General features: G+C 34.9%; 3 protein-coding genes and 1 long non-coding RNA gene across 4 annotated transcripts in view; all 4 read left to right on the top strand.

The window, feature by feature from the left end:
- Positions 1–21,857, top strand: part of LOC146745980 (nephrin-like) — a 22,490-nt gene extending 633 nt beyond the window's left edge. Inside the window, exons 2-13 of the mRNA XM_085498863.1 lie at positions 549–875; positions 7,869–8,150; positions 8,791–9,075; positions 9,593–9,862; positions 11,660–11,926; positions 12,661–12,942; positions 14,412–14,711; positions 15,758–16,045; positions 20,134–20,267; positions 20,564–20,659; positions 20,836–20,883; positions 21,413–21,857. Of these exons, the coding sequence (XP_085354989.1) occupies positions 549–875; positions 7,869–8,150; positions 8,791–9,075; positions 9,593–9,862; positions 11,660–11,926; positions 12,661–12,942; positions 14,412–14,711; positions 15,758–16,045; positions 20,134–20,267; positions 20,564–20,659; positions 20,836–20,883; positions 21,413–21,418 (2,585 nt within the window). The 3' untranslated portion in view covers positions 21,419–21,857. The remainder of the gene's footprint in view (positions 1–548; positions 876–7,868; positions 8,151–8,790; positions 9,076–9,592; positions 9,863–11,659; positions 11,927–12,660; positions 12,943–14,411; positions 14,712–15,757; positions 16,046–20,133; positions 20,268–20,563; positions 20,660–20,835; positions 20,884–21,412) is intronic.
- A 7,465-nt stretch (positions 21,858–29,322) lies between these two features.
- Positions 29,323–53,194, top strand: LOC146745979 (protein sidekick-1-like). The gene is made up of 13 exons (XM_085498862.1): positions 29,323–29,459; positions 29,736–29,980; positions 32,156–32,242; positions 44,203–44,529; positions 46,763–47,053; positions 48,552–48,791; positions 49,027–49,350; positions 50,032–50,331; positions 50,631–50,924; positions 51,689–51,946; positions 52,206–52,339; positions 52,440–52,523; positions 52,657–53,194. Exons 1-13 carry the CDS (start codon positions 29,323–29,325, stop codon positions 52,762–52,764), a joined length of 2,829 nt encoding a protein of 942 aa, XP_085354988.1. The 3' UTR covers positions 52,765–53,194.
- Positions 53,195–59,807: 6,613 nt separating this feature from the next.
- On the top strand, positions 59,808–67,888 carry LOC146745978 (peroxidasin homolog). Its single transcript, XM_085498861.1, has 6 exons — positions 59,808–59,847; positions 60,190–60,519; positions 63,517–63,630; positions 64,943–65,071; positions 66,588–66,830; positions 67,560–67,888. Exons 1-6 carry the CDS (start codon positions 59,808–59,810, stop codon positions 67,886–67,888), a joined length of 1,185 nt encoding a protein of 394 aa, XP_085354987.1.
- A 2,300-nt stretch (positions 67,889–70,188) lies between these two features.
- On the top strand, positions 70,189–71,434 carry LOC146745977 (uncharacterized). The gene is made up of 3 exons (XR_014929437.1): positions 70,189–70,220; positions 70,321–70,404; positions 71,378–71,434. It is a non-coding gene; the product is annotated as an uncharacterized LOC146745977 (long non-coding RNA).
- Positions 71,435–72,089: the final 655 nt, after the last annotated feature.

The following is a 72,089-nucleotide window of genomic DNA, read 5'->3' as shown; positions in this document are numbered from 1 at the left end:
GCAAATGAGGTATGAGAGCAAACAAAGTAGTTCCTTTTAGGAGTACCGTTTTTCAAAACGTAGCAGAAATAAACAATAATTAATTAATTTATTTTGACTAAAACTAGTTTGCACATCACACATGGTATATCCATTGACAACCAAACTTTTCGTCTGCTATTTCTATCCGGTTCAAATTGTTCAGTAACATTTTTGGCAGATTAGGTGTACATCGCATGGAATACTAAGATTGGCAGAACTTAATGTTTGTTGACCATCTGGAAACATTCACCCGTGAAAGTACGGCCGCAGGATACACCATATCACTCATGAAAATAACTTCCATATGCAACGAAAGCCATGGGGAGGGTGTGGGCTTCTGTCATAGTATGTAGTGGTTGCACTTCGTTTCTTCTGATAACTGACAAACTTTCGTAGAAAATGGAGACCAGTGCATTCGTCTCATACATACCTATGAATTAGGTTATTTCATGCATTCATAATATGATTTCTTGTACATTGTATGAACATTACATTTTTTAACTGAATGTATTCTGTGTTTTTTACAGTATTGTCGCAGTCATTTCGTGGTGTTCCCATAGATACTGTGGTTTTGGAAGGAAACGAGGTGTTGTTAAATTGTAGTTTCAATGATTTTGAAGCCTCCGCCAGTGTCTCATGGAGCAGAGGGCAATTATCAATGTACCTGGGTAACAAAGCAGGCCAGCTTTTCGCTGATCCTGAGTTTGATGATTGTTGCGAGATTGTCGGTAGTACGCAAAACGATGACTTTACGTTAAAGATAAGGAATGCTAACTTTGATGATATGGCGGTATGGACATGTTTCTACGCTGGAACAAGCATTCTGAATGTAGAAGCTGACATAACAGTTTTGGGTAAGTGCTATTATAATATTTGTACTTCTTATGAAAGTATAACTGATACTTAGCGATGATCACACGACAATCCGTGTGATATTTCCTATTCCCTGCCTTAACAGGTAAAAGACCATGAATACAACAACATAATATCACTGAGTTGTTCTGCAAAAAACGTTTTAATATGCAAAAAATCTTGATCGATACGTGCCGCCAGACAAATCATAAATGATTTTTGTCGGTGCTACTGTGTAATGCTTTTTGATTTAAACATGTAATTTTAAAAAAATAATTCTGTTATGTATTTTGTTAAAGATGCTAATTGTCTGCTTGTAAAACTGTGAAAACAATTGTGAATACCCCCCACAACTTTACAAATCATACAAAAATTATTGAGACTGATATTTAATAAATATTTGAGAAAAATATTTGAAAAAAAATGTTTTTGCAACTGCAGTCAAATTACACCTAATCTATTTTTCGCTTGTCCTGAAAGCTGTGTTCTGCGAAGGTGTTGAAGGCCATTCAGGGTAAGCGTCTGACAACAACGCTGTACAGTGCAACTGTATGTTGAGTGCGTGTGTGGGAGGTTTTAATACAAAGTGCCTATACAATATCATTGTGTTACCTTTGACCCTGTTTCATTTACCCAGATTAAACTGTTGGCTATTATGTCAGTTTCAGTTTACATAAATAATTAAATGTAATAGTAGGGTGTGGAAATTGAATTGACAGTTGTAAATGTATTGTATGTAATGCCAGTTTTGTCCGTAAAACAGACATTTGCTGTCAGATGCAGCATGATTGTAGTTGTCACTTGTAGCTTGTAATTCATTATCTTTTTTGATTACAAACAATAATTTTGCGTGGCGGTGGGGGGGGGGGGGGGGGGTGACATGTGAGTGGGTTTGGGACGTGCAATGTAGTCAGCTTCCTTGCTCACAATTTGTCCCCCACATTTGTTTAAATCATGCCCTTGTTATATATTGAGTGCAGCAATTGTGATTCAGATGTAGTAACGTTGTCAGTATTGTTAGCATCTCAGTGTATTGATTGCCAGGCATGCCGATAAAATACTGATGTGGGATTTTCATTACGAGCATGTTACGTTAGTGTGTTCGTGTTTCTATTCTACACTGAAATCCCTTTTTAGTGTGTTATATAAAGGAAGACCTCAAAGATCTCAAAATGTTCAGCAGCTGGCAAGTTCACTTTAACGTACTTGGATGTCATGGTATCACTTCGGACATAAATGGACAGACTGAAGGGAAGTTGAAAATGTTTCCTGCCTCATCTCTGAATCCTGATGGTTTCTCGGTAATGTTTGATTTAGTTTGACGACTAATAGAAAAGTAAAAGTTTTAGCCATTTGTGCATAATCACTAACTGATAAGTAACAAGTATTGTTTAATATATAACAAGTCATCAAAATGACATGCCTGTGTTACGATCCAGACTGTGCAAACACAAAAGATTTAAATAAACAATAAGCTTTAACGTTGTACTTCCTTGATTCAGTATAATCCTGTTGTCTGAACTTGAGAACAGTTGCGACCATAGAGGGCGATGTAATCCTAATGATATTAATTATAAAAATATAACATGCAGAGACATATCAAATACATTGACCAAAAGCCCCGAGAAGTCAGGACGTGTCGTTTATTCGTTATTTGACACTGTCATCAATGAGCACATAGCAAATCACACAACGCAAAAATATTCAATGCTATCGTCACTATAGCAAGAATCAAATGAAGTATACATCCACTGAACAATATATGAACAACGTTATACATAAAATGAAATAGTTCAGGACTAGTTCCGTTATTAACAACTCGTAATAACGTGGACACACGGTGAAACTGACTTCACCTAATTTGCTTAGTTACCTTGTCCAAGGTCACCCAGTGTCACTGACCTCTACAGGACTAAATGATCTACTGCATGAAAATACAACACAATACAACAGTATTCATGTAAATCGTATAAAAGCAAAATACTGAATAAATCTGAGTAAAATATATCACTGAAAGGATGACTATTTATCAGTATACTAGGTCGATCGAACACAAACACTCAATTATAACGGTGTGGGGGAAATGCCAGTTTTGCGGAATTCAAAAATTACCAAACAACTAAACTTCAATTCAATTCCTGATGCAATGTTATAAATCCACACTCATGCTAAACTCATCCAATGTGATAATTTAACACAAGGAAATCATACGATTCAAAATAAATAACCCACGCTCGTCGGTTGTGATTGTTTACAGTTATCGTTGAATTCAAACTACATGGAGCGGACAGCACACGATTGTAGTTATAGTTAGTTTGTACAAACCTCCAGCAAATCTTCTACGTTGGTCAGCGATGAGCCACAGTTTCAGGAATACACTCGTCACAATTTCTCTGAAACACTGGTCGGTGCTGTTGTTACGGCAATACGACGGTTAACAGTTCGTTCGTTATAGTCAGATATTAAGTTTGATTGACACCTAGCAATGATCATATTATAAGCGTTTTGCACTGTGAGTGAATTATAAATAAGATATTTTTAATTCACGTCTCATATGATACGACTTCTTGTGATGCTTTGCCCTACATCCCGACCTATCATAGTTTGTTCAACTTCTCTTTAAACTCTATCTTGAAACACCTTGTATATTCCATTAACCCCTGAGGGGAGGTAGGTTAGTTGACTTTATTTCCCATAATGCACATATATTGCACTGACAATTAATTGTTTTATGTTTAACCCATCTTAATTGGTTTGCGTAACATTGTTGCAAGGTGTGAATTTATGCAGTTTCATGATGACGCATCCTCTGATAACAACGACGGCAAATGTAAACTTGCAGGAAATAATCATCACGTTCATTTCTTAGATGTGGCTGTCCACGTTGCCATTATTGGTTGCGAGACAGCTGACCTTGACGCGCGCTCAAGTCATGTTCGTTCTGTAACTTCTTATGTTTTTTTAAATCGAGTTTGATAGTTTGTTGAACTGAATTTTTTGGAATAAACCATTTTGATCAGGGGAGATAGAGCTTATGTTGGGATGAGATATTCATATAAGCACGGCTGTCAAGGTTGAACAGTCTTGCTTTTCATAGAATCTTCATTGAATATTTAAAAAAACTGATTTTAATGTTGATGGCCTTCATATGGCAGAATAAATGTTTTCTTCTCTGAAAATGTATTTTTGAAGAATACTATACTGATCAACACTGAACTTAGTAGCAATTTCCCTTTTTAGGGGCCAATTTTATTCATTTATTTATTCAAGTGTGAGTTGCAGTTATCTATTCTCATATGTCCCAAATATGATTCTCAACCAAAGAAACCTGGTCTTACTTTCTCATATAATATATGAACCCTGTGAATGAGCCTAACATGAATAATGACTAAAATGGATTTGTCGGGCAAATTGAAACCGAGTCCAATACTTAATATATTTATTAACCTTGGCATTATAGGCCAGTTAGTAAATGCATATGTATAAAATCAAATTTGATTCGTCAAAAAAAAAAACCATGAAACAAGCTGTTTTCTGATTGGTGTTTGAATTGAGTATCCAATCAGGTACAATCTTATGAATGGTTTTGCATTGACTAGAGTTTAAGACCAAAATAAAATAGTACCTTGTATTTCAGGTATTCTGGACCGACCCATGTTTTTTATGTAATCAAAGTTGATTTAATGCGTGAATATGTTTTACGATACAAATACTTAGTTCCCGCTCGGACGAAGTCCGAAAACGGGGACTATTAATTTGGGTTCCGTCCGTGCGTCCGTCCGGAGCCGTTTATCGGACATTTCTCAAACTTGGTATATAAACAATGTATGATGACCTTACATATGCACGCCAATTTTCAACGATTTGATTAAATATGGCTGACTGGCAGCCATTTTGCCCCCTCAATTTTGCTAAATTCTGATATTTAAACGTGTCTGGAACTGTTTATTGGAGCTGAACAGAGCGATTTCAATCAAACGGTGTATGGCGATCATGCATATTGGGTTATATATGCATGTCACTTTGTTTTCGAGATTCGGTCTTAGATGGTCGACTGGCGGCCATTTTGTTTTTTTCCTTTTTTGTGTCGATTCCTCTGAAAGATATGGCCTGATTCACTTGAAAGTGTGTACACTTCAAGGTAACATAACAACATGTTTTGTCTTGAGATTTGATAAAATTTGTCAAAATGGTGGCTGTCGAAATGTTTTTTTGTCAAAAAAATGTAAAATATCATTCTGTAACATGTCCGGAACTGTTTCTTAGAGCTGAACAGCGCGATATGGCCTGATTCAGTTCAAAGTTGAATAGGCCATTTTCAATCAAACTTTGTATGATCACCTTGCATATTAGGTTACAGTGCAAGCCATATTCCTTTTGAAGATACTTAAACACAACACCCAACTCGCTGTGTTTTCTTTCATGCTATTTCCTCTGTCAAATTCAGTTCAAAGTTTCCACTTTGTCTATACTGACAGTAACATGATCTATAATCTGTGTTACTGTTAAAAAAACATTGATCTTTCATTTCTACATGTCACTTGTACTGAACATTTACATCAAATACAGCTAATACTTAACGGGGACTTTGCAATATCAATGCTTGTCTGATTTGTTATTCTCTTCTCTTGTATATTTATTTATTTTTAATGCATTTACCAGAAACGCCAAATTTGTTCTGTAATGTATTTTCTCTATCAGGCATACATGCTCCAATGTAAATACATGGGTACGGGGTCAAAACAAATCATATTTGTATGGTCTTGAAAATACATATCTATCTGGGCAGTTTACTAATATAAAAAATTAAGTAGCAGGAAATTTAAATTTTCCTTATTAATTTACATGTCAAAAGTTTGACCTACCCGTGTGGTTCATTCTTCACATTCATGTTTATTTCCTTTCTTTTCATTTTTCTTTTTCGTTTACACCTACAAAGATCCACCGGTTGAACATAATTCAATCGCAATAACTGAGTCGAAATGAGAGAAAATACCAATTACAGGGTTTTTACGATTGACGTAGAATTGCAGACATTTATTGCGAGATGTTTACGAGCTTTAACGTATCTTGAATTCAGGTCATATGCTAATGAAGCGAACAATAAAACGTCAAGTGCTGTCTGATTTCAACAAAGCAATTTTGGATAAAATCATGTTTTTAATGTTTTTACTACATTGTTACATTTAGAATTTAGTCAAATGTGATATTCTTTGTAGCAAAGTTTGTCGTTCTTAACTTCATGTATATATTTATTTTCTAGACTAACAATCGAAGCGAAAACCATAAAATAACAAAATATAGAAACTCAAATTTGTTCTTGTTATTTTAATCTCGATTAAATCTACAAAGGATGTGTAATTTTGTGGACCAATAAAATGCATTGAAAAATGATTCTGACAAGGTGTTCTGGATAACAAGGACTGAAATCGTGCTCGAATATAGAGAAAAACACGTAAATTTATGTGACCTTAAAATAGGTCAAATTTTCTTAATGGTTATGACCATGAATGCCAATGTATTTGATGTTATTGATGACCATCCATTGATATGCCCATATTACATGTATTTCGCTGTTAACGATAGGTCAACATATGGTTCGTTTTATCTCGTTTCAAATAAAGAATTATTTCTAATTACTTATTTGTTACAATTAATGCTCAATAATGTATACCGCTTCACCATGCTAGACATTTGTGACTTTTAGCTCCGCTGTTGACTTTGTCGAGCGGAGCTTATCATATGAGTAATTGTCCACCGGCGTTCGTCGTCCGTGTCGATGTTTTACTTTCTCGACTTCTTCTTAGAATCTACAAGTCTGAATGCTTTGATACTTGGTGTATATGTACCTTGGGTAGACTTCTCTAAGGTTTGTTCTCTTGGTTGGTCTCGTAATTTCTTATCTTGTTCTTCACGTTTATGGGAATAGTGCATCGTGGGTAATACTGTATTGATCGAGGTGAAACAAACATGGCTGCCGTAATGCCTGTTGTTCGACTACATCGCTCGTGTTGCTCTTCTTGTCTTAAAGCTCTCTGTTTTTTTTTATGTTTTTTTCTATTTCAATTGAACAACAGTTTGACTGTGGCCATGCATTTAGTCATTGTCTACTGTTTTTTCTCGAATTGGTTGATTGTCATAGTAACATACGCTAAGTACAACTAAACGTACAGTTGAAATGTAGTCATTTCTAAGGTTGAAAATAAACAAACATGAATATTTAACTTAGTTTAATTCCCTCAGTTAAAAATAGAGTTTTCAAAAATAAATAAATAATAACACGTACCCACATGTATACTTAAGTTTTCATTAAAACAAAGTTTTTGAAATGTTTGGACATGTAGATTTAATTTTTAATGGAGAACATTTCTACCTGTAGTTGCCTCATGCTTAGTACATCTAATATAAATCTATAATTATTTTCTGATAAAAAATTTCATAATTCACTCATTTAATGTTATTTTTTATTTCAGCCATGTATATACAGAAAAGGCTTGAATTTGCCCCGTTAAAAAATGTTGTTTCTGATACTCGCACAGACACAGGAGTTCTTCCTCAGCTTTCTTTGCTTTTCTGCCTGATCGCCAATCCATTGCTCCAAAACATACCTTTAAATAGTCGTATTGTCAGTTAACAAGGTCATTCATAGTAACACTTCTATGAGGTTGACGTACTAGAATGAATAGGTTTAATTATCAGTGTTAACTGATGACATCATTGACTGGCTCTCTAGAGGCAAAAAGACGCCAGGCAAAAAGATGTTTGCCGTCTGATTCACAGTCCGTTTTATACCCGATTTTTAGGGCATTTCGCAGCACATACAAGTTGTATTTATCGACAAAATTCATTCATAGATCTCAAATTTCAACTACAGAATGTCAAAAGCCAGACCTCTGCTCCCCTTTAATGTGCCGGCCCTGTATGACATTAGGTGCAAAACAAGATACTTTCCTTACACTTTACTCAACAAATGTGAAATTGTTTTACTCTTACAGAAGGTCCACCTACCTGTGAAGTGAGCGGTGCTGGTCCAGAAAATGAAGTGGTTGAAGGTCGTAGTGATGCAACTATGGTATGCGTCACTGATGGCACACCACCAGCAACTCTTGTGTGGATGAAAGATGGAGTTGATACACCAAGCAATGGAGACTCTCCTGTTATATATTCCCCAGTGTTCAGCAGAGATGATGCAGAGGTGCCATTCAATTGTAAAATAAGCCATGGTACATTAGCAGACGCTGTCACTTGTGAAGATGATATCACCTTTGATGTTCAGTGTAAGTACATGTATAGAAAAAAAAGTATATATACATACATAACAAATAAATATTGTAAATTCCTTGCTGGGCTTGAACATGAACAGATGTGTTAAAGGTGATCCGCTCAATCCCATTGACTGCACCACGTGCTCATGGGTAACCGCAAATTGCACATTTCCCGGAGCTCTCGCCATGATGCGAGTGGCTTGTTTCGGATTAGCAAACTAATGTCAGTGGCCATTTATAGTATCTGTTCCCCTTAATTAATTTTCTTGTTGCTTAAGTTTGTCTTGGTTTTACCTGAAATGCAGATTTTTAGTATATTGGTTTTATAAAATTATTTGAAAATGGGAACCTCCTTAACACGAGAGTTAAACCCTGTATTTGTTCATATTCAATCCATATAGCTTTGAAAAAAATAACAGATCAAATATGGCTTACTCTATATTAGTGTCTGGTATGGATATTCAGTTTGGCCGATGTACAGTGTACAATGTATTCAAATGACAAGACCCTATGGGCTGTTAGGATGGCTGTTGCGTGTTGTTACAATAGCTGAATGACAGTTAATATCAATGACAGGTTAATCGATTACCATTACGCTTTGTGGTGCTAAACTAAAATCAGAGACCTCTGAGGGGATATATTTTTTTTGTAGACCCTCCTGATCTCAAAATAGATGTGGAACCCAGATACAAAGATGGAAAGATTAAAGAAGGCGAGGACTTCTTTGCTTCTTGTAATGTAATATCGTCAAATCCACGAACTGACAACGTGGCATGGACTTCATTATTGGACAATTTTCAAGTGGATCCTAATAACCCACTGGAAATCTTAAGCATTACACGTGACAAGGCTGGAGAATACATGTGTTCAGCAGAGAATATATACTATGATGGAAGTACAGGAAATACTGAAGAGATCATCATAATAGATGTGCAATGTAAGTAGAGAGCGCTATTATTGTATGTGAGAATGGCACTAGAGAGCGCTATCATTGATATTCCTTTTACAAACTCTGGGTATGCCGAGCATACTGTAATACTTTATTTTTGCTTGTAATTTATTTTCGCTGAAAAATCCAGTGAACATATTTTTTTTCCTATATTTCACATTAATCAAAAATCAGTGAAAATAAATTTCATACAAAAAGCCTTTTCAGCTAAAATTAATTCCATCAAAAATAAAGTATTCTCCAGTATTACCTTTATTCTATTCACTTAATCTTAATAATTTAAGTCTTGTTAGCACAGAACTCATTTCCCTATTCAGCTATAACAACTTTAATGTAGAGTCAGTGTTTTTGTAAATGATGTCCAAACGTTTTACTGCAGTGCTTTAAGATTTCTTTATTGAAATGAATTGCAAATTCATACAATGTCTTGTTTATATCTGTATGTGCAGATATAAACATGTCCCATGCAATTTATTATTAAAATAATCTTTGTTATAATCACTAGACATTCCAGTTGTTGTGTTGGATGAGAGCAAGACTGTGAAAGTGGGAGACGCAGTGAGTATGATCTGCAGTACATTCATCACGGAAGCCAATCCCGCTGCCAGTGAGTTCCAGTGGATCCGTAATAGTGCTGTGGAGCAGACCACCGAAGAATTAACCTTAGATAGCGTAGCACGAAGCGATGCTGGGTTGTACAGTTGCTGGGCCTTCAATTATTTCTATGATGGCAGTCTAGGGAAGGGAGCGAGTACTACTGAGCTTGTTGTCCAATGTAAGTGTAACACTAATTGTGGATTGAGGTCATTGGTCAAAAATGTTAATTGTAGTAAAGCGCAAATGTAACATGCTGATTGCCATGAAACTGAACAGATGTGAATAGTATGTTTTCAATAGTATGTTTTCTTTCATATTGCATTTTACAGATTCCTCGTTTCAAATTTTTATATTATTTGTCATATCTTCATCTTCTATGCAAGAGTACGTCACTAATTTCGTGAATTCCATGCAATGGCTTTGATTGGCCTTGTATATATATTATAAGCACTGTTGCTGAGTTAGATTCCATTCCATTTTTAATTTTCATTGAGGCCAAATAAAACAAATATTGCATTTGTGACAACTCTATCTTTCCCAGATTTTCAGGCTGATCCTGTATCTTTTTACGGCTAAGACAACTTTTAACTCTATTTGAAATTTCTCATTAGTCTCCGTTCAGGCGTAGCCTGAAAGGCGACTACTAATTCCTATTTCTGGTTCCTTCCGTCCACCCCCTTTATGTCTCCAACATTTTCTCAGAAATTCTGCAGCAGATTTTATGAAATTTGGCAGGTTGATGAGCAAGTCTCTGTTGAATATGCACGTAGTTTTTATTTCCAGATCAGAAAATCCTATGTGGGTCAAGATTTTCATCAACAATTACTTCTTCCTACTGCACTGACAGAACAACTGAGCATGCTCAGAATACATTGATTCGGTTAGATTCAGATTTATGAATTATTGATTTCAGATTCACAAGCTTTACCAAATGTATTCGATCGGTAATGTATACTTTTCAGAACTCAGAACCTCAAAACCTCAGAACTATGCAACTTTGCAGAATCTCGGAACCAACTTCTAGAACCCAATTTCAAAATAGCTTACTTATCATTGTAAGTCATATTTTAGGTTATTATTAATATGACCACACCCTACCCAAAAATATGCAAATTAGCTAACTTGATTTAAGCAACCATTGAGCCACTTTCGTTCATATTTGGTAGGATTACACCTTGATACGAGTAGATGTGCTTCTGACAGCAATGACCAAGCTTTTCCAAAAATATGCAAATTAGATCAATGCAGTTATTTGATGCTATCTCTACCAGCACCGTGTCGATTTTATTTGCATTTGGTATGATTACACCTTGGCAAGAGTAGATGTGCTTTTGGCAATAATGACCACACCCTCCCAAGAATATGCAAATTAAAACAATGCAGTTATTTGATCTTTGATTCGACCCAGGTCCTAGTTATATACTAAGACCTTAATTAACAAAGAATTCATGTACATCAAGGTTCATTCAGATTTATGAATGTATGACAAGTAGTTTTGTTTTACTTGTGTACTCTGAGATTCTGAACATGGGTCAGTGGAAGTTTTTGGTGGTCAGTACAGATTAGATTATGGGAAATCACTTTATGGTGACTGTGCCCACATAGATTACATATTCATTCACATGTTTGCAGATATTGTTTGTACTACTTTATAATCAAAGAACGGAGACTGTGATATTCATGTCTTGTTTTTTTAACTAAAATGTTAACCATTATGCAAAATGTGACGTATTATCAAAAATATCCTCGTATAGTATGGGCCAAGCAGCTTCAAAAAATAATAAATTATTCATTTTCATAAAATAGTTGTAATAAATCAATATTTTTTTCTATATTTTTTTTTGAAACCTGATAAGACAACAACATAGACCAACATTGGTTTAGAATGATAAAAAATGATCAGAAGTTTGTACCAATTTAAAATTTCAGCTGAGAAATGCATGGTATCGAATAATTTACAATTTCATTTTTCCAGATGCCCCTGTTGTGACTGTGCCATCAGTGGTAGCTCGTAGAGTAGGAGAGACACTGACAATTGAGTGTGAGGTTGATTCTCTGCCTGCACCAGAGTCAGTTCAGTGGGTTGCACCAGGTGCGGATCAGCCACTCAGTCAGACATCTACTGTGGAATTAGTCGACATTGGTAAAGGTGAAGGCGGAATCTACACATGTAATTCACAGAATACTTTCTATGACGGTGTACAAGGCACTGGTAGCGCCACAACGATAGTACAAATTGAATGTAAGTATTGCTCATTTCACTAGCGTTTGGAAGCCCTTGTTGCCTTTAATATAAGATCGCAGGGCCCATAGCATTGGGAAAATAATTTGAAAGTCTTTGGATTTTTTTGAGGTCTGGAAAGTCTTTGAGTTGTCTTCAAATTGCAGGAACAAATCTTTGAAAAGTCTTTAAATTTCTTCATAGTTATTAATTCATTTCAGAAAGGGCTGTTGGTCACAGGTTGAACCCTGAAAGTAAGTCTTCATGGCTATGAACTTGTAAATAAATTATTTTTGTACACGTATGAACTGCTATTTTGAATTTTGATGAGCTTTGGTGATGATGTTAACTGAATTAAGGGTCAAAATGTCAAGGGATGCAAGAAAGTTTAGGAAAAGGTCTGGAAAAGTTTTGGAAATCAGTTGGCTCTCGGATCACCTGTGTGGTTAAGATTTATGGCATGAACATTTTGTATCACGTGTCTAACTTGAACAGTTATTGCCTTGAATATGCAAGAAATGGATCTCTTTGAATATACTTTGATTCATTGACGAGTTACAATTGCACGATGAATGTGCATTTTGACATTGAACTATGAAAAGAAAAAAAAAAGAATTCAAGTTAAAAATGTAATATTTTGATTTCAGCGAAATGTTTTTTTACATTGCAGAGATTCGCAGTCAGCGAAAATCCATTATTCAAGATTCCTAGTGTATTCTATATTGGTCGAAATTTTGATGCAATTGTTTTCTCAGATGGTCCTGAGGTGAGTCTGGAAAGTCCATTATTGCCAGTAACTGAGGGAACCAAGGTGACTATTAACTGTACTGTTGATAGCCAGCCACCACCTTTTAAATACGAGTGGACACAGATCATGAAAGATGGAACTGTCAATGAACTTGGCGAGAATATGGAATATCTAAGCTTTGCATCGGTCGATAGATCTAAAGGCGGTAACTACACTTGTAAAGCAACAACAAAGTTCTACGATAACATGGATGAAGAAGCTTCAGCCTCGGCAAAACTTGTTATCCACTGTAAGTAAGAATGCATTACATAATCACTGAGTTATCAAATAAGAACAGTCGTGGTTCCGAATCTTCGATAATTTGATTGCTTTTGTAACAATTTTTTCACTGCTACAAAATTGTAATTTTCAGACTCGTGAAAATGTGTACACTCTAAAATAGAACACTGTCTACTTTTGACTCGCTCATTTTCACTTTTTGCATAATATGTGTGCTCATCTTAATCTTGAACTTGTTCAGGGAGTGTGCAAACCAATATACAGATTTCATTAGTTTAAATTGCTGCAAACCAAAATAGTCGCATCTGTCATCAAATCTCACATTTCACTGTTACAATGGCATAAATGTATATCTAATAACATAAGCAGTCAACAATCAATTTACTGAATTTTCTTCTAACCTTGATCACTTCCCATCCTCCTACGTTCCGCACTTTGTTGTAAATAAGCTTTACATAGACGAAGTCCGAAAACTGGGAATATTAATTTGGGTTCCGTCCGTTCCTGTGTTCAATCCGTACGTCCGTGTGAACGTCTGGAGCAATTTATCAGGCACCCCTTGACCGATCTCGTTCAAACTTGGTATACAGACAAGGTATGATGATCTCCATATGCGCGCTGATTTTCGTTACGATTTGATTAAATATGGCTGACTGGCAGCCATTTTCCCCTCACTTTTGCTAAATTCTGATATTTAAACGTCTCTGGAACGGTTTCTTTGAGCTGAACAGGGCGATTTCAATCACACTTTGTACATAACCTTTTTTTCCGAGATTCGGTCCAGATGGCCAATTGGCGGCCATTTTTTCCGTTTTCATGCTGATTCCTCCATAAGATATGGCCTTATTCAGTTCAAAGTTTGTACATAGGTACTATACTTCAAGATAACACAACACTGTGTTTTGTTTTGAGATTTGATCATTTTTTTCGAAATGGCGGCCATTTTGTTTAATATCTTAAAATCAGTCTGTAACGTGTCTGGAACTGTTTCTTAGGGATGAATAGGGTGATTCCAATCAAACTATGTATGATGATCATGTATATTGGGTTACACGTGCACGTCATATTTTTTTCAAAATTTGGGACAAAATGGCTGACTGGCGGCCATGTTTTTTTTTCTTTTCCGTTTTTGTGTCGATTCCTCTAAAAGATATGGTCTGATTCACTTGAAAGTTTGTACGTATGTCGTATATCGCAAGGTAACAAAACAACATGTTTTGCCTTGAGATTTTATCAAATTTGTCAAAAAAAACACATAAAATATCATTCTGTAACATGTCCGAACTCTATTATCTGTGTTAGTGTTGATCTTTCATTCCTACATGTCACTTGTACTGAACATTTACATCGACAACAGCTAATACTTAACTATGCATTATCAATGCTTGTTGTATCTATTGTAAAGTTTGTGTTTGACTAATAAAAATAAAGTTAATTATTTTTTGCTACCTCTCACCAACGGTACATTTTTATTTTTAGATTCTCCTGATATAGTTGATGCTGTTGACAAAGTTGCAGTTGATAAAGATGAAATGGCAGTTCTCGTATGCAAATCCGATGCTTTCCCTGATCCCCAGTTCAAATGGTTGAACTCAGCTGGTGGTGAGCTAACCAATGACGTTGAAGGATTACAGATAGCTGAGAAATACGAAGATAACCTTTTTATTAGTACCTTAACAATTGAGAAAGTGAATTCTGCAAAAGACTACGGCAGATATGATTGTATGGCCTATAACGAAATTGGAACAAAGTCGCTGCAGATTGAACTTGTTCCAATAAGTAAGTAGTGAAGAATATTACTTTGGGGGCCTGTTGTTTCATGGTATCCATTTAGTCTGATTTAATAAAGATATTATAGATAAATTTGTAGAATGTTGCACCACAATTTCAGCATCCAGCAGTGCACATGGTCAACAAAATAGAAAATTATCTTTTTGTCCAAAAATAACAAAATAATAGTACATTTATAAGAATGTGTCAAATCGTGCTCTACATTTTTCCAGAAAACAAAACCTAAGTAAAATAATTTATTCTGAAATGGCTCAAAATGTAATACATTGAATGTCACTCCTCTGATTTGTTGGCTTTACTGTTGACTTTGTAAAGCAGAGCTTATCATATGAGTGATTGTCCATCGTCCGTGTCAACTTCTTGTTAAAAACCGCAAGTCGAATTGCTTTTATATATTATACATGTAGGTACTACCGTTAGGCAACTCACAGATTCATTCATTTCACGATGATTTTTTCGATTATTCAATTTCGGAGAATATTTTTGGTAAAAAGTGATATTTCGAATTATTGTTCAAAACAGCAGTCTGATTGCTTTGATACCATACATATATATATAGGCACCCTGGGTAGACTTCGCTCAGATTTGTTGATTTTCTAATGATATATTCAGTTCTTTAATTGAAATGTGCATTGCTAACTGCGGAGGCTGCTTGTTTTTGTATGTGGAAACTTCCAGTACTCGTGTTGACACATAGAGAAGTTTTGCTACTGAAGTATATTCATGTTTAGGACTACATGACAGGGCTGTGTGGACATCTCTATATCAAATGGCAATTTAATGTATTATCCTGGCATCAACCAGGTTTGATCCAACACAAGAACCTGTAGACATTAATCATGGTTTCCCCCAAAGTCGCAAAACTTAGTGAATTTCCGCCAGTGGAACTGTCTGCGGCACACTCGCCCATGGTTGTGGGTTGTTGGTGTTGAGTTTATGACAAGATTTGAACTTGGTTCTAATGATCGTGAGTCTTATGCTATAACCACTATGTTATGCCAAAATGTTTTACAATCTAAATTCCCACTTTGTAGCCATACCTGAGAAACCCACAATAACTGAGACAAGCGTCACTGACACAACCATAACAATCACCTGGACTGCCGGATTTAATGGAGGGCGCCCTCAAACATTCACGGTGAAATACCAGAACTTGGAAACGCTGGATGAAGCTAAATCAACTGAGATGAAAGGTGATGGTTCAGAATCATATACATATACAATAGAGGGTTTGAAAGCAGATACTGAGTATACAGTATGGGTGCTAGCAACTAACACCAAGGGTGAACAAGAAGTGAAGTCAAGTGTTTTGAAAACTGGCAGTAAGTAATATTCAGTACTAATCTTGGATTACTTTCCTTTCACAAATATGGTTCATAATTTGAGACAAGGGATGTATTGGGGATGGTGTAGCAATTCAGTAACTCCTTTTATTGCCTTGCTCGAATCATAAATGAGCAAGGGTATAGAAGGGGAACGTTTCTCTTAGTGGCATCTGTTGTCGGACTTATTAACTATGGTTTGCTAGTACAATAAGTCAAACAATATGTATTCAACTGCTTTCTACTATGTGCTCACAATATAGTGACATTAGAGGCAATATGTACAACTACAAATACTGTGGGATCTAGTACACCATATACCCAAATAGTCTACAAACTATGTAAGTATACAATGTGCTAATAATAGATAATTACAATTCTAGACCAGGGAGACATTGAGAACTGACTGGGGTTTATTGTATCCCTCCCAAATATGCTAATCAATAGATAATATAATTTTTAATATTTTTGAGATTGTGCTGGCACCAAAACCCTGCGAAATACTTTTTGTATTTTTTTTCATTCACTAAAAATATCAAATAGAACTACTTGAACCAGATCAATATTATTGTCACGTCAAATGCAAATGATTCTAATGTGATATGTACAATTTTTTTCCTAATCAGTTTCATTTGTTTCGACAACGTTCCTAAAAATATTCACACCTCTTTATTATTCAGCAGTGATAGGATGTCAGACGCACAGTGAAACTGCTTTTGTTCTTGTGGCAACCTTTGTCAATACTCCATATGAACACGCCTGTGTGCTGCAAGTGTTCGACATTGAGCTGTGGAACTGTTAAATTCTTTTTCAATGCTCAGTTTATCTTTTGAAAACAACTAATTTCTTGTCGGAAATCAAAGATAAAATATCACACTGAGTTATCGGTAAAACCCTTCCGTTTTGCGTTCACCATCAAGTCGCTGAACTCTCATTTGCATATTTAAATGAACTAAGGTAATTTAAACACGTGGGCAGCATGCAGCATTTTGATTGGTTAATTAGCGATTTGACCTATCCAATCAAGAAACGTCTCGTGTGCATTCATACAACATGGCGGATATCGTATCGCATCAATCGTTTACATGTGACCGAAATCATTCACTTACGGTGAAACTAAGTAGAATTTTACTTGCATTTGATAACAATAGAACGAATTTATTTTTCGTGCGTTATTGTGATCACTACTGAGTAATAATCAAGAATTTCAACACTTCAAAATCAAGTTAGTTCACTTGTGAGCCGAAGCATGGCTGGATTGCGTTACCGTACCCACTGTACCATACTTTTCTAGTAACCGTATCAATAAGCAATGCATTCGTGTTTATTTTCATTTGAAACTTCTGTCAGAATATACTTTCCGTTACGAAGAAAAAATAAATAAATGCATATTGCATTAAATATACTGACTTTTGTTTTTAGTTGTCAATGCATGCCACACTTATGAGGTCTATAGTCATTTACATAAAATTTTATAGCGTCTGTCAATTTGAGTGGACATTTTGTAGCCCACATGTCATGTGCAAGTTCTTTCATTTTCAATCCAAATATACCTTTTATTTTTATTAGTTTATCGTGATATAATGTACAAATAAATTTGTTTGATAATAAACCATTTGTCTTTCTGTCTCTTTTTTTCTAGCATTAAAGCACAATGTGAGCTTTTAAGTTTAAGGTGGGTGTGTGGGTCTATTCCACAGAAATCTACAGAACTGTTGATATTTCGATGTAATTTGGTACACACATGCTTTGGGGCATACTACAGACCCGATTACATTTTGAGCTAAATCTGTTGAAGTTAAATACGTAAATTACCTCATGAACAACGCAACAGATTTTGACCAAATGTGATAAGGATGTACATTAATGTAATCTCTATGTCATGTTACTATTGTGGATAATTTGCATATGTAAATTAGCATATTGTTTTTGACTCCCCCGTGCAAAGCACACAATGGGAGTCTTTGCAGTAGTAACCCTGTCTGTATGTGTGTGTGTGTCTGTCCGTTCTACCGATATCTCAAGAACCGTGTGTTGGTTTTTAATGAAATTTAGTGCATATGTGCTTTAGGCTAATGTGCAGATATGATTAGGTTTTAGTTGAAATCCATGCATATTAATTACCTGATTATCATGACAATTAGCTAATTTTTAGCTGTTCCGTGACTCTTCAACTGATATCTAAAGAGCCATTCATAAGATTTTGATGAAACTTGGTGCATAGATGCTCTGGACTAATGCACAGATATGTTTAGTTTTGACATTCCAAGCATATAATTAACCCAAATTGCATATTGATTAGTCAATTTTCAGCTTTTCCACTGATATCTCTGGTACTAATCATAACATTTCAATGAAACTTGCATAGCTACATAATATGATGCACAGATAAGTGAAATATTAATTACCTAATTTGCATAATTCGGCAATTCTAGGTATTGATGTTTCAAGTACTATTACTATTACTATCAGTGAATCTTGGTACATAGATCTTCTAAGATCATCTAATACAAAGACCTGATTAGTTTTGGGTTAAAATCAGTGTATATTAATTACCTAATTTGCATAATTAGCCATTTCAGCTTTTATTACTTGTACTAATTATTCCATTTCAATTGATACATTGATGCTCTAGAACAATGCACAGACCTGCTCAGTTTTGAATTAAAATCAGATCATATTAATTAATTAATTTGTATAATAAATCATATTTTCGGTTCCAATCACATTTCAATGAAACTTCGTACGTAGATGGTCTGGGACAATAATTTTGATACATATTTACTCTAACACAATGTGATGATCAAATTAGTTATAGGTTTTTATTCGTTATTAATAATTACCTAACTTAATAATTTACTTTTCAGCTTTCCACTAATTTAATAACGATTAATTATCACAATTTGTATAATAATTCATTTGGTTCATTGAGGTAATGCACAGACATTATTACTTTAATATTGATTGTCTATTATTAGCCCATTTCTGATATCTAAAAAAATCTGATTTAAATTGAATTCATTGCAGAGGTGCTCTGAAACTAATTAGATTAAAAACCATGGATGAGAAATCAAATATATTTTCTGTATGTATTACACAGTTTGATAATGTGAGTCATTTTTTTTATGTTAGGCATCACAAATAACAGACAAAAATTAGTTCCCAAGCTTCTCGTTCAAAAAGGAAATCCTAAATTTTGAAATGATTTTTATTATGTCTCAAATACTCTCAGCACACGGGAGTTCTTTCTAAGCTTTCTTTGATTACTAATTCGGGATTACCTCATGAACAACTCTACAGCTTGGGATCAAATTTAGTAGTCGTGTGCATTGATGTAATGTGTATGCCATGTTAGTATTGAGAATAATTTGCATATTAGTTAATTTGTATAATGTGGCTATTATAGTGTAATTTCATGAACATGTTACTAAATGATGCCCATATTTGTATTCTGTAACGTATTCTGGATAAATGACAGACCTGTTTATTTCCAACATTTAATTCTTAACCCTTCTAAGCTATCTTTGATTTTATAATTGTGTAGCAGTAAATCCTGAGAATGTTGATAAATCAATATTATTCTAAAAACCAGCAACACATTATACCGTATTTATCCTGGTAAAAACAAGGGGTGCCTGAACGTTCAAATTGTCACTAAAATGTGGGATGGGCCTTTCTTGACCTTGTACACAGAAGAGCATGTGCAAATGCAAAATTGTCAAAATAGACTCGTGGGCCTTTACTAGGATAGTAAATGTAAAATAAAGTCATTGACAGTCCCATATAAGTTGTTTATTTATGTAGCACTATGCATATTCCATTTATATATACAACACAAATGTAGATACATGTAATTCAAGAATTTTTAATATGGCCTTTATTTTTTTATGGATGTACTAAGTGGTTCACAAATCAAAATAACATAACAAAATAACTACTTGAATCTGAGTGATGATACATGCCAAGTTAGAACTAAAATTGTATTTCACATCATTTTAGTGTATTCATGGATGTAAAGTAGTATTTACCTCAATGGTGTCTTTCAATGATATAATGTATTTGATTTATTTTATTGCATATTATTCCAGAAACTGACAAAAATTCGTGTATCATATGTGTCAGCGTGGCGGCATTACTTACAGTTCTTCTGTGTTGCTCAGTGACTGGCAATATCGTCGCATTTGTTTTACATAAGCGTCTTAAACAAAGTTTTTCAAAACAGGTATGCTCTATGTTAAATAATGACGAGGAAATTGCCATGTTTTCTATGTTTTTCTGTGTGGTGCATAGCGTGGATATTGATAATTTATTTGAATACATTAACTCATCCACATTACAATTAGATCACAGTATTAGTAAATAGTAAAAAAAAAAATACTGTCAAATAAACTAGTTTTGAAAGTGTTATTATCAGCAACATCATTTACGTATAAACGGTAGAAACGTGTATCCGTGTATTTATTTAAAGTGTTGTATTGTTTAAGCGTTCTATGTAGGTATTTATATTTTGTTTCAAAGTCTATGTCGGACTCGCGTGGTTATTATACAACACTTTCTACAATGACTAAAGATGCAGAACATGTATATGAAAAACCTAAAATAGAGGCAGCCGAGGTAAGAGACCATATTAACACTTAACAATCGCATACAGTCACAAAGTGAAAACATTATTGATAAATTGAATGCAAATTAATTTATAGAAACCTACAAATTCTTTTGAATTGACAATTAGCCTGAATGAATCATTATGGTAATAAGATATTGTTGATTTACATTATATTTTATTGTAGAACATTGAAGACATTAATTATGCTTATGAGGTGATAAACACAACAAAGGTAAATACAGAGCAATCTGATTACTTTCTTTACAAATTACATCGATTTATATGACATTTGTTTTCTATTTTATTTAATAAAGTATATTCTGTGGAAGTTCATGTTCTAGTATGTATATGCAATGAAACAATATACAGGATTGTGCCGTAAATTCGCCCTGGGCCGTTAAACGGCAGTTTGGGCTTTAAAAAATGGGACCAAGAAAGTCAGTTTTTTGAAATTGTTTTTTTCTAATAATTTGGCGTCATTTATTGGACATTTCAAGCTTTCCTGACGCCTAAGATTTATTCAAGATTATGTTTATTGCGACTAGCGTGAATGGGTAAGCTTCGTTTCGACAACGAGCTGTTATCATTGTAAACAATGTTAAAATATTCTTCAATGCTCAGTTTATCTTTTAAAAACAACTATTTAGTCCCCTTTGAGGCGACTATCTCGCATATTTTCTCAGGGACTGAGCAGCAGATGTTAATGAAACTTGGTAGGTTGAGAACAAGTATATGTTACATATGCACGTAATTTTTTTCAGATCTGATTGACCAGCTTTGTTATTAGTCCAAGAAAATTGTTCAGCTTGGAATGTGTTTGAACCCCTCATTTAATATGCACGAATGTAGGAATATACCAAGAAAATTGTTTTTTTTTCTGGAGTAAATTGTAGTGCATTTTACATATAAATGGTCAAAACAGTGCATGGAGATTTTATGAAAATGTGGTGATGTAAACAGAATGATGTCGTTTGGTCACAGTTGCGCAAAAAAGGACTATTTTGCGCGTAGCTATAAAATGTGTCACCGAAGTACACATGTGCTTGATTCCAAGCGTTTGTGATGTGAAGAAACGCCATCGAATAATAAGTATTGTGTAATTTGTAGTAAGAATGTATTCAAATAGATTTATGTTTATGAATCATGTTTCTTTTCAAAGTGCATTTTATACAATAAACATTGTTTATGAAAATGTTTTTTTTATAATTGAATGATGAGTCATTTTGTTGTACCATCATTTGAATTATGTTTTACGAATTTCTGATAGTTTTGGCTTTGTGTTCAATGAACTGTTCTTTCAAGTGTCCATGTCCACTGTACGCCACTTTTCCCGTTTGCAAGCGTTTTGTGTTAATTTCGCGGAGGGGGAGGGCTGTTTTCAGTTGCAAATGCTGAAATCAAGGTCGCATATTTTCTTAGCGAACGTATTACAAAAGTTGTGAAATCATTGTACTGTTTTGGCATTATACGACTAGCAGTTTCCTTTTGATGATTTTTTTGTGCATGGCCGTGGTGTTTGTAAACTTATCGAACTGTAGTACATGTAAATCTGCTCCGGGAAATCTGCATGCAAAGTTTTAAATTGCCATTTTCACGCTGCGTCATAACATGGAATCGTCATCTATGTATGCACAATTGTTAATCTTATGTTCCCCAACGCATTTAAAACGCATTGACTTTGTGTAACTGACCGTGGTGTTTGTAAACTTTAGTCGAACTGTAGTAGTGTGGAAATCTGCATCGTCTCTTGTGTACCAACTCATTTAAATACGTTTGTGCCTCAACGAGAGCTGAAAAGCGATTTCCATTTACTTCGACGGTTATAAATCAAGTGTATCAGCTTTCTTCGAACTTCCCATTGCCATCTGGAGTATGTCTACTACACTCGGTGGTGTAGTGCGTATCGGTCTTCTTATATATATATATATATATATATATATATATATATATATATATATATATATATATATATATATATATATATATATATATATATATATAATTATATGAAACGCACTCGAACCCGGAAATCGACGACAAATCGGTTTGGTCTCGTCACGTAATTTATTCCTTTGTTCTTGACCGCAGTACGCTTGGCTATGAACTTCCACTTACCCATGCTTATAGGAATAGTGCATTGGCGATTTGGCTGTGGCCATGCATTTAGTCATTGTCTACTGTTCTTCTCGAATTTGTTGATTGTCATAGTAACATACGCTAAGTACAATTAAATGTCCCAAGTTGAACAGTAGTCATTTCTAACATTCAAAATAAACAAACATGAATATTTAATTTAGTTTAATTCCTTCAGTTAAAATTTATTTTTTAATAGAAAACTTCAGTTGAACAAGTACATTTTTCTACCTTCATCTTTCTAAATTCAGATTCTTGAATTCCTGATTTCTGATTCACAAGTTTCACCAATTGTATTCGATCGGTAGTGTATACTTTTCAGAACCTCAAAGCCTCAGAACTCAGAACCAACTTTGCAGAACCTCAGAACCAATTTCTCAGAACCCAATGTCAAAATCGCTTCCTTATTATCAGAAGTAATCTTTTAGGTTATTATTAATATGACCACACCCTACCCAACAAATATGCAATTGTTAAATTCAGTTATTTCCTTTGATCTCAGCAACCATTGAGCCGATTTCGTTCAAATTTGCTAGGATTGCACCTTCACACGAGTAGATGTGCTTCTGGCAGTAATGACCACGCCCTCCCAAAATATGCAAATTAGATCAACGCAGTTATTTGCTGCTATCACTACCACCACCGTGTTTATTTCATTCATATTTGGTATAATTACACCTTGGCATAAGTAGATGTGCTTTTGGCAATAATGATCATGCCCTCCCAAAAATATGCAAATTAGATCAATGCAGTTATTTCCTGCTATCTCTACCACCACCGTGTCGATTTTATTTATATTTGGTATGATTACACCCTTGCACGAGTAGATGTGCTTTTGGCAATAATGACCACGCCCTCCCTAAAATATGCAAATTAAATCAATGCAGTTATTTACTCTTATCCCAGCAACCATTGAGCCAATTTTGTTCAAACTTGGCAGGATTATACCTTGACATGATTCGATGTGCTTCTGACAGTAATGACCATGCCCTTCCCAAAATATACAAATTAGATCAAATGTAGTTATTTGTTGGTATCTCTACCACCACCGTGTTCATTTCATTCATATTTGGCATGATTACATCTTGGCACGAGTAGATGTGCTTTAGGCAACAATGACCACACCCTTCCAAAATTATACAAATGAAAACAATGCAGTTATTTGATCTTTGATTTGACCCATGTCCTGGTAATATACTAAGACCTTAATGAACAAAGAAGTCATGTGCATCAAGGTTCACTCAGATTTATGAATGTAGCTTCTTATACATGTGATGAGCAAGTATCATCCAGCATTTTGATTGGTTAATTAGCGATTCAACCTATTATGCTGTTAGGTCAACACATGCAAGACAAGGAACATGGCGGATACCCGACAGCATCAAGCGTTTATATACGACTGGAATCATTAACTTACGATGAAACTAACTTGAATTTTAGTTGCATTTCATAACAATTCAACAATTTATTGTGTGTACGTTATTATAATCACTACTGAGTAATAATCAACAATTGTGAAACGCGGTATGACAGAATTGCGCAACCGTGATCATTTGCTGCTACGCAATGCAGTTGTGTTCGTTTTGAGTCCCCGTCCAAGTTGCTGCCAGTTATCTCTCACATTTTCTCCGGGACACTGCAGCAGATGTCAATGAAACTTGGCAGGTTGATGAAAAAGTCTGGGTTACATATGCACGCGATTTTTTTACAGATCTGAAAATCCTAAGTGGGTCTTTCTCAAGATTTTCATCCAAAATTACCTCTCTCTACTACACTGACAGATCAACTGAGCAGAATAATTGTTTCTGTTAAATTCAGATTCATGAATTCCTGATTTATGATTCAAAAGTTTTACCTAATGTATTCAAACCAAATGAAACAGAAACTCAGTTTGCACTATACATCAAAAATACAGTGCCGTAACTAAGAAACCAAAAATTCTGAGCGTAAGAATTTGTGTTACAGAAAATATTCACAAAATGTATAAAGATACAGCACGCCTTATAATCATAAAATTTAAAATTATTATTACATAATATGTACTGTTTAATATAATGAAAACTTTTCATTACGAAAAACATGAGTATTGTATATGCCCTTTATATGTGCAGTTTTTAAGTAAAATAATTCTGGATTTGCTGAACATTTTCAACAAGTTATAAGCAGATAAACCTGTGAATGTGTATTATAGAAGTACTTGCAAATTATAATGAAGACAAGTTTTCTAATCATGGATTTTCTACCAACAAAAAATTGTAAGAAAAATATTTGTATTATTAGTTCCCGTTCGGACGGTAGTCCGAAACGAGAAGTAGTGTTCTTAGTTTCGTGCTTGCGTGCGTGCTTGCGTGTGTGTGTGCGTGCATCGCCATATTTCAAACACGCGTTGATGGATTACATTAAAATTTGGTACACATACATGTCATGAAGGTATACATACGCACGTGAAGTGGAGCGTTTGGCAGCTATTTTAGACCCAAAAATGTGCAGATTCTGATTAAATTACATACATCTAGGGTCTGTAAATTACATACATCTAACGCAAAGTTGTTTTTATGTTGTTAAATTAATGTCCATAAAGTAGTGGTAATAGGTTTGTTTGTCAGAATTTTACCTTTATTAGCATTTTGTTTGATATCCTGATTTGATTATGATTGCAATAAATATATCAGTACTTTTACTACGTACCTCGATCATGGCACCCCCCTCCTCCGCATGATTTCGGGTTCAGGCAATGTGTCCTACTATTGCATCATGGGAGTGAATTCACTTCGTGTACGGCACTTTCTTTATGATGCTCTCTGTAACTTCGCGTTAATACTGAATAGTTTGAAGATCAATAAATTATTTGGTAAGTACAATGGTGTAAAATATATCTCCTGTCTACAGGGTTTTATGTATTTAATTAATGCATGCGGCAATAACCGATTTGCCTGTTTTTTATTTACGCTCCTTCAAACCAATTTTTATTTTAATGGCTAAGACAGTAATGTCTTTGTCGATCTACAGAGGTAATTTGTTCAAATCGTCATTTCAACCTTGAGTAATAACACTAAAATGTATTCTATTTTTGCTGTGTGCCATGTGTTCAATGAATTATGCCCGTTTCTAGCCACAAGGCGTGTATTTAACCGTTTTTGTGGACCGGACCCGGGCGGTCCCATGAGTTGTTGTATGTATGTCACAGTCTATGTTCTGGATGTTAGTCGGCAACGGTCGACAGGGTGATTTTAGGCATGTGCAAAGCAGACAGATTTGTGGAAATTGGCACCGGGAAATGTTGTATTTGAAAAAAAAACCACTGTGATGAAACCATGAAATTTCGTAACAAATTGGAAAGATCTTGAAGATTTATCGCTATGTATATATCGACATCGCGTCCCAATGACTGGCTACACTATTCGAAGTCTAATGACTGTCAATATATATGACACGGTCAAAACAAATGAATGGTTTAAATTTCATTATTTAGACGGTGTAACTCGGATTTTATCTAACTGCAATTTTTTAATGACCTGAACTAGTCTACATTAATATCGTGACAACCGTCAGTACTTTTCGTCAAAACGGGCGCCATCTTTTATATTTTAAGTGCGTCTTGTTGCTGTCACAGCGCCATCTACGTCACTGTCACTTGTTTGAACATATTTGTTTAAATGAACTTTGAAAGAACTGAATTATTATTGTGAGGTTTTTGTGGTTTCATGTTATGTTTGTAATTTTTTTTACAGGATCTGGGTTTAAAAGAAGATTTTTTTGTCTTTCATTTTTTTTCTGTATTTACTACAGCACCCCTCTCACCAACTGTTTTCGAGAAGCTTGTCAGTTTTTAACGTACTGTAACATACACTTACCAGAGCACTCCTGATTGAACCAGTATACATTATACCATTATTATACTATATCTTTACCATACTATTAGTACCATATAAATTATCGTACAACAGTACCGCATCCAATATTATATTATATTACAGAGAAGACTTTCTGACTGAGAAATCATATATGTAGAAGTATGCATTTGGTCTTCTGAATTTGTCATTGTATGCAAACTAAAGTTTGTAATAAAAAGATTTTTTCCTGTCTGGATTATGCAACTTTATTTGTATATATATAAGGATGATTCTATTGCTAAGTAGTGATATAGAAGGTAATCCTGGTCCCACTTAAAACTGTGACATAACAGGTCAAGGTAAATTGCAGGTAATGTTAATCAAGGGTCACCTAAATATTTGGGTACTACATCTGGGGCCAGTACATGCATGACAAACAGTCTTGTAGCCCTGGTATATTCAATGATTATGGATGTTGCTAACTGGAACAGTGTGAATGTTGATAACATACTAGATGTGGGGCAATTGTTGTATTTAAAACTTTATCCTAACAGGCATTCCAAAAATTCTAGTACGTATTTACAGGTTGCTGATTTAAATAGTAGCATTACATTTGGACCATATCATTTTAGATGTATTCCATGCACATCAATTTTTGGGTGCCTTGCTGAAGTTGACTTTGACCTTACAGTGCATTTCAGACATTGGACACTGCATTAAAACATGTTTTTTGAAAGTACTGCTCATGCCATTATTATTGTCAAAGACTAAGGATTAGGCATATTTACTAATAAGACTATGTTCTATCTTTTTTATTCACATAGCAGAGAGGGCAAGGTTACATGGATAGTGATAGACTTGCCTGTAGTCTGTTGCGATTCCGATGAAAAAGTCTTCAAGAATAAATAAAAATTGCGAGGGGTGAACGCGAAAGTCATGTGGCCGCGAAATCCAGACAGACTTGCCATCAGTGTAAGCGCCCTCACATCACTGGCCAGATTCGGGCTTGTAATGATTGACATGTCTAATATGTTTCAACCAATCAGAAGACAGGCTAATTAGCATATCAACTGATACCCCGGAATCGGTTTATGATCCGTGACTCGACCGTTCCTCCCACCGTATGACGTATATGCAAATTTACAAGTCACTGCAATTGGAGATTCGTTAGAATTGGAACCAGTATCAAAACATTTATCATCACTTTGTCATCTGTAGAGACAATTGATTAGTACAATTATACCATTCATGAAGATTGTAGCATTACCAACAGGTGCACAACATGGGTTGCATGGACAATTTGTACTTGTGCCCTCCAATGTACAAAACAACTGTTGTTACTTTACCAATATCAACTTCTCAGTCACAGGTAATAGCTCTAAGTTTGAAGAGACGTTTGTCTGACAAACACTCTGTAACAGAGCAGTTCATTCGTCCTAATTGTGTTAATGATGCATTAGAGTTTCTTCAGGAAGACAATCCTCATTATAATGATGTCATAATTAATGCTGATTGGACAGATATTAGTAAACGAGAAAATCCTGAAATCTGGTCATCTGTTACTGAGCTAACTGAGACCATTTCCATTCTGATATTCATGTCTTGAATACACCTCCCCTAGACAAAAATACTGATAAAGATGTGGTAAATTTCATGTGCTATTCCTGATCAGCAAGAAGATTCGATACTTTACAATTTGGTTGTATGACGTCAAACACATCATCACACTCGAACATGCAAGAAGAGGAAGGGCCTGGAATGTCGATTTAATTGAAACTATTATTGCAAGAAAGGAAGCTTCCAAAGATGTTATTTCACATGCAAAATATGTTATGAATAGCGTTATGTAGACTTTGGAAAAAAGTGGGCCTCAAATAAATACATCTGATTTGTTTATAGAGGCTAATGTATCTGTGACAGACTACAATAAAGCTTTGACAGTCTCCTTAAAGCGTACATCAGTATTTTTGTTAAAAAAAGAAACCAGTAGAGGCTAATATCAATCCATATATATTAAATGCTCTTCATTCTAACATGGATATTCAGTTTATAACACATGTGTGCGCATGGATTGCATATATCACATCATATATGTGCAAACCTGAAAGAGAAATGTCAGTACTTATGAAGAATGCAGTACAACAAGCAGATACTGTACCTGACAAACTCAAATGTATTGGCAATGTATTCCTACGGTCTCGTGAGATTTCTCAGCATGAGGCAATTGCTGGGCTGATTAGTTTGCCATTGAAATATACAAATTCGGCAGTATTGTATGTCCCGACTGGATATGAAAAAGACCAAACGAGGATGTTAAAAAGTAAATCAGAACTTGAAAAAATGGCAGATAACTATGAAAGTGTGTACATGATAAGCATTTTAGATACTTCTGCACCAAGACCATTTAGTCAAGCATATTTGCTTGGCAGAGTTTACATCGATGTATTCAACATACACACAATCTTAAAAAATGGATGATGGAGAACTTGTTGACACACTGTCAGATGATGTTAGTAACACAACAGACTATGAATCAGATAACAGTTTTATACTATTAAATGGGCTTGGTTAGTTACACAAACGACGAAAACCTATTATAAGTTATTCGTTACTATTATGTGTCAAAGAACAAATATCCTGGGAAATACTACCATCGATTGTTTATCTTATATTTACCATGGCGATCGGAATCCAACTTAAGCATAATGATAGCCATGAATCGAAGTTTTTTTCAGGTTCATGATTCTTTACGACAGATAATTAAAATATTTGAACCCTGTATTGAAGAAGTGGAAGATGCATATCGGAATGCACATAAAGCCGATGACGTCAATGAAGAAATGTGGGATTCAGTGGCACCTGTACATGCAGAACAAACTGACGATAATGAATGTTCAAATGACATCAACCATGAATAACTAGATCAATCTAATTTAGATACAGATCAGTCTTTACCAGATAACATTATTGTTGCCAATATACCATCCAATACCAAGCAATCAGTTTCAGTACATGCTAAAATATTGTCGGATAATAAGTATTACAAATAAATACGAAGTCTAAATGCACAACAAAGACTTGTACATGATTTTGTGTATGTATGGTGCACTTAATATAGAATAACTAAATTCCTTGGCAATGCAACACCTGATTCTTTTTATGTATTTCTTACTGGCGGTGGTGGAGTAGGCAAAAGTCATGTAGTACTTTCAATATTCCAAAGTGCTATTCACTCATCACGTAGAGAAGGAGAAAGTCTTGACACACCAACAATTACTTTGACAGTTTCTACTGGTAAAGCAACAGAGAACATTGGAGGAACTACATTTCACAGTGCTTTCAGTCTTCCAGTGCAGAGAACAGGTGAATCATATGAATATCGCAAACCAGCTACACAGACCTAAATACCCTGAGATCATAGTACATTGCACTTAAGATAATTATTGTGGATGAAATAACAATGATCGGTGGCCAGACATTATCAAATCTGGATTTAACACTTTAAGACATTTTTGAAGATGACAGACCTTTTGGTGGCATATCAATTTTAGCAGTAGGAGATTTATTACAACTGAATCCAGTAGGAGACAGGCCAGTGTTTCACAACCCTCTAAACATAACTTGAATGTTTTGGCTGGATCACAGTGGTTAAACCTATTTAAACTACATGAATTAAAATAAATAGTGAAACAACAACATGATTCAGAGTTTGCAAATATTCTTTCAAGTGTACGATTAGCACAGCATACTCAAACTGATATTGAATTATTGAAAAGTACTGAAAACAATACAAAATTAACTAACAAAGTAGTTGATGCATACACTACAAAACAACTGAAAGCAATTACCGGTAGTGCCAGTATTATAGAAATGCATGCACAGGATACCAAGAAATATTCGCTTACAGAAAGAGCAAACATTGTTGTAACTAACAAAAATCCACATGAAACAGCAGGACTGAGGGGTGTAATAAAAATTGCAGTCGGAGCAAGATATATGCATACCAAAAACACTGATCTTAGATGGTCTTGTGAATGGTGCTACAGGAGTGATAACTCGTATATAAATTGACACTCGCTATCCATTGAATAGGACACAGAACGAGAAGCTCAGAAAGAATACAAATACCCAGGGTCTGTACCAATAAAAGCTGTAACTGACATTTTTTTCTATTCTGTAAAAACACATTCCGTCAAAGTGGAAAGAACCCAATACCCAGGGACATTGGCATTCGGGATGACTGTTCACAAATCACAAGGAAGTACATATGATAGGCGACATATATGATAGGTGACATGAGTTATAACTATGCCCCCAAACCTGGTCAGATGTACACTATGTTCAGTAGAGTAAAAACAAAATCTGGACTTAAACTTTGATTTGATGAAAAGAAAACTAAAGTCAACAAATCTGCATTAAAAGAAATGGAAAGACTACTGAAAATAATGCAACTCAATTATAAGTATCCTACTATTAACAATGTTCCGAACTAATCTCAGGTTGTTGGTCATCTTAATATCAGATGTTTAAAATCTCATCATGAAGATTTGAACAGTCATCCTTTTACAGACAAATTTGGTGTAATTTGTCTGACGGAAACAAAGGTTAACAAATATAAGCTGCAAAATATTTTAGTATTTTTCAGTCAAGTCTGATCATGGTTGTGCAATATATACTGCCGGACCTGTCACAGAGCAAGTTTTCTGGAATCATCGAAATTGAAAAAAAAACACTGAAAGTGTGCATCTATGTTCCACCGAGCTAACCATGGTTTGTGGTAAAAGAAACTTTTACTCAGTTACTTGGCGAATGCACAGCAATCCAAGAGCAGAAAGACTGTGACACTGTAATCATAACTGGTGACTTTAATATGGATCTTCACCAATCAACCCAGAAAATGACAGCCCTATTTCTTCAACTCACAATCACGGAGGAATTCTTGATCTGTTTTTTACGAATCACAAAACTACATATACATTTCCGAAAATTGACTGTTTGCATATTCGTAAATTTATAAAAATCAAATTCAAATAAAAAATGTCATACGAACATGTGTCGCGTCATTAACATGAACAACTTCTGTATTCAATGTTGGGACAAATCGCTGGGAACACAGAGTAATGAAATACAAAGGCAACTATTTAACTATATATTGAAACATGTGAATACACATTTAATTTATTTGTGTGTTTCTTAATTATACTAAAGTAAAATTACGATAACGTATGTTTATTGTTGTTGAAAATAATAAAATAAAACTACCCTTTGTAAAAAGTAACCAATCATGTGATAAATTATCGAATAATAATATTTGCCTAAATATGATGCAAAACATGTGTTTCCATCTTAAAAAAAATAACAGTAAAATGTCAGTATTTAATAGCTAGGCCAGCAATGTTAATGGTAGTAGATATAAACATACTAACGCTGCACTATACGTTGTGCCAACTGTAATCCTTATTTTGTTGGCCTGTTATGTTTTTCTCAATCCATGTCATATATTGTTTCATTTATAATCTGCATATATTCAAATGATAGCTTACAAAAATACATTGTTACAAAAAGTGTTTTTCCCGGCAGACGACACAGCTTTCGGTGGTAGACGATACGAAAATGTGGCTGTAGGTGAGTTTAATATCAAAACATTTGTCATGAGCATGTAGAATCACAATTTAAGATATTGTAACTTACTTCTTTTATATATGTTTAGAATATTATTCTTGTTTTGTGTTTATAATAATATCTTCACTGTTTGATAATTTTCTTCTTTCGGCAAGATTTGAACCTACACACCTACACGTGTCCATTCATCGCTCACCACGTCAGTGCCGAATATTTACTGTCAGTAATTAGGGTCATCCATCTAAACTTGGTTAAGGCCTAAACTATTATATCTAGACAAGAAAATGCATTTGCGTTAGTAAACGAATAAATTGAATACATCTAAACTTTTTATGAGTTGAAATAGTTATATTGATTAATCAGCTGTTTACTTATATACAAGCGGTATGGATCATATTTATATGTTACGGGACTTCTTGTTTCAATAGCATAACTTTGGACTGTATCTACGTGGGCAACCGATAACCAAATAACAATTATTGACTAATCTATGTATGTAAATATCTTTCAAATGGTGTGCATTTTTATATCAAGTGCCATTGGGTTCTATCATAATATTAGTTGAATTGAGTATATGTATACTTTGATAATATGAGCACATGTAGTGTATGATATGCGTTTCTGTGACACTATGTAACGCTTTTTGGAAACATTTGCCTGTGTCGCATACGACTTGTTTACCACTTCCGTGTGACTGAGAATGTTCTAGAACCGTACTGTGTCTGGGTGGAATTTTTAGAAGTTGGTTGAATAGGTAATAGGACACTGTAGAAGGCAATAGAAGGTAATGGAACATTCTAGAAATTTGTAGTAAGTTCCAGACTCATTATGTATGCTGATGTAATGGTCTATTTATATACAGTGTGGGTATATATAGGGGAGTTGTTCAGCACTAAAATCAGATCGGAGATCTCGTTGAATTGTATTGGAGTTTAAGTATCTATTTATTGGCGTAGTGGAGTTTTACCGCGTTATTGTACTTGATGTTTGCAGAGTATAATAATACCAGTACCAGTTGAAACCTCAACTGTTGACTCCGTGTTCGTGTTTTACCATCGCCGCCAGGGAAGTCTTTTTGTTATTGTTGCCATTTTGGTATTTGAACCATCACACTTGTACTATACCAATTACGATAATATTACATTGTGTGTGACATCTGGGGGCTCGTCCGGGAACAGTGAAGACATATAAAAGACAACATAGCCAGCGAGATGAAAAATATGTCGAAACAAGAGTTGACGGAATGGGCGGATGAACTGGGAATGACTGGAGAAGACAAAAGGAAATTTATTTTGAAGCAATTGAGTTCTCAGCGGGCTGGCAGACAAGCGGGGAGGGAAGAGAGAATGGCAAAAATGGAAATAGAAGTAGAGGTGAGGAAAATGGAGATTGAGGAAAGAAAGGAAAAGTTACGGCTGGAAGCGGAAACAGAACAGCGAAAAAAGGAAAGGAAAGCAGAGGTAAGGAAAATGGAGATTGAGGAAAGAAAGGAAAAGTTACGGCTGAAAGCGGAAGCAGAACAGCGAGAACAGGAAAGAGAATTTGAGTTGAGGAGATTAGAGATTCAAGCAGCAATGCCGGGGTTCCAACAGGCTGTCTTTGGCGGTCAACGAAATGTGGTCAGTGATGCACAGTCACCAAAGTTGCCTGCATTTTTTGATGATAAGGATGAACTTGATAGTTATTTATTACGGTTTGAGAGGTTTGCAACGAATGCGAGTTGGCATAGAGATGGATGGGCCACAAAATTGAGTGCGCTGTTGACTGGTAGAGCACTTGAAGTATATTCCAGGATGTCCGACATTGATGCAGTTGACTATGATCTTGTGAAGGTGGCGCTATTGACAAGGTACGATTTCACAGAGGATGGGTACAGGAAGCGATTCCGTGAAATTAAACCTGAAAGTTCCGAGAGTCCTGACCAGTTAATTGTGCGGCTTAAGAATTATGTTGCTAAATGGGTTGAGTTGTCAGGCACTGCAGCAACATATGATGGTATTACCGACTTGATGGTGAAGGAGCAGTTTATTGGTGCCTGTACAAGAGATCTTGCAGTTTATCTTAAAGAAAGAGCACCCAAAGATTTAGATGAGTTGGCAGTAATAGCAAAGCAGTACCTAGTGACACATGGTTGACAGTTATCCACGAAGGACCAGGTGAAGTGTAACGATAATAAGACTGCCATTAGAAATACTGATGTGGGAAAGGGTAGTAGTATCCGGTGTTATGTATGTCAGGGTGTTGGTCATCGAGCAGCACAATGTCCATCCCGCCTTACTGATGTCAACCATGACAAAGATAAACAGTGCCCTCAGTGTGGTGACATAGGACATGTGGCTAAGTTCTGCCATAGTGGACAACACAAGGGTCAAGAACGAAAGAAAGAGTGTCAAACCCAGCACTACTACTGGTGCAGCTGCAGTGGTTAAAGAGGAGTCTAATATCAGTGCTAGCTGTGCTGTTCAAATTGGCAGTGATGTGCCTTAAACGATTGAGAAGGACCATTTGTTGTTAGCATCGGGGGAGCAGTTAAAGGTTGTGAATGGTGCATGTATGGAACGGAGTGGCGTTGTGGAAGACAGGACTTTGCCTGTGGAAGGTTGGTGACACAGTTGTGACCATGTTGAGAGACACTGGGTGTAATGGCATTATAGTCAAGAAGAGCTTGGTACCAGATGACCAGTATACAAAAAAGATGGGTCATATGTTGATGGTTGATCGTACTGTAAGAAGGGTTCCAGTCGCCATGGTGGAAATTGATATGCCATATTTGAGAGGCACGGTTGAAGCATTATGTGTGCAGGACCCAATCTATGAGTTAATTGTTGGGAATGTGCCCGGAGCAAGACCACCAGATGACCCGGATCCAGTGTGGAATGTGAGTGGAGCAGTAACAACCAGAGCGCAAATGAAGAAATCTGGTAAGGTGAAGCCGCTCAAAGTATGTGATGTAAAGACTGGAGCACATGTAAAAAAAGACAAATTAATCGAGATGCAGCAAGCAGACACATCATTGAAGAAATATTATAATAAGAGAGAACCAGAAGTGAGAGGGCACCATACAACCGAGTTCCAGGTATATGGAGGCTTGCTATATCGTGTGTATCGGGATCATTCAGTTCCAGGAGGCAAGACGGTACGTCGAGTGGTTGTGCCGAAACTGTTGAGGACTATGGAGATTGCCCATGATTCAATATTTGGTGGACACATGGGGATAAAGAAGACAGAAGACCGGATTGTGACTAGCTTTTATTGACCTGGGCTACATCAAGATGTTACCAGTTTTTGTAGGTCGTGTGATGTGTGCCAGAAGACTGTTTGAAAGGGATCAGTTGTGAAGGTCCCACTAGGTAAGATGCCTTTAATTGATATGCCATTCAAGCATGTGGCTATATATTTGATTGGACCAATTACACCAGCCAGTGACGGGGGTCATCGATACATCTTAACTATGGTGGACTATGCTACACGGTATTCAGAGGTCATTCCACTTAAAAATATAGATACGAAGACTGTAGCTGAGGCGTTGATTTATAGCCGATTGGGGGTTCCAGAAGAAGTACTAAGTGACATGGGGACTCAGTTTGTGTCAGAATGCATGCAAGAAGTATCAAGATTGCTCAGCATTAAGAGACTGACGTCTACGCCCTATCACCCCATCTGTAATGGACTGGTGGAAAAGTTTAATGGTACGTTGAAGAAGATGTTAAAGCGGTTGTGCCACGAACAACCAAGGCAATGGCATCGGTATATTAGTGCTTTACTCTTTGCATATAGAGAGGTACCACATGAGTCAACTGGTTTTTCCCCATTTGAGCTGTTATATGGTCGAACAGTTAGAGGCCCAATGAAGATCCTTAAAGAGTTATGGACCGAAGAGAGCGATACTCCTGAGATAGTTAATAGTTACCAGTATGTGTTTGAGTTGAGAGATCGGTTAGAACAGACTTTAGAGATTGCTCGAGAGGAATTACAAAAGGCACAGAACCGATACAAGTGTTACTATGATCGTAAAACGAAGAAACGAGTGCTTAAGGAAGGAGATATGGTGTTAATTTTGCTGCCAACTGACAACAACAAGCTATTGATGCAATGGAAGGGTCCTTATGTGGTGGAGCAGGTAATAGGCTAAAACGATTATCGAGTGAGGGTAGGTGACAAAGTGAAGACGTATCATGTAAATATGTTGAAGTTGTATGTTGAGCGGGAGATGTCACCTCAACCAGATGGAAGTGAGACAAGTTACTCACCAAATACTGCCATAGACTTGATGAATGCTGTGCACGCAGCTACAGCGGGGTGCAACGAGTCAGATGAAGAGAATGCTGTAGACGAATATGATTTTCTAGGAACTTGTAAACTCAAGGAGTCAGGTAAAGATGTTCAAATCCGTACAGACCTGACAGAACACCGGAGAAAAGAACTGGTGGGTTTAGTCAATACTTATGATAAGGTGTTTACTGACTTGCCAGGAAAGACCAAGATAATCAGTCATAAGATTGATCTGACAAATGATACACCAATACGATCTAAGCCATACTCACTACCATATGCAATAAGGGAGAACCTTAGGCAAGATATTGAAGATATGTTAAAAAATGGGAGTAATCAGGAAGTCCACATCACCCTATGCGTCACCAGTGGTGATTGTAAAGAAGAAGGATGGATCGAATCGCATATGTGTAGATTACAGGAAATTAAATAAGGTCACTGTAACCGACCCTGAGCCAATGGTAACAACAGGGGACATATTTCAGAGGCTACATAATAGTAAGTTCATGTCAAAAATTTAGTTAAGTAAAGGTTATTGGCAGATACCAGTAGCTGAAGAAGATATACCAAAGACAGCATTTGTTACTCCTGATGGAACTTATGAATTTTTAAGGATGCCATTTGGAATGAAGAATTCGGGAGCTACTCTGGTGCGGGGAATCAGGAAATTATTGTCAGGTATGGAGGGGGTTGGAAGCTATATAGATGACCTGATAGTTTATTCAAGCTGCTGGGATGAGCATGTTCAAGTATTATCCGAGTTGTTACGAAGACTGAGGGCAGCGGACATAACAGCTAGACCATCCAAGTGTGTTCTGGGTGCAACATCAGTAGAATTCCTGGGTCATGAAATTAGACACAATTGGGTGAGTCCGAGTCACGACAACATGGAAAAAAATCGAGAAGCGCAAAGACCAGCGACCAAGAATGGTGTCCGATCATTCTTTGGGCTGGTCAATTACTACAGAGACCATATCCCCTTATTCGCAACTATTGCAGCACCCCTGAGTGATCTACTAAGGAAATGACAACCCAACAAAGTTGTATGGGGAGAGGCCCAGGAGAAAGCATATAACACTTTGCAGGAATACTTATTGGGCAAACCAATTTTGAAGTTGCCAGACCCACAGAAACCATTTGTGTTGGGGACGGACGCGTCTCAGGTAGGAATTGGAGCAATACATTTGCAGAATCATGGGGGGAAGCTTCATCTAGTTGCGTATGCAAGTAAGAAGTTATCCGATGCAGAAAAGAAATATTCAACTGTAGAAAGGGAATGTTTAGCCATTGTATGGGGCGTGAATAAATTTCGCCTATATATAGCCGGTGTGGAGTTCATTTTGCAGACGGATCATAAACCATTGTCTTACCTGGATAAGTTTGCAAATGACCGAGTGGTGAGATGGGCGATGACTCTGCAAGGATATAATTATCGTGTTGAGGATATTCCTGGACGGGACAATGTGGTAGCGGACTACCTGAGTAGATTGATGGACTGAGGAACTTTTGAACAGTATAGTAGAATGTTATTCGTTTATGACTGTATATCATATTTTATTATATTCTACTGTATGTAATTTTCGAATTGTTGTACTCAGAGCTTTATTCAGTTCGATTTGATATATTGTATTGTTGTTTTATTTGAAATTGTTATCGTATTCGTATTATTGACGTCGTTGTTAGTCATGTAATATTATATCTTATAATATTCTTGAGAGGGGAGGCATGTCGCATACGACTTGTTTACCACTTCCGTGTGACTGAGAATGTTCTAGGACCGTACTGTGTCTGGGTGTAATTTTTAGAAGTTGGTTGAATAAGTAATAGGACACTGTAGAAGGCAAAATAAGGTAATGGAACATTCTAGAAATGTGTAGTAAGTTCCAGACTCATTATGTATGCTGATGTAATGATCTATTTATAGACAGTGTATATAGGGGAGTTGTTCAGCACTAAGATCAGATCCGAGATCTCGTTGAATTGTATTGGAGTTTAAGTATCTAGTTATTGGAGTAGCGGAGTTGTACCGCGTTATTGTACTTGATGTTTGCAGAGTATAATAATACCAGTACCAGTTGAAACCTCATGTGTTGGCTCCGTGTTCGTATTTTATCATCGCCGCCAGGGAAGTATTTTTGTTACTGTTGCCATTTTGGTATTTGAACCATCACACTTGTACTATACCAATTACGGTAATATTACGTTGCGTGTGAAAGCCTGGAATATATATAGAAATATGTTTATGTCTTTGCCATTCATTCGACAACTGACCAAATATCAGTAAAATGATAAATAACTGAGGGTGAAATTTTTTATTTTGGCCTTGGTGTAACTTTTTCGACTTTTATAATTCAATTGCACATGGACATACATACCTTGGCGCTTTAATTCTACCATATGACACACACATACTTAAAACAATAGTATATATTTACTTTGTTTTAAATATAGTGGTCACTTTGGTTCATTTTGAATGTACTAACTGTAAATACACCATGGCATACTACAAAGTTATATTAACGAGTAAAATATATTGTTCATGCATGAGATATGGGTTCATGTTGGATTCATAAAACAACCATAAAGACCAGTAGCCTAATACGGTTGCCACGAATTGAGCTCAAAATGGTGGCAGTATTGACGATTTCGCTCGCACAGTGTATGAATTGTGGAAATCTAATTTGCATATCAAAGGTATTGAGGACATGAACCTAAGTTGCCAGTCTTTACTTCAAACACAATTGACCTTTGTGTTGACCTGTATTGTGGACCGCATTCCATGGTATTTAATGGTTGTTGAGCTGTCTGGGCTGTAAAGTCTAGATATTTCTTAGCGTTTCAATTGAAAAGAATTACATACAGACAGACACAATTCTGTGTTCACAATTAAACACAAATTTACTCACATGTATATGTGTTGTGTGTCGTGTTATAAAAAGACAATGAGTGATCTAATAGTCCAGTCGTTAAATGCTGCTGTGGTTGCTGTCAAAGTGCAAGTCTAACTTTTGTTTTTGTGACTTTTTTGTGTATCGCTTTCTATGGATTACAATAGTTGTTGTGTTGTTCAATCAATTTGTGGACGTATATTCTCAATGGTGCTTTTGTTTGTTTGCACATTCTCTACAAAATCCGTTAATCTTAGCGTAAATCATGGAAACTGTTAAGTAGCTTTATCAAAATATAATTGTTCGGGTAAGACAAAATTAAATTAATTAAAAGAAGTTTCACTGGCAAATTACCTCTAACTTGGATCGATTGTGTGTGCAGCAATTTTATTCGTTTTCTAAATTAGAATTGAGGGTCTATCAAATTGTTAATATACAAATTTTGCTGCTGGTTATTTAAATAATAATACATGTTTGTGAGGATGAAATCACGATTTAGCAACAAATAGTGATATTACCCAAATGACCATGTGTTATTTATTTTATCACATCGAACAGACATAAATCATTACGCACAATTACCCTACCATACATCTCTCAAACCCGCTCTCCCACAAAATAACAATACTTATATTTGAAGTATGCAATATTTTATTTTATTATAAGTTTCGCATTACTCAATAGCATATATACATTGTTTGCTGAAAAAAACATAACACAGTAAATGTTATTTTAGCCACGAATACCCTTGTAAGTAACCATGCTTAAGCAGTGTGAATCACTCAATTTATCATGTATAACCAAGTACCGCTGAACTTCAAATATCCACAGTTACAAGTAGTATGATGAGTCACAAAACCGGTTTATTTCACAACTGTACTTTCAATGGGCAAATTACAATCCAAATTGTACAAAAACTGGAATGAAAACGTGGAAAATCCGTTGTTTTAATGATCCTGTATTTCAAACCGCGTGACGCAGTCAGTAAAAGGTCATCTTTTGTTATGCTAATTTTCGTGTTTACGCTGCTCTATTCACTGTGGATACGTTTCGTTTGCAGGAGGAATAAAAGAAATTTAATTTGTATTAAATTTGGACTGTGTTGCGTGTTTTTGTGTGTGTGTGTTAAAGTACTTACTATTGTTTTTAAATATTCATGGCTATTCAAGGGCCATAATCATGATTTTTTTATTAGTTTTATCGAATTGTCAATATACTGGTATAATATAATAGTAATACCCCCCCACCGATGTCGAGTATACCACTCGATATCCCGTGGTATAAACGTCTTCGACACGAAGTTATTGCTTAAATATTCACTTGGCATGTATTACCATGTAATATCCATTTTTATTCAATGTCATGTGACCGACTCTCAACCAATCACAGCATGCGTAACAACGGTGAGATGTGATAAAATATACCAGCATACACTTAAATAATAAAACATGTTTGTGAGGGTAATATCATGATTTGTTGCCTGCCTAAGGGATGGTGGTCATGACCTTAATATATAGATGATGCCAAGGCCGAAGGTACCTTTCTCCTGAATTTATCCGATTTACGTGTCAAAGGAACACGATACACGGCAATATTCATGAACTGATTAGTTTTCCGGGCTTGCGTTCACTATTTGACTAGCTCATTGAAGAAAATCTAGGATTTTGTAGCGATTTCGTGCGATTTTTAGTCACCATCGCCGTTTGTTTTGCCAGCGCGTTCAGCTTCGCGGTTTGAGACATTCGATCTGCGTGGACTTACTTGTGACGGCACCTTTCATATTGTGTGGGTTTTGATTGTATATCACATTTTATGCACAGTGTATTTGTTGAAAGAGAATGGTGTTGACATAAACCTATGCTCAAGCAGTGTGCAGCCCCGTGTTAAGCTAATTTCAGTGTTCTAATGCAAACTGGAACGCAGTGTAGCGTATAGATGCGCACAGAATGGCGCCGAATGTATTTGTGAAAATCAATTCTTTGTCAGGCTGAAGCTGCTGAAATTAGGTTTATTAATACAACCATACATTTCAAATTAAAATAATCTTTCAACTTGTATATTTGTGTTCATACATGCATCCATCTCTATGAGGATGACCTGGAAGACTTCCAAAATTGAGTGCCACAATTTCCGTTTTAAGATTTATTCGGTGTAATAATACAAATGTTCACATATTATTAAAACCATAAAAATCATCACAACAAGTGAAATGTATTGAAGTAGTTGGCTTAACGCCAACAATTTTAAGATGTACGAAATCAGGATCTTTTCCAATTACCCCCCAAAATATAATCCCTATCACAAATTGCCATTAAATAAAACTAGTGACGTCTAAAACAAAGTAACTTTGTGCAAATAACTGGAACCACATTGTGGTGCTATCGAATGAAACGAAACTCATCAAATGTTTGTGCCATGAAATAAAACAAAACCAAATTAAATAAAAATGTAAAATGATATCTATTTAAATCCATCTGATTGAATCATATTTTGATGTCATACAATTGGAAGTAGTAGAATATGAGTGAAGCTGCCCATCTCCTCCACATCTTCACTGGTAACACGCACACACACACACACACACCCATACACACACACACACGCACACCCACACTTATTTTGGGGCTGATAGAAGTCGAGAATAAGCAGTCTTTTTGAGAAACTTTCGTTCGTGACCTAGATCGCAACCCAAAGCCAGTATTTTGTACATTAAATCATGCTTATGATCAAACTTATTCCAAACAATGTTTTGAGACTGCATGTGCAATACAAAATTGCTTAAAGTCACAGTGGTAATGAATAGCCCACTTTTGAAATGCTGAAGCTGATCTTTTTATCTGATTATTGTTGCAAAAACCATACCATCCACTCTTACTTACATCCCAGTGCCATACAAATGACTGATATGCATTAGACTAGGAGATATGATACACCATGCGACAGAAAACAGAAAAAAAACATGTCTACATATTTCCAGAAGTTTTCATTTAGCAAACAGCCTTTAGGGGCATTCCCTCATTTTAGGTCAGGGGTCATATATCAATATACTTTTGTCAGATTAAATTTTGGTTAAAGTTCATTATTACCCAATGTTATTGACCGAGCACTTATCCCTTGGTCACGGATACTGGACGTGTAGCTTTGCTGCTGCATACCAGCAGGTAATTATTCGAGTGGAAATGTCAAAGTTCATGCACCCGGAAAGGCCACGTTATTAAAGAACAACTATGTTTACTGTCAGTGTTGTTCTGCTGACTGTTATTGCATGTAAGTATACTTTTATATTACAATATACACATTTATTATATGTGACCTATCTGTAGTAAATCCAAAAAAGTGTGTAAATATTTACTATAAGTTCTCTACGGTTTACAATCACACATGAACATGACCTGATAGGGAGTACCTTTCAGTTTTATCGGACCAATTAACATTATGACCGTCAGTACATCATGATTTGTTTAAGTAACATGGTAGTACTGTTTAACCAGATGTTAGCTAAGGGCTCTTTACACCTCTGCTAACTATGTAGTAATAACTAATTTACACTTCTGTATCACGTGAGTGAGTTGTCAATGTGGCGATGTTGACCTATTTAAACGATACATAATATGTGTATCATCTTCATTATTTCAAGTGAATGAATGCTTTTTCATATGTAAACGGTATGGTTTAGTCGCTTCCCCTCTATATATTCTGCTATATCTCCGTTGAAGGCACTCGTAATATATATATGATGCCCTCTTTATTGTAGACAATGTTGTTATTTATCACCTGCTTTCATTTCAATACATACTGTGACAGTGAGAGGGCAGTAGTCTTTAGAGGCTCATAACAAACCCTGTCATTAATAATGACAGCTGCTATGTTTCCTTTTCTCTTTTTAGATGCCCCCTTTAATTGAGGTAAAATATTGTGTGTTGTGTCGATGTTTGTAGTTTTTCTGTGACAGGGTACATTTGAATTTAATTGTAATGAGTCAGACATAGTTGGTAATTTATAATCAATTAATTAATTAATTAATCACAATACAGAAGTGAAATTGAGAAGGGTGAGCGGTAATAAGCAGCCACTGTAAACAATCACAAAAAAAAACAATAAAGCCTGACTGAAAAAAAATACAGATACTTGCCTACATGGTTTAGAAATCTTGTGTAAGCTAGCTGCCCCACTGTAAACTAATTATTTGAAACATCAATACACTTTATTTGTCAACATTTACCCTGTTGTTGTGTATTTTGAACAACCTAAGCTAGAAGACCCATTGTCAGAAGCTACTTATCAGCAGTTGAATAATTAGAAATATTAACCTTTGAAAAGCTCTCTCGTTGATGTAGGGAAGTATTGTATCACCCTAAGTATCAAGGCATTGCAATTTTAAAAGCACTTAATGACTGATGTTGTCCATTCCCATCATTAATTGACAGAACATAAAAGAACTTGAATACGCCCACTTTGAAGACCACAAATATGTTTACTGTATGAATATAAATATTAATAACATGGTTTGTCAACCACTCGAACGTGTGACATAATTTGCAAAATGTGATGTGATGTATGGCCACTCACCTTGGAGTGCCAAAAATGTTTGATTTCCAGCATTAACAATAATAAAACTATTACACAATTATCAATATTTTAAAAATGATGCATCGAGATCATGCTTTAAAAATATCTGACAAAGGGTAAATCAGAATGTGTAGACTTTCAAAGAAAACAAAACAAAATAATTCACGATTCAATAGAAACAAAGACAAGCCTAGAAATATATTGTAAAATGCAATCCATGTTTGTTATTTCCAGCATGTAAATCAGTCGATGTTACTGTACCTGAATCAATCATTGGGTTTCAGACTGACACAACATTATTGGAATGTACATATATAACTACTGGTGGAAATCCATTAGTTTATTGGTATAAAGGGAGTAGTACAGCTACAGGTACTCTAGTTATACAATCAGTTGGTGGAGTAAACTACCCAGAGCCTGGATTCACCAGACATGATATTGAAGACCAAGCTAGTTTAGTTATAACTAATACAAAGACAAGTGATGCAGGAATGTATTGGTGTTCTGTCTCAGCATTTCCAGATGGTAGTAACGAAAAATCAATCACACTCACTGTGGAAGGTAAGCTGACTAATATTTCATGTAGTATAAATATACCTTTACCATCCAGCACACATTTCATGTAATATAAAGACTTCGAAAGGATGTGTTTGTATTTAGGGCAACAAACGCACGCACCCACCCCGACACACTTCTTCAAGTCGTACCATCGTTACGATGACACACATTGAATTAACGTTTAATATAGTTGCGATATGAACTCGATTAAAACGCGTTCCTGTATATGGAATTTATGGAATGCCTTCCTCCTTCGCTAAAGTACGCAAACTGGACTTAAATTTATTCAATATTGTAATAACGAGATCATCGGGTAATTGTCACAAGAAATTGGAAATTGTGAAAACATGTCTGTTATAAATACCGACACGTATATATTTTCAAGAGCGGACATCTGGACATTTTCACTGCCTGGCAACCAACATCGGTCAAAGCGAAAGCCAAAAATTTACTGGAAACAGTAATTTCCCGAAAAGTGTTACAAGACAACATCTACATATACAATATGTATAAATGTGGTTACGCAATATTTACTCACAGTTGAGTTTATTCAGTTTTTATCGACTTCAGCTGTTTTCACTGGGTTCTTGGTCGGCGTTCCATGTCGTGCATTGCCTATATAAATAGTACAGTGGTGCACGTCCAGGCTGCTCTGTCCCCGAGAGTATATTGCTTTTCCACCTGTTTAATTCATCATCCAAGCACGATTAGAGGCGTATAAAACATTTATACAAGAATTATTAGTGTGGCTTAGTACATCATTCAAGAACATAGCAAAGTTCAAGAAGTACTAAGCCAGTACTCAAATCTCTATACACAATAATATAAAATTGCAGTCAAGTTGTATTGTCAAATAGTAGACGAACCAGTTATTATATGTGAATATGATTATCCGTTATGGTCATGATTTGTTTTATGTATATTTATTTTAGTGCGGTTCTGTGGGAACGTGTGCGCTTGAAATTTTGAATTCGGCCGTCCTACTGAGCGTGACTGAGCCACGAGTATCACCTTTTTTGCTATCGATATCGAAATTGCGATCAATGTCACGTTATGTGTTTTTAAATCAACGTTCAGAATGACACGCTACAATATAGTGGAACAAATATATTACAGTTTATTTGATCCGTGGTACATCGTGGCCATTCCAGGATGTTAATTATTAGTATATTAGGTCCATTTCATATGATATTCCAATCGTGTGCATGCGACGCAAAAGTTAATATATTGCCAAATATTTTGATTTCAATTATTTCCATGGTATAGCAAATTTAGTATTTTGTTGCAAATTTTTAATTCATTATCATTATCAGTGTGTCTAAATTTCCGTGAATTATAATTATGGCATTTTACGTCTGACAAATAAATACGACAAATAAGGACCTGGCGTAGAACTGGAAATTACTCCAAATAAATAAATGTCCAATTCGGGAACAGGATAATATTAAACTTGGTTATTGATGAAAAAGTAGGTCACCGCCAGATGATCTGGCTTGGCAAGTGCGTAGTGTTTCTCTCATGAAATTGACACTCATTGTGCACAAAGAAAGCCGCTCATCCCGCCATTGGATGGCAGCACATCGTGTATGTGGTGTTTAAAAAGGACGTGGAGATGATCCGTGGTACATCGTGACCAATGATAGAGTGATTGGTTGTCTAACTGTGGGCGTGTCTTTTATTTCTGTGCTAAATGTGCAACACCAAAGTCCCGCCATTTATTTTTCATGGTTGTTCGACCATAGTCGTCTGTGCCAGTGCTGCTGCAAATCATTCAGAAAATGGCAGCGGTTTGTAGCGGTTTTCACACAGACACCAGTTAATTCCGTTACCAAATGGCTGAAGCAATTTCAAATCGACCAGACACGCCCCAAAACAGATGACGAGATTTGACAGGAGCGGTCAATGCGCATGCGTATAAAACAGCTGGTACTAATATCCTAATATCCTAATAACTTATTTTGCAATCGTACAATGCAAAATACATATTTGATTAGGTTGGGTGGCCATCAAGTACCATCCTATGGAACCCAATTCATATATCACCAATACCATAGTACTGAATTCTGTAAACAACGAGTCAAAAATAAGACTAATATACTAAATTTTTATTTAATAAATTGTAAGGATGAGATTACATTGTGAAATGGCCATGATGTACCACGGATCTAATTTGTAATAAAAACGGTTTAAAGAAGCTTCGCATTACTGTTTACACTCATGTTTGTATTCTTCACAGTTGCAACAGAACCATCTCAACCTAGAATAACGTTCATTGATGGCAGTATTATATCCAATGCAGGCAGTAAAATTACTATGCAATGTACATCATCTGGTAATCCTACACCAATTTACAGTTGGTTGAGAGATGGTTCACCACTACCAACGCTGAACAGATATCAACTCAATACAGATAACAGTGAATTAACAATCGATCCAAGTGACAAAGACGATAACGGTGGAACATTTACATGCCAAGTGATGAATTTTGAAGGAAGTAAAACAGAAGATAAAACATTGACCATTAAATGTAAGTTGACTCTTTATAGTTTGTTTGATGATATGAAAATGACAGTGATGGTAGTGATTTGATGATATGATAAAATTTTGTTCCACTGCTTAATTAATAGCTAAATTCCAAGCATATGGAACGCATATTCCAAGTTAATTAGGATTAACATTGGATGCAGTTGCTCAGTAAAAATTACAATAACTTGAGTAACATTCGAACATTATACACTTTATGCAACTGATGTGCATGTGATTGCGGGCGAAATAAAACAAGCATAATGACTGTTTAATTTGACTAATACATATAATGTGAATAAAATACAAAAACAAAATATGGCAGCATCTTTATCAAATTGAATATTATTCTACATTTGACGAAATACCCTGCGAAGTTAAATTAAGCCATGTTAATTTGTTACTCAAGGTATTTAAAAAAAAAAGATGTTCTTAATAAAATTTTGATCATAATGCAATGCAAAATTAAACTGCCCTTTTTCAGTGTACACATAGCGACAAAAATAAACATGAAATGTCATCGACCATCTGTCATGGCTGTGTTGATTTTTTTAGTTATTGGTATGTACATTAGCGCATACATGGTAGGCTACTGGTGCACGTCAATCCCTAATCATTACTAGGATAAACATGATGTAATATACGTATTAAAAATGTCGTGTTATTTCGTTACAGTGTGGTATTAATACTCGTGCGGAAGGGTCACTAATGCATTTTTCCACGATTTGGATCACATTGGCCAATTGGTTGCCATGTTGGTTTTATTTTAGAGTGTTTTACTGTAGCACAAACTGAAACTTGAATACCATTTATAAGTGACCCTTTGTTGTTTTCGTTCATTCATAAAAAGAAACAAGGATGTGTACTGCAATTTTTTTTTAATATTATGTGCCAATTATAAAATGGGGGTCATACTGGTGATTGTGTTGCAATTTTTCCTAACGTAGGTTATATATTATTCAGATAAATTAGTATAAATATGTATTTATCAGACAAGGGGTTAATAGTGTTGCTATATTTTAAATATAAATAAACATAAATGTATAGCATTTTATGTTTCGCACAATGATGTAAAATTGTTAATTTTTTACTGCAACAACAGTTTATATGATTTTACTACAAATTTCACCTGTAGAAAGACATGATAAATGACGTCATCATTGGGTGATTAGTGTTATAAACTGCACTTAGCACAAACTATACTGGTTTCTCATGTTTTTAACACAGGAAAAGGGGCGTGGTTAATGACGTCATATCCAAAAAAATTACCAAGTGTGCATGCGTGGCATATATCGACTCATCATGTACACATACCTAACTATCATTTTCTACAAATAAATAAATTGTATTCGTACCTTTACTCTTATAGTAACAATTTGGCACCGGCTACCTGAATAATGACAAAATGTTTACAGTTTTTTAGCCTCTTTCACTTCGCCACAAACTTGCTTCCTATTCATAATTATATGTGGATATTTTAAATGTTGTTTCTTTAATTATAGATCCCCCAGATGATCCAGTCTGTACTTACCAGACCACTGGTGCACCATTACCATCTTACCTACTTGATGACGAAATAAAAATAAGATGTCAATCATATGATGGCAATCCGTTAGCAACATTAAATTGGTATCGTGGTAACAGTCAGATACAAGGTTTATCATCATCAACAATTGGTAACACAGTTACAATGGATTACACACGGTCTCTGGGTAGAAATGATAATGGAGCTTTGTATACATGTAAAGCTACTAATGTTGTACAAACTACACCATTAACATGTCAACTTGGACCATTCAATATCTACTGTAAGTATATCTTTATATATGGAATCTAAATAGAAACGATAATCAAGTAATGTAAAATATGTAATGGTGTGCTGATGCTGTAAAAAAATCGACTTCATCAAGTATGATATTGTTTTCAACATCGTAAAATTATTATGCGCAATGATTGAGTGCACAACTACTTTTATAGTTTCAGCGGAGCGTTTGACATTATCTGGCATAACCAATCCTGTGAAGGAAGGTGAAACTAAAATACTGACTTGTACCACATCAACCAGTAATCCAGCATCTCAGATATCATGGTTAAAAGATAACAATGTATGGACTGCTAATACATATGAATCTATTACATCTGATGTTACAAGAGATGGAGATTATAATGGTAAAATAAGTGAACAACAGATGACAGTATCCATACAAGCAGAACATAACACTAAATTATATCAATGTCAATCAAGTCATCCAGATGTTACTGGTCAAGTATTTTCTGCTATTATCCAGCTTACTGTGTATTGTAAGTAATTTTCAAATTCATGGCACTTATTGTGAGAGAAACCTACTCATAGTTGTCTCATCGCGGTACATAGAGAATTTGATGATGGTTACTTTAATTGCATGTACAAACGTATATCTGTTACGACACAATTTCAATGAATACACTTACATCTGATTTGTGCGAAACCATCTGTGATTATCATACACATACACATCTATGACAATGGTGTTATTCAACGGCAGTTTATGCGATAACATGTCATATCACGTGTGATATTAGTGTTGTTACTTTGTATTTATCCTTCACACATACATGTGTTACAATAAGGTTATTACACGACAATTCATGCGATATCACGCCATATCAATTGTGACTTTGGTGTTTTTACCCTGTTTTACCCGACACATACCGATGTATGGCAATATAGTCATGTGATAACACGCACATCACGTGTTTTTTTCTCGTCGTTTTGCGACAACTTATTGAATATATATAATTCTATCAATGTAAACAAAAATGTGTACACATTACCATGGCTACCTGACATACAATTTGCGTCACAATGACTATAATTATACAGCTACAGATATTTGAAAAATATTGCTGATAAACTACTTCATTCGTGAACTTATTTAACTGTATACAAAATTATCAGCGTGCTTAAATAGCAATAAACAGCAATATATGTTTTTTTTTCAGATAAACCAATTGTTGTGAACGTATCAAACAATCAGCGGTCGGTTGCCAGTCAAGGAACTGTAGCAGAACTACGATGTGAGATTGAAAGCAACCCACTTTCCTCGATAATATGGTATGGTCCGAATAATCAACGAATAAATATTGACAGTAGAGTCAGTATCAAAACAGTGTCACGTGGAACCTTACATGAAAGCATATTGACAATACAGGATACAATGCTAAGTGACTATGGTAGTTACTCGTGTTTTGCAGAAAACGATATTGGCAACACAACATTTATTGTCACGTTCAACGATAAAAGTAAGTATTGTCAGTTTTCATTTTGACCAAGAATAACTGCCATCCTATGCAAAATTGAAAAAAAAAACAATCATTAAAACTCAATGATTATTAAATTCACTGTTAATATATTAAAGTTTATATTATATCTTTTATTGTGATACCATGAATCCTTGCGATGCAACACACATTAACTACAGTTCGAGTCTGTTTACATTACTGGAATAAACTTGGATAACAATCGAAATAGCGTGATAGTTTTGTAACTACTGCGTAACATGTTTTCATTATAAACTAATAAATATCCAATTCACATATAGGTGTTCCAGATGCACCGAAGTCCATTATTCCAAATACCCGGTACTATGATATTACATTTGTTGTTATAATATCCGGATACAATGGTGGGGATACGAACACAACTTATTTTATACAATATCGTTCATGGATAAACAAAACGTTCATAGAATTGAACACTGGTAGCTCAGATACAATGAATACCACAATAGTAATTCCTAAATTAGAACCGTCAACACCATATGAATGTAGAGCATATGCTTCCAACACAAATGGTATAGGACCATACAGTAATAGTATTATAATAAGAACATTGGGTAAGTTAAAACCGTAAATGAAAATGTTGGTAGACTGTTGCGCTAAAGGACCTTCCAACTACACTTTGATTATTATTTATCTAATTCGTTGAGTGGCACATGTGGCAGAGTATTGCAGATATAGTTATTCGTGATACATGTTCAACGGTAGTGGATTGGTTTTCTTTTTGTTACATCTAAACGCAGATTATTACCACGATTTTACGCAGACAATTGTTCGCCTTTTATGTGCGAATTGACGTAACCCGAAATAGATCAATTGATGTAATATAGCACCCCTCTCCCACTCATCGATAAATAAGCATAATCAAAAACGATGTGCCAGTAAATCTAAAACCGTTAAATAAAGTGTTTGTGAATCATAAACACAGTAAAACACCACGATAAAGACTTTCCGTGTTCGACATTGTGACATTCTTTCGTTTAAAAAAAATATGTTGACAAGATAATTCAGAAATGTATGTTAAGAATAATTCATAACGAAATGTATTTTTGCCTTTTATTTATTTCGAATTATGACTGAAATATGATTTTACTTCGTAACATTACTGTAGTTTATTGCATATAAACGAAAGAATTTCACAATGTCGAAAAGTCTTTATCGCAGTGTTAGTATCTAAGTATGAGTAACTTGCACAGTGTTATGATTGTGACTGGGTTGAATTATGAAATTACAGACCTTATATTAACATCAAAGTAAAGCAGTTTTGAATAAAGTAATGAATACAGTTGTTATAATCTTAACTTACTTTATTTATTTTTAGATGAACCAATCGTAAAACTGAATTATTTTACTTGTAAATTGAGCTGGACACGTCATGAGTACAAGGAATACACATGCGTGAAAATAGAAACACGTGGCATAGATGACACGTGGCACGTTGTAACAAACTGTGTCAACCTAGATGAACTCGAGTACAAAGTAAATGATACAACTAGTGATTATAGAATTACATATTGCATTAAAGATGGGAGTTGTGAAAGCTATGCCTTCATTGCATTACCAATGAGTACAAGCAATGGTAATAAACTGACTTGAATTGTTGCATTCAGCATACTTTGATGACTGTTAATTACAGAAACATTGGAAGTATTATTACCAATATCATATATAACACACTTGTTATAATCATAAGCTGAAAAAAAAATTCTAATCATCTATTCTCTGCGTTGCGAGGTAATTTATGACGAATGTCAACACTAATATTTAAATAATAAAAAAAACACTAAATGTAATTACAGTTAACACTGGATGTAATTATAATAACCATGCCATTTCAGGTTGCATCTGTGGTTCATGTAGTGTAGGTATTATTGTTGGGATACTCACAACTTTACTGGTAACTATTTCAACTGCTATTGTGATTAGTTATGTATTACATAAACGTCGATGGAGCCAAGAAAAACCCAAATCAGTGAGTAATCAACATGCATATTATGAAACATTGAAAAAATATTCTTTCCCACGGTATTTAATACTAAACGATATTTATGTCAACATATTATTTTAATCAGGCTGCCAAGGATGATCGCGAGTATACAGGACTCTCAGTCATCGGAAAGGAAATGGACCACACCTACAAAATACCAGAGAAAGGGGTAAAGTAAATTATAATACTACCACCACTATCAACTTATTATTTTATATTGCTGAAATATTGTATTGCATTACCTTATTGCATTAAATTAGTGGTATCCTTATATCGTCGTTTATGTACTTGTATATTGCCAGGATATTGACAAAGATGGCGGTTATACATCACTCAGTCTTGCTACCAGAGAAAAAGAATCTGAATATGAGATGCCACTGCCAAGACTAAATAGGGTATTATTAGTATGAGAATACACCTTTGTAAAGAAATTAATTAAGATTAATGTGCCATACCGATGCTGTATTTTCATGTAGAGTTATACTATGAAAATAGATTCCATGATTGACCAATCAAGATGTTAATTTACAGGAAACATCTGGAAACGCCTGAGAGAAAACCATATGAATTATAGATACACCTGAGATAAATTCAACAGTAGTCATGTAAACAAAGTTTATATCTCTACTATATTATTTAATTTGAAGGACCTGGACATGTTATTGATTGATCAGCGAATAGGACTACAGTGATAACACAATGATTATGTTGTATAAACAAATAAACAACAGCAATCATATTTTGTATTGAATCGTACTTGACTATAATAAAGATATATTCTCATATTTCACTGATTTCCAATTATTATGCAAATATATATTTGAATCTCAAGATGTAAAACATGTGAGAAGTTCATAAATTTACACTCCTGTAACTAGATCAGAAAAGATAATTATTATGTATTACCAAATTATAGGATACATGGAGTAAATAAATAAATGAAAAACTTACATATAACATTGTATAGCACAGATTAGTAAAATACAATAATAAGACGATAGTTCTTTCCCGAGACACTACTCAATAGATGTTGACAGTTTTTTCAGATAATTTCCTTCTCAATATGGTATACTTTATTTTCTAAATACAAGCAGTTAAAGACATCTGAAATTAATTGGGGCCAAGCACACTGTGGTGGCAGTATTGATTAATTGCAGTGTCTGAATTGTGGAAATCAATTTGCATATCAAAGGTATTGAGTACATGAACCTAAGTTGCCAGTCTTTACTTCAAACACAATTGACCCCTGTGTTGACCTGTACTATGTAACGCATTCCACGGTATTCAGCGGTTGTTGAGAGGTTAATGTATTCTAGTGTTTTATTCTAGAGAACTAGACACACAGTAATAAACAATCTTCATTACGTATTGTTCACAGATAAAATAAATATTTAAGCTCCATTTTATATGTCGTAATTATGTGAAAAATGTCGTTATTTACTATGCATAACAATAAGGTAGTGCTTAAAGCGGAGGAGTCATCACCTACACATGCGTCAGATGGCCATAGCGAGCAATTGTTTACAAACAAGCGTCTTTCCATGAGCCTTTGCTTTTTAGCGTGGGTTGTTATCGTCGGTTTGGACTCAATTTCCGCGCGTGCGCTGGTGACTACCCTCCCGCTTAATATAACAAGGTATATCCATAAATACATTATATTTCACTTCGTTCTCATGCTACTCGTAAAACACCAGTAAAAAACAGGTCAAATCAGTGTTGCATGTCAAAATTTTGAATTTTAATTTTCGGGAAATTACATTGGTTTAATTGGAGCAGTGTTTCACACTTACGAGTGAAACATACACAAAATTATATATGCAAGGTATACACGACAAGTCAAGTCAACAATTATAATAAAAACCCATAAATACCAGCACCTGAAGTCATAAATTGAGGTCAAAGTGCAATGTAACATTAAGAACACTGTGGTACTGTTATAATATTGACAATTTGACCCATGAGTTGACCTGTATTGCGTAGCGCATTCCGTGGTACTCTACGGTTGTTGAGCTGTCAAAGTTGTAATGTGTTGGCTAGCGTTTCATAAATTCTAGCAGCTGAAGTCATTAATTGAGGTAAAAGTGCAATAAAGCATATACTCAAGACCACTGTGGCGGCAGTATTGACAACTTCGCTTACTAAGTGTGTGAATTGTGGAAATCTAATTTGCATATCATAGGTATTGAGGACATTAACCTAAGTTGTTAGTATTTACTTCAAACATAATTGACCTTTGTGTTGACCTGTATCGTGTACCCCATTCCATGGTACTTAACGGTTGTTGAGCTGTCTGGGCTGTAAAGTCTATATATTTTCCTATCATTTCAATTCAAAAGAATGACATACAGTCTTATTTATGTAATGTTCACAATTAAACACAAATTTACTCACATGTATATGTGTCGTGTTATAAAAAGACAATGAGTGATCTAATAGCCCAGTCGTTAAATGCTGCTGTGGTTAGGGTCAAAGTGCAAGTCTAACTTTTGTGTTGACTTTTTTGTATATCGCTTTCTATGGTTGTCTATAGTTGCTGTGTGGTTCAATCAAGCTGTGGACGTATATCCTGAATGGTCACGTGCTTTGTTTGTTTGCACATTTTTCTATAAAATCCGTTAAGCTTAGCGTAATTCTTGGCAACTGTTGAGTAGTTTTGTCGAGATATACTTGTTCGGGTAAGACAAAACACTAATATAACCCGTTATTTATTATAGTGATAACATCTTTGAAAAAAGTTTCACTGGCAAATTACATGTCACAAAACGTTGATTGTTTTAATGGTCAACATTGTACACAACCCTGTATTTCAAATGACGTTGACGTATCAGTAAAAGGTCACGAAGGTCATTTTTGTTATGTTAATGTTTGTGTTTACGCTGCTCTATTCCCTGTGGATACGTTTCATTTGCACAAGGAATGAAAGAAATTTGTATTTAATTTGAACTGTGTTGCGTGTGTATTTTTGTGTTTGTGCATTCAGCGTGAAACTACATACTATGTTTTTAAATATTCTTGTTCATGGGCCATAGTCATGATCTTATAGTAGATGCAAGAAAACTTTTTGTTTACTATTTTTTTCGAATGCTCAATATACTGGTATAATATAATAGCAATAACCCCCCACCGAAGTCGATTATACCACTCAATATCTCGTTTTTGCTTGGCGGGTAATATACTATGTAATATCCATTTTATTCAGTGTCATGTGACGGAGTCTCAACCAATCACAGCATGCGAAAATGTGAGATGTGATAAAATATACAAATAAATAATAACACATGTTTGTGAGGGTAATATCACGATTTGTTGCTTGTCCAAAGGATGTTGGTCATGACCATAATCATTAATTTTTATGGCCAAGATCAACAGCTTGAGGGAAAATCGTGATATTACCCGAATGACCATGCGTTATTTATTTCATCACATTGAACTGATATCCGACATTAACAAATACACTCCCATATATCTCTCACACCCGCTCTCCCACAACATAAAAATACAAATATTTTGTAGTGACACATTACTCATTATCATACATACATTGTTTGCTGAAAATTATACAGTAACAGTTACTTTCAGCCACGAATACTATTTTTAGTACCCGTGTTTCAAGTAGTGTGAATCACTCAAATTATAGAGTATAATATTATTGAAATGAATTGAGAAATTTTCAAACGCAATTTATTTCACCACTCGCCAGATAAAAATGTGGAAGTGACTACAACAACTAGTGAAGCGTTCTCCGTGAGCACGGGCGTGGGAAGCGTAGAAATGCTCACAGCATATAACGCGTAGGGCCAAGAAACACCACTCGGTTTATATTCAAGTCAATATGTTTCCTACATTGTGTTTATCAACTATTCTCGCTTTTGACTGGTAAAACTAAGTAGCTCATATCAATTTGTGTCAAAACTATTATGAACTTTCACATTACTATGCTACGTGTTTCAATTCAAACAGCTGATCCGCTCCAGCTGTCACCTACTACTGCTATTGTTTTAAGTGCATATGGACGAACATCATTTAACGTGGACAAAGAAGTTGAACTTATATGTACAACAGATACACGATATGAACCTACATGTTCATGGGAGTTGGACAACGGATAAGATCACAAGGTTGAAAACCAGACAGTAATATTTACATTCATTGAATATGTTACGGTAACATCCATTGTTAACAACTACTATGGTAATGCCACTGGTGAATTATCAATCACGCAGTTAGACACATCTAACATGACAACAGTATGCTCTTCTCTGTATCATGAAGTAGTTAACATAATATACAAGATGTAATGCATTACGTACAATGAATTACTTTAATCACATCAGGTGATGAGTAATAACACATTTCTTATTTGCAAGAAACCAACATTTGTAATTAGTATTGATACAAATCACTTAGCTGAGCCAATCGTCTCATTTGCATGAAGGCGAATGTCAATATTTGGCTTTGTATTTAAGGGTTCTAAGCTTATATACGTGTAGTATACTGCAATCACAAACAGGGTTAACAGTCAATGCAAACTTGGATGTTTATACTATGAACAATATTTCACATTTTCACGAGAATGGGAAAGCATGTAATTAGAAATGAAATAAAAAGTTACAATTGTTCACTCTATCCTTCATGTAAACATACAGCATCCACTTTACTTTATCATGCCAGTAAAACTACATACAGTAGAAAAATTATATACTTATATTTCATACTATATCGCAACATACTATTATATATACTCCCTGTCATTGGTATATTTGTCCTATCTGTTATTATACTAATACTCAGTATGTTATATTGTCAAAGGGTAATGAACTGGTGCAGGAAAAATTGTTCCTTCTTCTCGAATTGTAACAACCATTGTAGAGGTAATTGAACATCAATTTTTAAACTAATTTTCAGGTTGTGCTATATAAATATAGCGTATCATTACTTTCTTTTACCCATCCTTCATGCAATTTACACAAAGTGCCCATATTGTTTTCGTTTTCACCATTTGCACATTATTGAATCCGATAGATATTTTCCGGCAACTATTGAGGTAACTCGAGTCTCTTGTATCGTTTCCTTTACAGCAAATCAAAGGTTTTTTTAACGTAAGACGATACATAGTTATTTTGTTTGTTTATTTAATAGACCGTATTACACTTAATATGAATACAGCGTACCTTCTCTTATATTACACAAATTCATTCGTGACTCTAATGACGACAATACATTTCGAATAATGTTTATATTTTCAAACTAATATAATCTATCTCGATTATTTTTATAACGACTATACTGTGTAAAAATCAAGATAAGTAGTCAATCATATTAAAAATAATAACAGATTTTTTTTTTCAATATCAGCAAATCAATTGGCGACAATCCATCACTCAAGATAATGCTAGTGTTTACATTCGTGCTTATTTCATGAGACATAAATAGTATAACATGTAGAAACTATTGAACTATCCAAATTATTCAATAAAGCAAAAAAAACAATGAATTCAGATATTCAACACGCCTAACCGAAATCCAAGAAATACGATTATGATTGTGCATCATTGTGGTCTCATTATGGCGACAATGTGGCATCAGCATCGCCTCATCAAACAAAGTAGTACAGAACTCATTTTGCCCAACCTCTCACCCGCTTCCGCTTTTCAATTTCAGCTTTATTTTCGACCGTGCAAAAATTCGGACTACTGACAATTTTCATAGATCACGGTTACTAGTTTAGTAACCGTGCATAGATGTTGAACAACCGCCAAAATTTCAAATACTTTTTTGTTTTAACAGTCTATAATTATATGCACGCAATCTGACCCTTTGACCTAGATTTGGCTGGGATTGAATATTTTATTTTAGACAATATTCTGACGAAAGAAAAATATTTCTAAGGCTAAAATAAAACCTAATATTACACCTCTTTGTGTATTTGTTAATTTTGCATATATTTGGTATGGCAGTATGTTTGTAAATATCTAGAAAAATCTCCTCTTTCGTTAATATTTTCATTTGTTTGAAATTTCCACCGAACGTGTCCCAGCGTGTTTGGAATATCGATCCCCCTTGGTTTCTCCGAACGGTCCCGACGTCCGTCATTCAACACAATCAGCATTTATTTATCGTATTCATGGGGATCATGTCCTGTAATTTGTTGTTTGTAAAACCAAATAATTAAACAAGTACTATTTATTATATATTTATTTTACTACAACGAAACTACAACAGAGCGTATAGAGTTGTCGATATGAAACAGTCGCCTTGAAATCGATTGAACTCAACTATCCATTTCTCACCTTGAAATAGAAAAAAAATGGGCATCAGAGGATATATTATTAACCAGTCTTACCAATCGCTAGCTTTATTTTATTCGAATCCATAAAATTCACAAGTTTTTTGACATTTGTTGGCAACTTCCGCACTAAAATGGTTGAAAATGTGGGCGTGGTTATCTTGCAAAGTCCTGTTGATAATACGGACAAATATGGTGCTGTTACCCAGGAAGTGCTCCGATCAGGTGACTCTCAGCAAATCAATGATGTTGTAACAAAGCATATTTGACGCAAATTGAATGGTCGTCGTACCATCCAATTTCCGGCGTCGATTCACATATTTTTTGTGCTGTGACAGGCTTCACAATTATTCTATCACGGGCAATTTCTTCTCTGAGTTTTCCACACGTGTAAGGGGGGAATGTCTCGTCTCTCTATCGCGTCCCCTTGAGGTACGGGATCGGGAAAGTCACTTAAGCTTTACAGTCAAATAGACACACACAACGAAATACGTTTCAACTCTCGTCTTAGTCGGTCAGTCGAGTACTCTATAAGACACAGTGCCCTGGGGAAAAGTCCCCAAGACTATCACAAGGCTAACCCAAGACTCTGTCCCTAGACTTCGTCTCTTCTCGTGTACTCGCCAAGACCAACTAAAAACTCTTTATTCACTTTCAAAACCTTAACCAATTACAAAGCAGTTAAAAGACTATAAGGCGTGGCCTTCACACATTTAGCCAATCACACTAAGTACTGGACACGTCATATCTTTTGATTAATCTTTCACTATATCACTAACTGCGAATACCAACTGTCAGAAATTGTAGTTCGGATAGCGACGGTTATATCGTAATTAGTTCCAAATCACTGAGTCAAGTTCCGTCCAGGACCTAGCATGAGCCTAAACGATGACAGATATAACACAGCCTTTTTTTTTAAATCCAGGTAAACAAAGCCTACAGTTTTACTTTAAAACCATATAATACACTCTAAATTACTACTATCCACTAAAATATAAGCTAATAAAAAAAGCATTATTTTTTTTCGAAAATTAGGCTGGAGTAAAACGGAATAAATGGTATTTGCATTAATGAGTAGACTTTTACCTTAAAGACGTAAAAGTTTATGTGCAAGTCAAAGTTCATGAACCCGGATATAAGCAAGTACCCATTTACCGAGGAACCACCATGTCCACCCGCATTTTTGTGTTAATGGCTGGTCTTGCAAGTAAGTAACTGACATTACACTCAATACTATGTGAACATACACATATTCTATATCTAACATCTACTGGTCGAAGTTTCTGACGATCGTCCCTAATACAATGTTCAATCACATTTCTACATTTTGCACGTATTTTGACATCGTTCTTGTTTATGTTGTCTCTAATATCTTTCACTATTATATGTAAATTTCCCCCAGTTACATTACAAAAAATTTACATTATAACCAATCATATATATGTCATGTTCCCAAATGTAAAACCATCCCTGTGACTACTCAATGTATGTGGTGTATAATTACGATGATAGTCACAATGTGCATCGATAATGTGTTTTATATTCTCAGCTTCTGTAGCTGCAGTCACTGTTATTTTACCAGCTGGTTCAAATACTATTGAGACCACAACAACAGTATTGGAATGTATATTTACTACATCTGGATTCAATCCACTGATTACATGGTATGAAGGAAGTAGTACAAGTACACGTATTACAGTTATACAAGCACATAATGGACAATTTGCCAACTTTCCTGGATTCACAAGACATGACATTCAAGACCAAGCTAGTTTAGTTATAACTGATACAAAGATAAGTGATGGTGGAATATATTGGTGTGAAGTATATGCTATTGATGATGGTAGTGACGAAAAATCAATCACACTCACAGTAACAGGTGTGTAAAAATACAGCTTTCACACAGTTCCCTAAAACATTCACACACACCTTATCTATGTGTTGACGTCAAACTACATTTAAACGAAATGTCAAAATCAGCGATCATACACACCCGTTGAGAAACAAATATAAATCTAAAATGCTCCTTCTGCGATGTTATATTGCATGTTGTCTGACATTCTGCATCACCCATTGCAGTGTTTGTATTAACGATCAACCCTATTTGTAATAACGATCAACCCTATTAGTAATAACGATGAACTCTATTTGTAATAACGATCAACCCTATTTGTAATAACGATCAACCCTATTAGTAATAACGATCAACCCTATTAGTAATAACGATCAACTCTATTTGTAATAACGATCAACCCTATTTGTAATAACGATCAACCCTATTAGTAATAACGATCAACCCTATTAGTAATAACGATCAACCCTATTAGTAATAAAGATCAGCCCTATTAGTAATAACGATCAACCCTATTTGTAATAACGATCAACCCTATTAGTAATAACGATCAACCCTATTAGTAATAACGATCAACCCTATTAGTAATAAAGATCAGCCCTATTAGTAATAATGATCAACCCTATTTGTAATAACGATCAACCCTATTAGTATTAACGATCAACCATATTAGTAATAACGATCAACCCTATTAGTAATAACGATCAACCCTATTAGTAATAACGATCAACCCTATTAGTAATAAAGATCAACCCTATTAGTAATAAAGATCAGCCCTATTAGTAATAACGATCAACCCTATTTGTAATAACGATCAACCCTATTAGTATTAACGATCAACCATATTAGTAATAACGATCAACCCTATTAGTAATAACGATCAACCCTATTAGTAATAAAGATCAGCCCTATTAGTATTAATTTTTGACTACTTTAACGTCCCACATAACATTGCACTACGTAACGAACGAAGAACAACACAATTACATTTTAGTCAATTATTTAATTTCTAGACTTGAGATGTTATTTATTTTATAATGCCAGCTAACTATATTGTGGTTTTCGCATAACAGTGAAACAAACTGATGTAAATAAAATACTATTTCACAGTTGACCTTAGAATGCCATATACAATAAGGAAAGCACACAAAATGTAAAGTGTCGACTAGTAGTCAGAAAAGATTGACGAGCGTAGTGATTACAAATAGTTGATAAAAGCACAGATTTTAGAAAATGGACGTGATAACAAAGTTATTGACAGATCATATTTGCTGTTACAAATATTGCAATTTCAAATATGGAGATTAATATGAGGCATTCTCAATGATGAAAAGCATAAGTCGCTGTATATATTCTTATGTGATGCCAGCCTATATGGTTACTGTTATTGGGATTGCAGTTTGAGTAAAGTTTTTGCATGAAGATATGACGTCTAATTACATATGCCACATCTGAATTATTGTATTCAATCAACGCCGACCATGATGTCCCATGTACCAACCGCGATCAATGACCGGCGGTAAGGTGATCATATTTTAGTTGAGGTTGTGGTTGTCACAACTGTCCGATGATCGGTGAGGTCGAGACTCAACATTGGGACGAACATCTTTATATATAACCAGTTTATCAGTGTACACTGATTTTGTCATCAATGTGAGTGTGATACAGATGTGTCAGGCACATTTTTGATTCACTGCATAGAAGCTTTTTGACACCGTATCCTGTACCGTCATATATGGATGGCACTTGCAGAGAAAGTGTTAATATAAGCACTAGGATCCGTAGCTTGACACACACATATATCTATAGCATTGCATTCATTTGTATTAATCACGCACAAGAAAATTCTTGTCATTGTATACAGTATTTTTTAATTAGTATCTAAGGATCTATAAAACAATAACATAACAACCTAAAACTTGTGAATGTGAAAATTGGAATATATTTGTTTTATTTCTTATATATCAATATGATTGGATAACATTTCTGTGTACCAACTGTGGCAATGCCATTGCACAAACTACTCGAAGTAACGAGAATTATTTACTCATTAACATTCTTATTACGAAATGAGTTTACTAATATGGCAATGGACAAGACAATGATATACCAGTTCAGCTATATTTGGGGGTCCGCGCATCAGAGTTTGGGAGCCAAGTGTTATATTGCATAACATATGTATGACCAAAGCTTCTTATTAGAAGATATAATAATATTGATAATTCACGTGGTTGGACGGCCATCTTGGATTTCCGGCATGAACACCCATCTGGGCATTTTTGTCAATGATGATAATGGACAAGACAATAAGTTCAGCTATATTTGGTTGTACAATCAAACAGGGTATAGGTTTTATATTGCATAGCATATGTAAGACCAGAGCTTCATACTAGAAGAATAAAATAATATTGAAAAATCACGTGGTCGGACCGCCATCTTGGATTTCCAGAATGAATACCCATTTTGGCATTTTTGTTCTATTAAATAATTAGGTCAAACAAGGATCTGTTTCTGTTCCAAAGTTTCTTGGACAATAGATGCAGTGAAAAATCATGTGCATAAATAAGCACAATATTGCGTCACAATAGAAGACTCATTCCCTTCGTTTTATTCTATATCTAAACACTCACTTTAGTGGTTTCGGCCTTAATGATTTAATTGATCTAATTGATAATATTCATACAATATACCAACGAATCATATGAGAAGTGTTTGATCAATCACATTTGAATTTTCGGCAGAAAAGTCTTATGCATACACACATCCGCTCCTGCTTGAACCGGTTTTAATATTTATTATTGATGTATCATATGTAAACATTATAATAGTAACTTACCACTTTTAGTGCGATACATTGGAATTATTTGAAAATTAGAAACTTTTCACAAGCTAGTGAACTATTTATGATTTATGTTGTAATGCTCGCTATTTGCACCTCAGTATATGCGCTTTATGTTGATTCACATAATATATAGCAATTACAGTGCTACAATAACTACATAATATTTTGTCTATTCTTTACAGAAGCAACAGAACCATCTGAACCAACAATAAGTTTCACTGGCAGTGATCCATTCAATGAAGGCGATGTAATTACTATGACCTGTACATCAACTGGTAGTCCTGCACCTACGTTCAGTTAGTTGAGAGATAACCAACCATTACCAGCACTGGATAGATATCAACTGAATACAGGTGGGACTGTATTAACTATCAATACAAGTGACAAAGACGATAATAGTAGAACATTTACCTGTCAAGTGTCTAATGTTAAAGGAAGTAAAATAGAAAATCTTACTCTGAATATTAGATGTAAGTAAACTTTACATGACTGTTAATTATTAACCAAACTCGCATACATTCTACTATTGTATTTGCATAATATAGTGCTGTACATTTAATAACGGAATGTGCATTAACCATACCGGGGGAAGGTGGATCGTATACTATATGACAATTGTCAGAATCAATGTTTAGATTGTGGTTGCAAACCTATATGCTCAGAATATCGACAAATAACTTGGGTTTACATTGAACTACAACATGTTAAATCCTTTCAAGACAACAACAACGGCTTGTTAAACTTCAACCATCTGGATTTAGGAAGTATAAAATCTAAAATACTTAATTAAATAAATAATGCAATAAAGCAGTTATCTTTTGAGTCGACATTGTGAAAATACATGTCAAACAGCTTCAACTAGCTTGCGCTTCTTACACAAATGTATCTTTAATATCTCACAATTAGTAAAATCGGGTCTTTATATCCGGAAGTAGTGTAGCATCTCTGGTCAGATTGCACTCTAAATTAGATTTCGTTATTTCGTTCGCTTGTTTCATGTAATTGCAAAACTAATAATATGCCCATAATGCTTCTTGACGGCTTTAAATAACGGTCTCTTTAATCTTAGCAAAATCATGCATTACTTCATATTCTGTAAAATTGGCGGGCCATCTTATATAAACAAATAACATTCAAATGCGCATCAACAGAGAAAAACACATTAATTCTGTAATTTTTATGTTGGAAATTACAGGCTTATTACCAACAAAAACAGGCAATAAGCAAAATTGAAACTCACAACATGACAAATGCCTCTTACATTTGTCCTAGCCTAAGAGCTATCACATGATCAGTTTTTCATGGCTGGTTGGGTGATTTGATAAGTTTCGTTATATGCCATTTTCTTTAGTGATGAAACAATTCTGTCATTTTACATAATTTTGTTTCCAGCTTTGAGATGTGTTATTAGACAACCAAACAAAGTTGTTTATTTGAATATAACGAACTGTTGTCTAATTTCAAATTTTGATCGATATTACAAGGTTTAATCTCATACTGTATACTTGACATGTAAGGTATAACAAAAATGTGTTGATGAAACAGTGAATATGTATATTACTTGTATTATTTGTACTGTGTATCTCTATAATTTCATTACAATTGTAGATTCCCCAGGTAATCCTGTCTGCAGTTACCAGACTATGCCAACACCATCATATTTAATCGATGATGACATGGAAATAAGATGCCAATCAACTGATGGCAATCCATTAGCGACATTACACTGGTATGGTGGTAACAATTAGATTCAAGATTTATTGTCATCGGAAAATGATGTCACAGTTACACTTGATTACACATGGAATCTCGATAAGAATGATAATGGGAAAATGTATACATGTAAAGCTACTAACGTTGTACAAACTACACCATTAACAGGTCAACTTGGACCATTCAATGTCTACTGTGAGTATATCTTATATATGGAAACTAAATAGAAATGATAATCAAGTAATGTATACATGTAAAGCTACTAATGTTGTACAAACTACACCATTAACATGTCAACTTGGACCATTCAATGTCTACTGTAAGTATATCTTATATATGGAATCTAAATAGAAATGATAATCAAGTAATATATACATGTAAAGCTACTAATGTTGTACAGACAACACCATTAACATGTCAACTTATACCATTCAATGTCTACTGTAAGTATATCTTATATATGGAAACTAAATAGAAATGATAATCAAGTAATGTATACATGGAAAGCTACTAATGTTGTACAAACTACACCATTAACATGTCAACTTGGACCATTCAATGTCTACTGTAAGTATATCTTATATATGGAATCTAAATAGAAATGATAATCAAGTAATGTATACATGTAAAGCTACTAATGTTGTACAGACAACACCATTAACATGTCAACTTATACCATTCAATGTCTACTGTAAGTATATCTTATATATGGAAACTAAATAGAAATGATAATCAAGTAATGTATACATGTAAAGCTACTAATGTTGTACAAACTACACCATTAACATGTCAACGTGGACCATTCAATGTCTACTGTAAGTATATCTTATATATGGAATCTAAATAGAAATGATAATCAAGTAATGTATACATGTAAAGCTACTAATGTTGTACAAACTACACCATTAACATGTCAACTTGGACCATTCAATGTCTACTGTAAGTATATATTATATATGCAATCTAAATAGAAATAATAGGTAATGTATACATGTAAAGCTACTGACGTACAAACTACACCACTAGCATGTCAACTTATACCATTCAATGTCTACTGTAAGTATATCTTATATATGGAAACTAAATAGAAATGATAATCAAGTAATGTATACATGTAAAGCTACTAATGTTGTACAAACTACACCATTAACATGTCAACTTGGACCATTCAATGTCTACTGTAGGTATATATGGAATCTAAATAGAAATGATAATCAAGTAATGTATACATGTAATGCTACTAATGTTGTACAAAATACACCATTAACATGTCAACTTGAACCATTCAATGTCTACTGTAAGTATATTATATATATATGGAATATAAATAAAAATGATAATCAAGTAATGTATGCATACTATAATACATATTTTTACATATTAAGTATCTGATTATTTCGCATTGCTTCAGAACTAATTTCATTTCCAAAGTATTCTTTATGAAACAATAATGATGGCATATATTCTATATTCACAAGGAAGCTTTGCAAATTTTAACTTTGATAGACGTGCACAATTAAATCTAAATTTTATTTTACAGTTCCAGCTGAGTCTGTGACATTATCGGTCATAACCAATCCTGTGAAGGAAGGTGAAACTAAAATACTGACTTGTATCACATCAACCAGTAATCCAGCATCTCAGATATCATGGTTAAAAGATAACAATGTATGGACTGATAATACATATGAATCTATTACATCTGATGTTACAAGAGATGGAGATTATAATGGTAAAATAAGTGAACAACAGATGACAGTATACATACAAGCAGAACATAACAGTAAATCATATCATTGTCAATCAAGTCATATCGACTTTACTGGTCACGTGATTTCTACTGTCATTCATCTTACTGTGTATTGTAAGTAATTTACTCATAATGGTCACATTTCTTACATTTACAATATTGCCTTTTTATGTACAATTGTGGAACTATATTTTCATCGTTACGAATATTGTGTTGCAGAACCTACAAATAATACAAATGTAATTTTGGAAATATATTGGATGACAATTTTAAATGTTTTTTACATAGTTATTTAAAGACGCATTTGTACTCGCATTTACGAATTCAGAAGATGTATGTACGAACGGCCTTTGGGACCAAGTTTTATGTTACACGTGTTTATATACTTGAATGTATATATGCTAGCCACAAATAACAGTTATCAAAGCCATTATATTTTACGTTATGCTAGTTAGTGGAAAATATATTAAACTGAGTGTGGTTTCTAAGCAAACAAACTATCGCGATTATTAATTATAAATCAACTACGGCTTTGAGTAATTGGTACTGTAATTGTCCTGAAATAAGATCAAAATTTTATACAATCACAAGTAATGCGTTTTTTTTCGTTAAAAAGAACTACTTGCTGGTTATTGGATATTTATAAATTATATCATAGGAGTTTGGTAATACGTTTTTAACATATTTTATCTTACTTAATTGTTCGTGATGTCGTCAAAATGAAGTTGAAATTGATAGCAATAGTTGAATGCTATTTTCCAGATAAACCATATTTTGTGAACGTATCAAAGAATCAGCGATCCTATGCAAGCAAAGGGAGCGTAGCAGAACTACGATGTGATATTGAAAGCAACCCACTTTCTTCGATAATATGGTATGGTCCGAATAATCAACCAATAAATATTGACAGTAGAATCAGCATCAACACAGTGTCACGTGGAACCTTACATGAAAGCATATTGACAATACAAAATACAAGGCTAAGTGACTATGGTAGTTATTCCTGTTTTGCAGAAAACGATATTGGCAATACAACATTTATTGTCACGTTCAGCGATATAAGTAAGTATTGTCATTTACATTTAGACTAAAAATACCTGCCAACCTATGCAAATGTGGAAACAGCAATCGTTATAATTGCTAATCAAATAAAAACAATGTAAATGTTACAGTGTTAATATTAAACTATGCAGCATGTGTTATTTACCGTTTGGGTTTGTTCAAATTAATGATAATATTACTGGATTAATCTATGTAGATAACCCCATAGTTACTATTCGCTAATTCCTTTGTGTTTATAATTTGAACTCACAAATAAAACTGACAATTTACATATAGGTGTTCCAGATGCACCAAAGTCCGTTGTACCAATAATACGATTCTATGACAGTCTGGTTGTCACTATAATTCCCGGATATGACGGTGGAGATGCAGATACAACATATTTTGTACAATATCGTACCCGGAGAAATGCAACCTTCATCGAATTGAACGCTGATAATTCAGAGACAACAAATATCACGATAGAAATACTTGAATTAGATCCGTCAACACTATATGAATGTAGAGCATATGCTGCGAACGCAATTGGTTTAGGACCATACAGTAATGCTATTATAATAAGAACATTGGGTAAGTTTGACGTAAACAGAGTAATGCTAACCCTGAATTGTGGAATTCGGCGTAGAAAATGATCGACATATAATCTTAAAACAGTTGAGAATCTTAATGTATTGGGCATGGTTTGGATGGGTATTATTAATATTATTTAACGCTATCATTATCCTTATGCAGTTTTAGCTATTTTTAATAGTTATTTAGGACTACGATTACCAAATATTATCTTCTATATATGCAGTTTTTAGGGATTGTATCAATATGAAAAACTGCAACGTTACGTTCAGAGGGTGTAAGGGTATCATAAAACAGACCATGTAACTCGCATTATTCCATTGAGATACACTGAGCGTTAACGATTTAAACCTTTGCTTTGAATGATGTAAACCACAATAACTACAGAAATAATAAAATGATTGTTACGTATTAACATTGTATGTACAAGCCTTGTATTTACATCAAAATAATATCGCAACTGTTATTATTTTTAGATGAGCCAATCGTAGAACTGGATCATGATACTACTACATTGAGCTGGACACGTCACGAGAACGAGACATACACATGTGTGAAAATAGAAACACGTCACGTGGATGTCACATGGGATGTTATAGTGAAATGCATGGATAGAAATATACTCGAATACAAAGTAAATGATACAAATAGGGAATACAGAATTACATATTGCACTGCAGACGGGTTTTGTGAAAGTCGAGATTTCTCTGCATTTACAAGAAGAACCAGTAATGGTAATATTTTCCAATTCAGCTAAATTATATATGCATCATTATAATCTATCGAATTGCACCCACATAACCCAACGTTCAGCAAAATTATTTAATGATGGCTTTCACTCACTAAATTAATAACCCTTTTCAGTGCAGTGAGTGTTGGTAACACGAGACCGAATATGGGACACAGAGAAGTATGAGTGATATTATGTACCCTGTCATCACTATAAACGGAGATAGTGTGAGCTCGTCATTATTTTTCGAGTCATTTGACTTCATGGTAATTATTAATTAAAATGTAACGTGGGCCTGACTTACCTTAATAAATGATTTACTATTGTTATAATCTGCGTAGATTGCAGACTATTGGAGAATGCATAGATACATTATCACTCACGTGTGACGTCACACTGTGGCGATGTGCTTTTCATTACTTATTAGGATATGTGTGATATTTGGTACACAAGTATACTCAGTGTTTACACTGTCAAATTTTACGCTCCTGTACACAAGTTAGAAATTTGTTTAATATTCACAAAATGTTTGGTATCCAATATAAAAGATGCATGTACCGGTTAAATCCATCGTATTGCGAAAGATCTTGTTTGCTTCTTTATTTGTTCTCTCCTTGTATCTAACTGGCATATAATAATACGATAGAAAAAGTATATTTCCTACTGAGAAACTGTGTCTACGAACATAATGATAATTTAATCTGCGGTATTCCTCACTCTTATGACGTCATCGTGGTCTCGTGACTGCCCGTACCGCAGTATCTTCCCGAGCAGCACGGCCGCTATTCCGAAATCCGCCGTCCGCGATGACGTCACACTCGTGTGAAATACCATTGAAAATATTATTTACTGTCTCTGTATAAGCGACATCGAGATGTCTTTGACAAAAACGCATTTGAACAGTATAAACATTGTATGACATTTCTGGTTCTATCTGTGGTTCATGTAGTGTAGGTATTATTGTTGGGATACTCACAACTTTGCTGGTTACTACTATAATATCTGTTGTGATTAGTTATGTATTACTTAAACGTCGATTGAACGAAGAAAAAAGACGATCTGTGAGTAACATAATATTTCGTTTTCAATATGGAACGTTGAAAATCATTCTTCTCGGCATTATTCCTGATTGATATAATTTTTAATTTTTATTTTCAACAGGATGTCGTAGATGATCGCGATTACACTGGACTTTCAGAAATCACGAGGGACAAAGACCACACCTATGAAATACCAGAGAAAAAGGTAAAGTAAATTAAATTACTGTCATGACGAGTTGAACACCTTATTACTTTATAGTGCTGAGATATAGAAATATTGATCCGGCCATTGTTGATACATATTTGTCGACCCAAATAAAGCATTGTTGATCAAGGCGAAGCCGTGGCAAATATGAATATTTACCGAGGATGGTGTCAATATCTATATTATAGTGAATATAAGACACATATTTTAACACTGTATTAATTTTCTCCATTCCCATTTATCTGTTTCATCACACTTGCAATTGTTTGTATGTATTTATATAATTTAATTGCATAATTCCTCCATAAATTACATTTGTGAAGGCATCAACTAGCTACAGGCGACTGTTTCATTTCAGAGATCGCGATATTTACACATGACATGCGCGCACACAAAAATAGCACACTGCTCTGGGGTCATTCAGACCTAAATAAAACGCAATATAACACGTTTCCCTTTTGATCAACAGTTCAGTTCAATGAAACCCGCGTGTATGTACGATACAAAACCAAATGATTAATTCACCTTTATGAAATGAGCACTACACATCGGTACACGATGTCAACAAATCCTGAAATGCTGGACAAAATTGGTAATCCGCGCTAGCTGCGTACACTGTGTGACAACTACGGTCGAAACGAACGACCAATATAGGTTATTCGATGACTATATACCGGTGACACATATTCGCATAGGACATAACTCAAGTAATGCAATATATCTGGTTACAGTTGTTCGACCTGTTGACAAATTACGCCGACAAACCATAACGGTGAATCAGCATTTTGTAGTTCAATCATTACGTCTATGTATGCGCAGTAGCCTAATTTGATGTTTTTGACGTCTGAAAACTATGCAAATATATCGTCCATCAAATGCACGAATCTGATTGGCTAGTGAGAATAACATTATACTGTACTACTTTATTACGTATATTGTATCCTTGTAATGTCATTTAATTATATATTGCCAGGTTGCTGACAAAGATGGCAGTTATACATCACTCAACCCTGCTACCAGAGAAAAAGAATCCGAATATGAAATGCCACTACCAAGACCAAATAATGTTTAAATATATATCTAAATATTATATCGAGTAGTGCTATAGTAAATCTTCATCCACTGTGAATATAAATCCCGTGAATGACCAGCCTACAATTCAATTGTTGTAAGCCTTTTTCCTGTTTGTGCTTGTTGTCAGAATCATTCAGGATACACGGTATAGTTGTAGTTATAACACACGCCATTTATTGTGAAGAATTCAATCAGGTAGATACAGTACTTATGTTGACATAAGTTGTTTGCTACGCGACAGTCTCACGGCTACGCCTGAAGATGCATGTTGTTGGTAAACCACGACTGACTAAGATGACCGACCGACGACGAAGACCGATGGCGACGACCGAGAATGAAATCACTCCCGTCTTTTTATGGGGAAGGGATCATGGGCCATGTGGTATTCGTAATGTAGTTACACTGGGCAAACAGACTCGCCGATATGTAAATATAACTAATTGGCGTACTGTGGGTACAGTAGTTGTATTGAGCGTTTATTATTGGAATAACTCACAATCAATACCAAAGTAATAAAACATCAAGACAATTGAATGTTAGGTAACGCTTGGTAACCTTTACAAAATAAACGAGACCGGAACTTCACGGTAGCTTAATATATGGTTTGAGAT

The sequence above is a fragment of the Saccoglossus kowalevskii genome, chromosome 5, assembly GCF_978046115.1.
Source record: "Saccoglossus kowalevskii chromosome 5, keSacKowa6.1, whole genome shotgun sequence".
NCBI lineage: Eukaryota > Metazoa > Hemichordata > Enteropneusta > Harrimaniidae > Saccoglossus > Saccoglossus kowalevskii.
This window is presented reverse-complemented; position numbering and strand designations above follow the sequence as displayed.

Excerpts from the sequence above, each read along its gene's own strand:
- LOC146745979 (XM_085498862.1), top strand. The coding sequence starts at position 29,323 with ATGATAGCCATGAATCGAAGTTTTTTTCAGGTTCATGATTCTTTACGA. Across the intron at positions 50,332-50,630 it reads TGTCACGTTCAACGATAAAA|GTGTTCCAGATGCACCGAAG; the intron begins GTAAGTATTGTC and ends ATTCACATATAG. Across the intron at positions 50,925-51,688 it reads TATTATAATAAGAACATTGG|ATGAACCAATCGTAAAACTG; the intron begins GTAAGTTAAAAC and ends ATTTATTTTTAG.
- LOC146745978 (XM_085498861.1), top strand. The coding sequence starts at position 59,808 with ATGTCCACCCGCATTTTTGTGTTAATGGCTGGTCTTGCAA. Across the intron at positions 60,520-63,516 it reads AATCACACTCACAGTAACAG|AAGCAACAGAACCATCTGAA; the intron begins GTGTGTAAAAAT and ends TATTCTTTACAG. Across the intron at positions 66,831-67,559 it reads CATACAAGCAGAACATAACA|ATAAACCATATTTTGTGAAC; the intron begins GTAAATCATATC and ends GCTATTTTCCAG.